Source organism: Mastacembelus armatus, chromosome 4, assembly GCF_900324485.2.
Source record: "Mastacembelus armatus chromosome 4, fMasArm1.2, whole genome shotgun sequence".
Lineage (NCBI taxonomy): Eukaryota > Metazoa > Chordata > Actinopteri > Synbranchiformes > Mastacembelidae > Mastacembelus > Mastacembelus armatus.
Window position 1 is genome coordinate 23182791 of NC_046636.1, and position 67673 is coordinate 23250463.

A 67673-nucleotide genomic window follows, 5' to 3' on the forward strand; every position below is an offset into this window, starting at 1 on the left:
GTCTTTTGTGTTTTTAAATTACATTTGGGGAGGTGGAGGTTGGGGGTTGTGGGCTGTTCAACTACAGTTAAAAATGTGGATAGAGTGGGTAGTCGTTTTAGACTTCATATTGTATTTATACATTATTAAACCTGTTTCATTTGCATCACATGTAGACTGCAGTTTCAAAAATTCCCATATTTGAATAATTATCACATGGGGATTCTTAGTATATATATGCACATTTGATATTTCTCGTAAGGCTACATCTGACATGAAAAATTGACATAAGAATTGAGAAATCTAAATAAATTACAAAAGAAACTGAGAGGACATGACCCCAGTGGTTCTAAAATTGGGGCTATGACCTTGCTATGGGTCTAATATCTTCACTGTTGCTTGGGATATACTGGCACTACTGTTAAGAGACACGTATCTGCTCTTCTACAGATGCGATGAGGATCTCTACTGACGTTGAGACACACGTTGGTAAATGTACTGTGCTGTGTGTATATGTCTATATATAACATGAACACAACAGAAACTAAGCTAACTACTGGGACAACATGCTGGAGTTCCTGCAATGACGTTTGTTTGTTTGGCTGCTTTTCCCATCCAACAATCCACTTCTAATATAGTAGAAATCACTTTCTCCAAATATTGCTCCTTCGTTCAGCCATACATAAGAGCTGATATACACTTTGAGTCATTAAATGCATTATAATGGATATAGGTACACCAGATGTCTCATAGCAGTGAATTCATTCATTTTCGATACAGTAGTAAATGGTTAGTACATACTGTCTCTGTGTTAGGTCTTGCTAACATTTTCTCAACAACAAGGCTGTTGCTATTAGAACATTTAATATATTTAAAACATTTTGTACTCTTTAACTATTTGAAGTTGCTGTTTATTGTTATTGGTGCCTTTTATGTTGGATTATAGTGCTACTGTTAAAAGACAAGGGAAAAAAATAATTGTATTCAAGTCCATATTCAACTCATTTTGTATAGTATTACTACTGGATATTGGTACATTAGTGATCCATTTATCATAAACTGTTTCCTGGTTATAGACGCGTAATAGCAGGTTGTATATAAGGCCAAATTCCCAGAAAATTCTCCAAATTCAGCCGTTTAAAATCATTTGAGTGCCTTGGCTCATGCTGAGTTTGGTAAAATTCAATAAAAATGTTGATAAATCATGTGTCATGACTCAGCTGTTTATGCAAGTCCTTTTAATCAGCTTTTCAAAATTACAAAGTGCAAAAAAGGCATTTTAATATTGTCTTGTTCATGGCACTGATTGTTAAATGTTAGTGCCGTCTTCATCAGAGCTCTTTGACATAATCCTCCTCCTTGTCATAATCATGGAAAAACTCACAGCAGGAGAGGTGTTGGTGTGAAAGATGTCCCAGTGGTTGATGAAAGGTCTGCAGTTATGATTCATGCAACCGAGCATCAAGGTCATTTACACGCAGATGACCACTCTGTGTTTTCAGTGAGCAGAAAGAAGGGTCAGGATGAAAAGTGGCTGCTTGGGGTGAGTAAAGGCCAACCTTTCAGCCTGTCATAATTACTGCGATGGGGTACGTGTCTGGTCAGAATACACAGCTCTAATGGTCTGGTGTGACGCTACTCTTAACAGTTCTTTTGTTGCAGGATTATGCTGTGAAACATAGTCAAGTTATTTACATTTTTACATTTTAGGAAATGCACCTTTTTTTGTCCAAAAGATCAATACCACTCTATACCTGTACCAATGCTGAGAGGATAGTACAAAAGTGACCATTTGCAAGCACTGGAGTCTCCAGAAAGTTATGGGTCTTGACCAAGAAATAGTCACCACCTAAAACTGTGACTTGCTGCTTTTATACTTTTTTTTTCTTGACACGTTTTTGTATGGATTAAACCAACAAGATACTATGTGTTAATTAGTGAGCTTTACAGGTGCTGGAAGATCAATTTTGTTACCTTTGGACAGAGCCAGGCTAGCTGTTTCCTCTCGTTTCCAGACCTAATGCCAAGATAAGCTAACAGCCTGCTGGCTCTGGCCTCATTCTTACAGTACAGGCACAAGAGCGTAATCCATCTTCTTCTATCAGTAGAAAAAACAAATAAACATATTTCCTATGCTTACTTGTATCCTAAATTATTTCATGTTTCTGAACATAGGACACAGACAAACTTAAATATCCACATCACAAAGTAATCCCATTTTCTTCCTGCTCTCTCGACTGATTCACTTCTTTGTCACCAAGTCCTCGATCTTTTCTCCTCTACCTCTCCTCTCTCCTCTTTTAACTGTCCAAGAATCTCTCCTTTTCTTCTTGGCCTGAGGGTGCAAGTGGCTGTGGGTGCCAGTTCCATGGACACCAAATGGGAGCTGTAATTATCATTGCTCCAGCACTGTCCTGTCAGTGTGCTCGCCAGCAAAACAAGAGGGATCCTTTGGAAGTCCTGATCAAAAGCTTTGGCCTTTGATCACGAAGCAAAAGGAAAGACCTAAACACTGTGCAAAATCAACGAGGAATGTCCCAAAGAAAGCCCAGTAGAATGGAAATGACAGCCATCCAGAAGGCATCCTCCACTGCTCTTCTGCCATGATGTGTTGATGTCAGGAGCACAGGTGTTTGGGCTGTGTTTGATCTGATAGGTTTATGCAGGGGACTGAGTAATGCAGTGATGTTTGTGCCTGTCAGTGTGTCTGTCAGATAGCACCTGGTAAGGTGCACAGAAATGTGTACACACACTGCACATCACCATAAACATCAGTTGCATCTGGGTATTCTGCATGAGCAACTAAAAATAGTGTTTAAAGTGAAGGTTACTTTGAATACTTCAATTTGCAGCTGAGTGACAGAAAAACGTAATAATAGAAATCCATTTTGAGTGCCTTAGCCAAAATCTACAGGGGCACAAGTCATGCTGCTTCAGTGACAACAAACCTCAGCCTCTGGAACCTTTGAAACCCTGTGTGGTCATTTTCTCTCACAGTGACTGAAAAGAACTGTGGTGGGTGGGAAAGAAAAAAGAGCCCCTCGCTACTCATAATACCAATCTTATGTATGTAGACGAAAATGGGGGGGTTGGGGGTGGCAGACAGACTAAGGCACAATTTTAAAGCGCTTATTGAATTGCCATTACAGCTCCTGAGACTAATTGTGGCTGTTGTGTGTCTCTCGGTGGCCTACGGGGCTCTGGAGTGGGCCTGTATGCTCTTACTCAGTGGGGTTTTCAAACCGAGTGGCCCTGAAAGAGAACAGGACCACCGTAGATCAATGGCAAACCTTTCACTCTTTCACAGGCCCTCGCTAATCCTTCTCATTTGTCTGCCATTTGTTGAGGCACATTCACAGTTCCCTGAATTTAGGATTAGGCCTTGTTTTGTTACAAAAACAGCCCAAGTTATAATACTGAATAGCTGGACTGAAGGGTGGACGACAGATGAGTGTGCATGTGAGTTTTTTCGAGCATGTGTGTGTGTATGGTTATTGGCTATGCACTATATTTATGGCCAAATTCATGGCAATACAGAACCTATTCAACGTTTTGTCTTGATTGTAATGTCAATGATAAGTAAAGAACAAATGATAGTTGGTCTGGCAGAGAATTTAGTTGTAGCGTTAAACGTTTTAACACAGACGTAATTAGGCCTGTTACATTTTTGTCTTAATGTGGAAAGAAGTGACAAGACCAAAAGTGAATGTGTGAAATATCGATACATAGTCATGCATTGACTATATAACTGTTTTATAAATTAGAGTTACATTTTTTCAGGGAACATTGTGACATAACCACAGCTTGTCTATTCACTGTTCTGAGTCTCCTTTTACAAATAAATATTTCATAAAGGAGAGGAAAAACATGAACAAATTGATTCATCACAGTGAAATACCTGCAAAGGAAACACAACTTTATGAAAGTTATAACAATTCCCTTTGAAGCCCAGAATTTGTCTCCACTGTGCTCTCTCTGAACCCAAGACTGTGCTCAGGCAGTCTTGGCAGCCTGCAGCAGAGCTATCAGACTGAAGCCTTCTCATCACTGAGTGGATTAGTGTTCATGTCTGAAGCCACTTACTGGACATTAGACAGGGCTGCTGAGTGGCACATACACCACATTTCCCCTTAAGCCCTCCCATGCCACGCTGCAGGTATGTGGTGCCGACTGGCCAAACCCCATTTCAGGCATTCTCTGGATGCCTGCTGTCGTGCCAGACACCAGGGGACAAGTCGAAGAGTTGGATGAAAAAATGATTCAGAAGTGTGTGAATCAGAATAGATGAGAGAAGAAGTAAGGAAAGTAAATTAGTGTAATCTAATATGGATGCATAGAATAAAAGGTTTGGGTTAAATTTAGGGAGGGACAAAGTGCAGACGTGGATGTCAAAGTGTCTAAATACTGCACTGAAAGCACAGGTGCTGAAAACATTTTTAGTTTTCACCAAATGATTTGGACCTAAAAATAACAATCTGAATAAAAATACATTTAGTAGTTTTCTTGCCAAATGTGGCGAAAATGCAAAGGCTGATATCATTGTCAGGTGTGTATGGAAAGTATGAAGCTGGAGTCAGCACGGGGGTATCTTAGCTTAGCATACAGCCTGAAAAAATAGACAAACCTAAAGCTCACTAATTAACATGTTTTATAACTCAAGTGTAAAAGGGTAAGTCATGGTTTCAGGTGGGGTTGTGTGCTGAGAATATGTCCTGGCCTGGTGCAGAGACTTCCCAGTGTCCGGCTGTCACCGTGAGGTTTCCAAGCAACCGGCAGAAACTTAGATTAACAAACCACATATAATGTGTTAATTGTTGAGCAGCAGAGGTGCTACTAAGCAGATTTTCCTTTAAACTTTGGACACAGCCAGCCTAGTTGTTTCTGCCTGGATCCAGTTTTTACACAAACCTCAGCTAATTAGCTGCTAGCTGCAGCTTCAGTGTGGTGTACAGATATGAGAGCGAATTCATCTTTTCTTCTTACACTCCACAGGAAATACATGCAATACAAGTCCCTTAGTTCTCTACCACTGCTGATATTTGCTAATATGTCAGAGCAGATGTTTCACTGTAAAAAGCAGAAATAATATGAAATAATAATCAACCTGTTTACATCAAATAGATGAAAACATGAGAGCATGGCTTTGCTGTAAAAGGCTAACAAAAATGCTAGCAGGTACATAATTACAGTTGTTTGAGGATACATCTGTATGTCTGAACAGAAATCATCTTTCTCTCATTCTGGGTCAATATGTTAGTGTTTAGAAAGACAAGCATCAGTGCATCTTTCTATTTTATGTAGCACCATCTACTGCTGGTGATACTAGGATCCCACAGTTTTTTTAAAAAGGTTATAATATAACATTTTTTTCTGTGTCATTAAGTCAGGATGGGAAGCAGCTTGCCCTGCTTGCACATGCCCACATGCATATAAATCAAAGACCAATAAGGCTAGCTGGTTATACCACAGTGACCAGTGTTTTGTCACACCACTGTGGTGACTACTTTAAAAACTGTTGCTTTTATGTTAAAATTTAGGGGATTAAAAAGTTTTAAATATAAAAAATTAAAGAAAATAAGGAGGTGATCACTGAAAAAGTGGTGGCAAACCACAAGGGCACTGTCTTCTTCTATAGAGTTTGGCCAGCTGAGGCAGGCCAGCCACATGTTGGCCATTGTCCCAGTCAACATCATGAGGTTGTCTTTGGCTGTTAGTGACTGGAAAAGACCAAAGTCAGTGCCGCTATTGCAAAGTTTGAATTATGCCAAAGCCCAACCACCCTGCTCCTCAAGCCCCGCTGTGTGTGAAGTAATTCTTCATGCCAGTGAAACCAGACAGACTCTGTGTTTTGTCACTGTACGCATGGTGCTATTTCTTCAACACTGCAGTTTTTTACTTCAAAGATTAACAGGTGGATGTTCTTGCTTAACACTCATGCACAATGTCAAAATGTGCTTTATTTTTCTTGCAAGAATGTTTGATATAAAGCAAGTGAGAAGGTTTTTATTGGATTAAAAACCTGTGGCTTGTAAACTGACAATAAGCATGACATGGAAATACTGGCTTCCTCTCTCAAGATCTGTCATGTTACAGTAGAGAAAACTTAACACAGACTCAAAAACTTAAGGATGCTATGTCCACTCCAACTGAAAGGTCTAATCCTGACTAATACTAGAAAAACAAGCATGTTAAAATAAAAAGTTTGTGCATAATAAATAAATATTAAAAGCATATATAGATAGATTGTGGAACAGCAATAATGAATTTTAGGTTAAATGCATTATAGCAAAAGAGCTGCGTTTTAAAAAGCTGTGAGGTTCAACTGCAGGCCAAAGTCAGGGGAGCAAATCACTGCTGGCTTGACATTTTTGCACATGGAGGTTTAAACACATGATCGTTGCTATCACTAGCACTTCTAAAATCGTACTTGTGTAATTATTCAATGTTTATGTGTTTACTGAGCTGCCCCTCTTGGCTCATAGGTCAGCCACAGTCATATGTTGACATGCCTTATTTATGACTTCTCAACAACCTCTAAGTTTTCTCAACAGCAACCTATAAATGTTTTGTCTTCTATAATGCAGAAAGAAAGGAAACAGTCAAGCCAGAGTCAAGCGTGTTGCAGACGACAGCACTTGAATTGAGAGCTCTGTCTGAGGTTTCACCCCAAACCTGAAAGATTCTGGAGAAATATGGTGCTGTTGCTTTCAATATGGTTAACCCAAATTACAAAATTGCCTCACATAATAATACAGATTGCAATGAAGTAATGTCAAGTTCTATAAAAGGCTGGGGCACCATTATTCTATCGAACAGTACTGCCCATTATAAGAACATATCAATAACTAGATATTCTATATCATTGCTACATGCTTCCATATAAACATGTCTCCAATTTTGTAGTAATCTAGGAACCAGAACATTCAAGTCTCCTCATCCTAACTGAAAGATGCTTTTCACATATTCCTGTTGCACATCATAAATTACCCATAATTTATATAACCCCACCAAAAATTCACTTTATTATTGGTAAGTTGATACTATGTTAAAATTGAGTAGTTAGTTTTAATGTACCATAGAAAGCAAAAAAGTGTTGTTACAGTAGGTAGATTCATACTTCACACTTCACACTGAATCTGAACTTATGGAGTAGCGGCACCCTCTGATGGTCAAATGGCTGAGCAGCTTTATAAAGCTTACAGTGAACTCTGGTCCCCTCTGCTGGAAATCATGCCAAACTGACCATGGTAAATGTGCATAGACAAAATATTGCATTAGATGATATACAAATGTGGATATGGAAACAAATGAGTTAAACAAAACCAACAATAATCAACACTACAGAGTGTGTGAAAATAGCCCCAAACACTGCAAAGTGATGGCAAAACTTTGAAAAGCCTCAACAAAATACACACAAAACAATATATGACAAACAATATGCACCATGACTATGAATATACAGTATCTCACAGAAGTGAGTTCACCCCTCACATTTTTGTAAATAATTTATTATATCTTTTCATGTGACAACACTGAAGAAATGACCCTTTGCTACAATGTAAAGTAATGAGTGTACAGCTTGTATAACAGTATAAATTTGCTGTCCCCTCAAAATAACTCAACACACAGCCATTAATGTCTAAACCGCTGGCCACAAAAGTGAGTACACCCCTAACTGAAAATGTTCAAATTGGGCCCAAAGTGTCAATATTATGTGTGACCACCATTATTTTCCAGCACTGCCATAACCCTCTTGGGCATGGAGTTCACCAGAGCTTCACAGGTTGCCACTGGAATCCTCTTAGGATTAGGTCACGTGAAAAGATATAATAAATTATTTACAAAAATGTGAGGGGTGTACTCACTTCTGTGAGATACTGTATGTAAAATTAGTCAAAATGGGCAGAAAATGGTTAAAAAGACATCAAACTACAAAGAGACACATAACAACCACAAAAAGACGCACTAACAACAAATCACGTGGTTGTTCCTGCGAATGTAGGAGATACAGGGCTTAACTACATGAGTTGTGACTGTGAAAATACTAACACTTACACCTTAACCCTATAGTTACTGTCATTGGCTTCCTGTATGTGAGAAGCTATATGTGTTAAAGTGTGAACTGTGAAAACGCAAAATGATCTCCAAGTAATAGTTTGAAATGTTCTTCAAATAGATCCACTGGCAAAAATCTTGATGCCATTTTTTTAAATCAAATGTATAAATATAAAGTTTATTTATTATGACAAAGTAATATCCACACAGAGGGAAAGACACTCCAAAGTTGTAATAGGTATCTTACTTTCTATTTCCCACTAATGACTAAACAAATCTCATCTGTCAGGGATTTATAAAACAAAAAGGTGACTATCTTACACATTTACTCATTTGAAACTAACTCCCATTATGTTTTGTGATGAAATACATCCAGTATAAACTATGAGAGAAATACATCCTAAATGGTGCACAGTGAACAAAAAGAGGCAGGAAGTGTCACGTATTCAAAACACAAATTGAAAATGTGCAAAACAGGGGAAGGGGCAAGACGGGAAGTCAACATGTATAAAAGCCAAAGTGTTGCTCACAGAGCATAATGCTGCATGAATACTACTTCACTTCACAGGACTGAGTATTCTGCAGGCATGGCACATATTCTGCACAAATTTCTGTTCTTGTATGTTCTCCTATGTCTTGGAAAAAATGGTAAGAGTGCATCTAGTTCTTGTAGAGTGCACATGAGGCATTATCCCCTTTACTATTCCTTCTTGTCTCTTCAGCTCTTGGGAGTGGAATCGTAAATGGCAAAAAGGCAAAGGAGAAGTCAATGCTGTACATGGCCTCGGTGCAGAACAATAGAGGTCACATTTGTGGAGGATTCCTTGTCAGTAAAGAGTTTGTAGTAACTGCTGCACACTGTGATGACCGGTGAGTGACCATTCCTCTTCAAGCTATTTTTTATCATGCTAAATACAACTGAAGTAAATCAAGTTCTAAATCATTATTTATGCAGGAATCCTTCAAGTGTTGTTATTGGCACCCACAATCTCAAAAAGATTGACAATGACACAATGAGATACGGGATAAAGAAGTGCAAACACCCATTGTATGTAAATATTATTTCTGGAAATGACATCATGCTCCTCAAAGTAAGTAATTATCTGTTCAACCACAGTCGCAAATTGCACAATAGATCTATAAATTATTTACATTTGCTGTACATTATGCTGCTTTATATAAAGTTCAATAAATATAAGGATGTGTTATTTTTAGGAAGCGTAAATGTAAACTAGCAAAAACACAAGCCTGAACAATTCAGGTCGATTATAACACTGTCAATAATATTTCAATTATATTTTACCAGCTCTTGCTGGCAAAACATGTATGAACAAAGTAACAAATTTATTTTACTTATTTATTTACTTGTGAGAAAAATTGCTCATATGCCAGCACATAAGCCAAATACTTTTTCTATTTTGCAGGTTTGCTTCTATATCTGTATATTTTGAGATGTGTCCAACAACAAATACTGGAAAACATGAAATACTCAAAGATAAGCTTAAGGTCTGCTGGAGGAAAAGGAGATGCCAAGGAATGAGGTGTTGCCAGCTATTAACTGTCACGTTCTTAATTTATGTCTCCAGCTCTCTAGGAAAGCTCAACTAGGCAAGCGTGTCAAGGTAATTCAGCTTCCAAGTCCTAAATTTAAATTAAAAGAAAACCAAAAGTGCCATGTAGCTGGATGGGGTTCCACAAGAACTCGTGGCGAAGTTGTTGATGAGCTGCTGGAGGCGGATGTGCCAGTGACTGGCCTAGAAAAGTGTCAGAAGGCATGGCATAATATCCTTCCTGCCAATGTTGTCTGTGCAGGTGGATATGACACAAATAATGGTATCTGTCAGGTATGTTTTTCATCTGGTCACAGACAATGTTGGTTAAAGTGATCTAGTATCTTCAAAAATATATAAACAAATCAATCTTCTTTCACACAGGGTGATTCAGGTGGCCCTCTGGTGTGCAAAGAGAAATATGCAGTTGGAGTTGTTTCTTTCAATAACAACAATACCTGTAAATACCCAGATATACCCAATGTCTACACAGATATTTCAAAATTCCTGCCCTGGATCAAAAAGATTATCAAGAATAAGAAGTGTTGAATGTAACAGTGTGAATGTTCTTTATCGAAGCCACTTTGTCAGCCAATTAAAAAAAATATCTCTCTTTCTGTGAATTTGTTAACTGAAAGGAATGTTTCATCATTTAAAAAAATGTTTTAGAAAAGCTTGCATGGTAAGTTTAAAGCAATATGCATAATCTCTCTATCAACAAGTTCTGTAATGATGCTCATACAGGCTGCTGTCTCCTAATTAATGATATAATAAGCAAATATGATATATAATAAACATTAAAAATGTATACTTTCATCACTGACTGTGGAAATACATGTACAAATCTATAGCTGGAAAGTGGGGTTACTGTGGTTCATCTAGATCATCACAATGTGTTTGCATGAGTTGTTAGTTGTTGACTCTAGGGATTACATTTATGTCTCTGGGCTCTTTAGAAAGGTAAAACTTTGAGACTGAGAGTGACATCTCTCATGTGTGCTATATTGATACAAAATGAAAAGCAGCCACTGCAGTAATATGTGGACCCTAAAGTTAGTACTTTGAAATTGTGTCTAGGAGTTTACAGCATGTCAAAGTTGTGTTCAGATAAAGAGTTGTGCAGACAGACACAACACTATACAGGGCAAAGCGTCAGACAGGTGACACGGTAAAGTACAAACCTTAGCACAAACAATATATAAGGCAGGTAATACCTGATGCTTGTCATCAAGAGTTACCCTATAGTTACTATTACAGACATCACGATGTCAACCTATTCACTTTGTTAGTAAGTTGGAAATGTTTTACATTTGTGAGTATTCTTATAGGCTGTAGAACATACTATTATTATTATTATTATTATTACTATTTCATACCCATTTCTGATCCACACATTTAATTGCATCATGCCTAATCTCCACGTGTTCCCATTCTATAAACAGAGGGCCAAATAGCTCTTGGACGGGGTTACACAGTCAGTGAGATGATTGCACTTTGCACTAAGTGCAAGATACATGTCATTTACTGACATTTTCCACTGTGGTCAAGAAAAACTGAGTCATGATGCTCCTTTAGATTTTTAGCTGTCAGGCAGTGGATAAATGACTAAGCCGAACAGTAGTCTCATAACTGTGACATAGAGAAGACAGACACTCAACTCTGAAGTCTGAAAATCTGGTTTCTGTTGTGGTGCAACACTGCAGTGACAAAACCCCAACACCAACGACCCAAATGTTACATCGAAAAAGTGAATCCATAACAATGAATTTGTTTCTCATGTTAATTCATTTCACTAAACAGTGAGGTCTAAGAGCTCCACAGTAATAAAATATGAACAGTACCATAGCTGCAAAATGAAAAATGAAAATGGGGACCGAAGCAAAAGCAAAAAGAGAAAACGTAGATTCACGTAACACTCAAGCTGCTGAAGCAGCAGAAGCACAAGCTTTATATTTACTGTCACAATGGAAATGAACTTTTCTGAATTGACCACAGTCACACGTCTCTTGAGGACAGTAGAAGGTTGCACAGATGCAGCAAGGAAGTGGCCAAAAAAGCAAATGAAAACCACAGACCTGTTTACTGAGCAAACAGCTGCATAAAAGGGTCGACCTGACACCCCGGGCATATGTTCAGTTTTCTGTCAGAATAATGATTGGCTTGCAAAAATTTCTGCTTTTTCATCTTCTAATGTGCCTTGAGCAAAATGGTAAGATTATCTAATTACTAGTTTCTGTTATTCAAATGGGACATTGACATTATTTTTTCCTTTCATTTTTTTTAGTGCTTGGGAGTGAAATCATACATGGGGAAAAAGCTCCAGAGAACTCAATGCTATACATGGCCTCAGTGCAGAACAACAGAGGTCATGTATGTGGAGGATTCCTTGTCAGTGAAGACTTTGTGATCACTGCTGCGCACTGTGAAAAAAAGTGAGTTAAATGTCTTCTTCAAACAATCTTTGATTCATTTCAAATGATTTGTCATCAAAGAACCCACCATTTTACTTGTTGCACTATTATTTGTTTGCCCATGTAAAGACAAACTAACAACCTCTCAATGATCAATCATTTAGTAATCTTACAAGGGTTGTTCTGGGCAACCACAATCTCAAGAAGGTTGATAATAACAGACACAGAAGCGTTGTAAAGAAGTGCAAACACCCATCTTATAAGACTCCTGCATCGGGAAATGATATCATGCTCCTCAAAGTAAGTCAATATTAAATCACTGTAGGTGCCTCAGAATGGATAAAAACAGAGCACTGACATTGCTATTAAGCATAGCTCCATCTTCTTGCAATTGTTTTTTTACTTGAGGTCTACTGAACAATGCTACAGAGAATGCTATAAATACTTCTTTACTTGTTCTTAATTATAACTTTCTGATTTTGTCCATATTCAGCTGTCTAAGAAAGCTCGACTGGACAACAGGGTACAAATAATTCCACTTCCAAGGACTGACAACAAATTAAAAGATAGAGAAGTGTGCCGTGTGGCTGGATGGGGTTTCACAGAAACTGGTGGAAAAGTTGTTAATATGCTGCGGGCAGTGGATGTGCCACTTGTTAACCTGGAGGTCTGTAAGACAAACTGGAAATATATTTCATTTAATCTTCCCCCCAATGTCATCTGTGCAGGTGGATATGAAACAGACAAAGGATTCTGTCAGGTATGTTATCAGTCCATTCATAAAAAATGTTAATGTTTTTAACTCTTTTTTCAGGCTAAACAAATTAGGCATCTTCCTGTTTTCACAGGGCGATTCTGGTGGCCCTCTGGTGTGCAACGGGCTGGCCGTTGGTGTCGTGTCCTTCAACATGAGAAAAATATGTGACTACCCAAATGTACCAAATGTCTATACAGACATATCAAAATACCTTCCCTGGATTCATAACATTCTCAAGAAAAAGACATGTTAAATGAAACATAACACCAGGATACTTTTTACTGTAGAGGAAATGCAGTGAATAGAATAAGTCACTGTCAGTGTTTGCTCTTCATCTGAAGTGACTACTCTTTCCAGTAGCTACATCACAACACAGACATGGTATGTAGGTTTGTAGTAGTTTCCTGGTATCATTTTTATAAATACAAATCTGAACTGTTGTTTCATTCTCAATAGACATCTTTTGTTTTTGATTTACCAAACAGGATGCAAAGATTGCTATTCATTTTCCCTACCCACAGTAAGTTTATGCATGTGTGTGTGCTTCCCTGTATGAGCTGTAGTTATTTTTATTGATGTAAAAATTGTTATATTTGCCGCAGCTGAAAAAGATTTTATGTTAAGTCAAACATATTTTGGATTCTTTTCAATTAAAGCATAGTTTCTGAAAACGCTGCCTGCTGCCTTATTAATACTGAAATGAATTCTCCTAGAGCAGAGGTGGGCAATCCTGGTCCTAAAAGGCCACTACCCTGCTTGTTTTCCAACTATCCCTGAACTACCCACTGCTGATTACCTGGATCAGGTGTGTTCAGCCAATCACAAGCTGGAACATACCATTTCAGAGGGTGGAAGTGGGGGAAGACAAAATGAATTGGTACCTTCCAGCTTCTGATTGGCAGAACACACCTGACCCAGGTAATCAACATTGATAAGGCCAGGATATTTGGAAAACAAGCAGTGCTATGGTCTTCAGTGCCCACCTCTGCCCTAGAGCTTCATAATTGTTTATGGTGGGCTGCGTTGGAGGTGTGCGTGTTCTTCGAATTCAGTTGATTTACTTTGATGTGGCTTTGAAGTGTCTACAAACAGGAAGAGAACAGAGTGAGAGAAACTAAAAGATAGTAAAACTATCAATTCTACTCTGCACTTGGCCTCTGTTCTGCCAGTTTGAAATCTTTGCCTTCTGATTTTGTGTCACTGGATGTCTAAGCTCAACTGATTAATTAATCTTGCATGCGTGCGGTTAAAAGCATCAAAGAACACATGATGATATACAGTGGGTACGGAAAGTATTCAGACCCCTTTAAATTTTTCACTCTTTGTGTCATTGCAGCCATTTGCCAAAATCAAAAAAGTTCATTTTATTTCTCATTAATGTACACTCAGCACCCCATCTTGACAGAAAAAAACAGAAATGTAGAAATTTTTGCAAATTTATTAAAAAAGAAAAACTGAAATATCACATGGTCATAAGTATTCAGACCCTTTGCAGTGACACTATTTAACTCACATGCTGTCCATTTCTTCTGATCCTCCTTGAGATGGTTCTGCTCCTTCATTGGAGTCCAGCTGTGTTTAATTAAACTGATTGGACTTGATTAGCAAAGGCACACACCTGTCTATATAAGACCTTACAGCTCACAGTGCATGTCAAAGCAAATGAGACTCATGAGGTCGAAGGAACTGCCCAAGGAGCTCAGAGACAGAATTGTGGCAAGGCACAGATCTGGCCAAGGTTACAAAAGAATTTCTGCAGCACTCAAGGTTCCTAAGAGCACAGTGGCCTCCATAATCCTCAAATGGAAAAAGTTTGGGACGACCAGAACTCTTTCTAGACCTGGCCGTCCAGCCAAACTGAGCAATAGTGGGAGAAGAGCCTTGGTGAGAGAGGTAAAGAAGAACCCATAGACCACTGTGGCTGAGCTCCAGAGATGCAGTAGGGAGATGGGAGAAAGTTCCACAAAGTCAACTATCACTGCAGCCCTCCACCAGTCGGGGCTTTATGGCAGAGTGGCCTGACGGAAGCCTCTCCTCAGTGCAAGACACATGAAAGCCTGCATAGAGTTTGCCAAAAAACACATGAAGGACTCCCAGACTATGAGAAATAAGATTCTCTGGTCTGATGAGACCAAGACTGAACTTTTTGGCGTTAATTCTAAGCGGTATGTGTGGAGAAAACCAGGCACTGCTCATCACCTGCCCAATACAATCCCTACAGTGAAACATGGTGGTGGGAGCATCATGTTGTGGGGGTGTTTTTCAGCTGCAGGGACAGGACGACTGGTTGCAATTGAAGGAAAGATGAATGTGGCCAAGTACAGAGATATCCTGGAAGAAAACCTCTTCCAGAGTGCTCAGGACCTCAGACTGGGCCGAAGGTTCGCCTTTCAACAGGACAATGACCCTAAGCACACAGCTAAAATAACAAAGCAGTGGCTTCGGTACAACTCTGTGACCGTTCTTGACTGGCCCAGCCAGAGCCCTGACCTAAACCCAATTGAGCATCTCTGGAGAGACCTGAAAATGGCTGTCCACCAACGTTCACCATCCAACCTGACAGAACTGGAGAGGATCTGCAAGGAAGAATGACAGAGGATCCCCAAATCCAGGCGTGAAAAACTTGTTGCATCATGCCCAAGATGACTCATGGCTGTACTAGCTCAAAAGGGTGCTTCTACTCAATACTGAGCACAGGGTCTGAATACTTATGACCATGTGATAGTTCAGTTTTTCTTTTTTAATAAATTTGAAAAAATTTCTACATTTCTGTTTTTTTCTGTCAAGATGGGGTGCTGAGTGTACATTAATGAGAAATAAAATGAACTTTTTTGATTTTGGCAAATGGCTGCAATGACACAAAGAGTGAAATATTTAAAGGGGTCTGAATACTTTCCGTACCCACTGTATTACTACTATATACTATCACTACTACACTACAGCCACTAGATGGGAATGTTGACCTAACATCTGATTATAAATGTCTACAAAGAATTCACATATTTATGACCAATGTTAATTGACTGTCTCAATTAATTCACTAAAATGAAATACAAGCTACAACTGCAAAAGCAGTTTACATTAAGTATTTTTAGCAAATCACATCACAGATTTTCTGCTACTGGAGTTTCTAGCTGAAGTTCACTTGACTGTGCTTAAGTTTTAGTAGTGAGGAAACAAGACTTGAGCATTCAGCTCAATGTCAGCTCACTATTAGCTGACATTAGGTGAAAGGCAGGGGTCCACCCTGAACAGGTCACCAGTCCATCACAGGGCCACATAGAGACAAACAACCTCACACACTCACACTCACTCCTATGGGCAATTTAGAGTCACCATAGTTAGATGGTTTGAATAAATGAATTCCTTTTTCATCTCGACACAAATATATCCAAACGCAATGTTACATCCATGTCCATGCCTCTAAATCAGAAATGTTGGTGTTGGTGTGTCACATTTTCCTAGTTTTGTTGTCTAACAAAGTAGTAAAACTGGCGTATGAATTGTGACGCCAAAGACAAAAAGGAAGACATTCACAAAGACATTATATGTCATCTTGAACAAAACTGTAAAAATGTGAAACATTTCATTATTACTCTCCAGCCAACAAATGAGACTGAGTCACTCATGCCTGTGGTTAATTGACGTACCTGTGTGAAGTTTAATTGACCTTAATTTATATTGTTGCTGAACTAGTGACAGATTACTTACTATGTCTGTCATGTGTATGTGTTTGAAACTTGCTTGATGGAATATTATTGTCGTTTTAGAAAACATTCTTAAAAATTTACGACACTTAAAGGAAAGATTGGTCTTTTGCATCACACAGCGCTCAGACCAGTGAGACTGCCCCATCACAGTCAGGTGACTGTAAACCAGTCAGCAGCAAGGACTAAGCACCTCCTGAACCAACCGCATTGTGTCAAGCCCAATGATGGACCAACCAGATGGAATTCTCACCCAGCACAGTCCACAGTGGAACAGCTGAGCCTCAGTAAACTCGAGGTCAGGTAAGTAATGATATCCTGCATTACTCATTAACTGACTGGTTGATCCTCCATCAAAGGATCTGGTGCCCCAAAATTATGAAGATGGTTTATGACATAATTCATAAGCCACACATTATAAACATATCTATGTTCTCATACATACATATTTATATTCGCTACAAGACATTGGCCCATTTTCTTTTTCGTTTTTTCTTTTTGGGCTTTTAAATACTCCAGCCTGAAATCTTATATGGTAAAAGGACTCCAGAGAAATCTGTTGTATATGGCCAAAAGTACTGACTCTTGGCAAGAAAGCAAATATATGTATTTGCAAGGTGTGACTGCCCATAACTGATGGCAAAAGTTGAGAGGTGAAACATACGTAAACACATAAATTGAACTGTTTGACTTCTGGCTCTTAATTAACACAGTCAGGTACAATCTCAGTCTAAGCTACATTTTAGTCAGAGAATCATAGCTTTAAACGTGGAAGTGCATGCTGAAGGCCAAGGTCTGATCAAGGCAACACAAACACATCATCTGCAAAGAAAGGAGTGGCAACTCTGAGGTCCCCAAAGTGGGCACTAACATTTCTAAAATTAAATAATGGTTATGGTTAAGTCATTTGCATGACACAATTGAGGACATAAAAGAACGTTTCTGGCGTCATTGTAGGTTAGACTGAGTAGTTAATTAATTCATCCATCTGGAGTCAATGCCAGCTCACAGTGAACAGGTCTATCAGAGGGTTGACACATAGACAAACACACTCACATCTACAACTAACATAACCCCAAAGTGTGTGTTTGACTGTGGAAGGAAGCCAGAGTACCCCGAGAAAACCCACGCAAAGACAGGAAGAACATCTAAGACCCACATAGAAAAACCCCAGGTTTGAATGGGATTTGAACCCAGAACTTTTATGATGTGAGGCAATACCCTAACTACATCATTTCACCAAATTCATCAGAAAAAGAAAAAAAACTTTTCTGTATATTATTTATTTTATAGTTACATGAGCAAGTTATAAAGGAGAAGGTAATAATTTCACTTCCTGTATTTGTTTATGCTCATGCTCATTCTCTCTTGCTCTAACTTGAGTTGGAGTTTCATGACAACAAGTGTGGGGCAATGATGCTCAAATCTGATTCTGGAAACTGTGGTTTCTGTGGTTCATCTAGTTTTCTTGAGAAGTCACAAATATATATCTTGTGTGGTTTCAAGTATTTCCACTCTAAGAACTTTGGTGTACATTCTTCACTTGTTAGATTACTGTAACAATAGATGACTTACTGTGAATAGTTATGTCCATAAAAGGAGACAAAAAGGTCCAAGAAGGCTCAGGTCAAACAAAATTCACTCCTCCCTCCACACCAGTAAGAAGTGGGAGGGTGAATATGGCCTTTTCTTTTCTAATGAAGACACGCTGCCTAAGCAGTGCCTGTATGGTAAAAGGATTTTGGAGCACCCCGTAGCAAGTTTAACAGATGATTTTTAAATGTGGTTAGACTGGACTTGACATTGTCAGAGTCTAGAGATGTAGCCATGTGGAGCACAGGACCAATAGTCTGAGCAGGGAGGAGGTGGAACCCAAAGGTGGCAGTTTTGCAGGCTCAGGCAGCTTAGACATAGAGATATTGCAGGGTCTAAATACATCACAGGTTACTTCGGGTAAAGCATCAGCAACTGACAAGAAAGATGATTGTTGATGAGATTAGGACAAAGGAAGAGGCTTGGTAAGTGTGCAAAGGCAGTTTCTCAGGCACAGCAGGGACAGTGGATCAACTGGGAAAGTGTAGAAAGAAAGAAATTAAGTTGGTGGTAATGTGTGGGCTATGGAGACAAGTAGGATTGGATTTATGTTAGGTGCAACCTATGATATACTACCATCTCACTAAAACCGAAGACATAACCTACTGTTGAAGTGTCTAGTAGTAACCACTGAAAGTAAACCCGTATAAGTAAACTCAATGGATGAGAAGAACGACCGAGGAGGGTCTGCCCTTAACCTTAAATGCAAAGATTCCTCATTCAAAAAAAAAATCTGTTTTTGTAAAAACTTCAAAAGTTTAAAACAATATGCAAAATCTCTGACCATGTTGTCTCTTTTGTCTCAGTTCTGGTCAATTATAACCTTAACACTCTGTAATGGGGCCCATTTCCACTGCTGTCTCTTAAATAATGATGAATAAACATTAATAAGATTTCATCACTCTGACTATTAGAATAATCATTGTGCAAAGTTGTAGCTAGAAACTGTGGTTATTATGGTTCCTCTAGATCGTCCCACTGTGCATAGGTTGGTAGCATGTAACTGTACAATGTTATGTTTCTGTTTTAGCTTAACACATTTATAAAATAAATAGTGAGAATGAAGTGAAACAACATGGTCCAAAATTAGTAAAACTTAAGACTGTTGAGGTTAAGAAGAGAGAAACTAGATTAATAAATACATAAAAATTCAGCGACGTCACACTATTGTGGATCACTATTGTCAACCTGTGTATATGTAAAGTTAAACTTTTATTAAAAACTTAATATATTAAGTATATTAAAAATAAAAAAAACGTTTACCATTCACCCCTTGCTGTGCACAAGGCAGAAGAGGGCATAACAAAATGAAAATGGTTACTACACTTGAACTCTATATTTGTTTCTTTGTTCTTTTGAAAAGTAGCTATTAAATTGTGAAATATTTTACATTAGTTCAAGTTAGTGGAATAATTTTCTCATCCAAATTTTGCAACCACACTACAAGCAAACCTTGTTCAATTAATTTGTTTTATGTCTGGTTTTTATATGGTTCTATTGTAATGTCTATGCTGCAGCTAAGACCAAGAAACTGAGCCTTTTGATTTGAGATTGAGTTCTGGAAATTTTTAAACCTTATCTCACATGTGTGTGTTAAGTGGTTATTATTATATACATATTTCTGGATACATTTAATTGCATCATGCTTGCTCTCCACATCTTCCATTCCCATTTAATAAACATAGGGCCACATAGCTGTTGGATCGGGCTATACAGTCAGTGAGATGATTGCACTACTGATGTGTTGGTTTTTAGCTGTCAGACAGAAATTAAATGACTAAGCCTAACCGTAGTCTCATAACTGTGACATAGAGAATACGGACTTCAATTTCAGACTTCAAGTCTGAAGTCTGGAATTGTGGTTTCTGTTGTGGTGCAACACTGCAGTGACAAAACCCCAACACCAACGACCCAAATGTTACATCGAAAAAGTAAATCCATTACAATGAATTTGTTTCTCATGTTAATTCATTTCACTAAACAGTGAGGTCTAAGAGCTCCACAATAATAAAATATAAAAAGTACCACAGCTGCAAAATGAAAAATGAAAATGGGGACCGAAGCAAAAGCAAAAAGAGAAAACGTAGATTCACGTAACAGTCTATTGAGGGCCCAGTCAAGCTGCTGAAGCAGCAGAAGCACAAGCTTTATATTTACTGTCACAATGGAAATGAACTTTTCTGAATTGACCACAGTCACACGTCTCTTGAGGACAGTAGAAGGTTGCACAGATGCAGCAAGGAAGTGGCCAAAAAAGCAAATGAAAACCACAGACCTGTTTACTGAGCAAACAGCTGCATAGAAGGGTCGACCTGACACCCCGGGCACTTCTGCATCGGGAAATGATATCATTCTCCTCAAAGTAAGTCAATATTAAATCACTGTAGGTGTCTCAGAATGGATAAAAACAGAGCACTGACATTGCTATTAAGCATAGCTTCATCTTCTTGCAATTGTTTTTTCACTTGAAGTCTACTGAACAATGCTACAGAGAATGCTACAAATGGGAGAAAGTACATGGAGGAAAAACACACAGACAAGGAGAGAACCTGCAAACTCCACACAGAAAGGCCTCTGTCCACCCAGGTTTGTACCCAGAAGCTTCTTGATGTGAGGCAACAATACTAACCACTGCATCACCACGGTGCTTAGCAAACACAGTAACGCAAAGGCAATGCAAGTTGCAGCTGCCAGATATTAAGATAAAATTGTGAATGAACTTTACTTGACACCACGGACAAAAAAGACAGCATTCAGCTGGCTTTGCGCAAACTTCTGTTTTTAAATGTGCCATCTTAAAAATTATTACTCTCCAGTCAACAACTGACATTCATAAAACATAAAACAGTTCTTCATTCAATTTTTAATGACAGTGATTTGAGGTCCCATCCAACCCCTTTTAGTTTAATTATAAATAAGATACCATTCTTCCATTTTTTTCTGAGAAACAGGTACCATCACTGAAAACACCAAGGTCTGGACCTCTGGATTCTTTCCAAAGCACATACAACAGAACAGTCGTGAAATAATTGCCTAAAATAACTTTATTTGGGTGCTGTAAGTACATTGTACTGCATCAAGATACCGACATTATTAACTAACCATTGCGATTATTCTCTTTACATGAAGAGAATAATCTCAGCAGCCTCTGGATTTGTTGTGTTACAAACTAACAATTAAATTCTCCTGATAGGCGAGGAGGGGGGCACTAAGCTGCAAAATTGAACCTGTCTAAAAGCAAAACCTCAAGAAGAAGAGAGTTTAACTAAAGACCCTTCTTAAGCTATTAGAATATAAAAATGAAAAGACTTCACCAGATGAGGCTAAAGCTTTGGATGTGGACAGGATACTGCAAGAAAAGGAGCGATGATGGAGGTAGGCTAACATGCATAGCCATAATTACAGCGACCCTCTTTGACAATAGGCAGATTAATATAAAATATATATCCCAAATATAAATACGTATTACAACAGAACAGTCAACAGTCAAAACAACCAAAATGTTATTGTATTGTATTATTGTACATTATTGTATCAAACACATTTTTTTCTTAGCCCACATTTACTGTCTCCATTTAGCCTATATAATTCTCTACTCTTTGATAAGGTTAAACTCCCTACAGGTTTTAGAATAAGTGTGTTGAATATAATAATCTCTTCTGGTTTTTCATGTATTATGTAAAAAAAATGTATACAATATGTAGTATATTTTTGAGTCTTAATTTATTAATAAGTTTCCACAAATGTCCCCAGAAATCAACATTTAAGGGGTTATTTTTCAAAAGTAATTAATCCCTGTGTACGGCCCTGGGTACCAAGCTGCAATCTCAAATAGCTCACACTTCCTAGGCTGTGAGCCCCTACTTATACACAGAACAAATGTTAAAACTTTCTCCATGATACATACATATTCACCTTATAAGGTTGCCTGCCATGGTACGTACATCTTCTTATAAGATTGCTTGTTTAAGCACTTCAACACAACTCATGGTATGTATGGTTGCATGTCTTGTAACTACAGATCACTTGTTGTGAATAGTTATGTACAATAAAAGGAGACAAAAAGGTCCAAGAAGGCTCAGGTCAAATTAAATTCACTCCAGAAATGAGATGGTGAATTTGCCCTTTCCATAACTAAGAGTTGATTAATATGAAAAAGTCAGATTGAAATTATTGAGGTCCTGAGAAAGCAAATCAGATTTTATTTTGTCTGGTCAACAATTGAGACAATAAACCCAACTGAGAACAGTCAGGTTTATTTACACATGAAACAACTACAGCATAGAACAACACTATTATTCATTTGTAATTATTTTTCTGGCAGCCTGCAGAGTATAAAAATAGAGTTTCTTTCTCATTTTTACCTCTGGTTTTTGTCTCGTCATTAAGTCCTGTGGTAATATCTGGCTCTTTAGCTGCTAATTACTCCATTGTGTTCTATAGTTGGTCACTAACTGTGTTTGTCTTTTGTGTCAAGCAGGCAACAGAGCTTTTTGGCTGCCTGGGACTGAAAACAAACAATAGACTGTAAGATGCTGAAAATAATTCATGAATTAAATAAAGAGTTTGTGCTTCAAGATGATGCTGCACTAGATAAACTAAACAGGATTCTTAAAAGATAAGTTGCAAATGTGAAAGCTGACATGGTACAAAGGATGTGGTAAGAAGATAAGATCATGATCGTAGATTATGCATCCAGTGCTCTTTAAAAGGATCCACCTGACAACTCTAAGCAGGCACGATCATTGTCTTACTGGCATCATGCATGGTTTCTGCAAATGTCTGCTTGTCTACATTCTGACATGTCTCAGCCAAAATGGTAAGAATGCAAATTCCTGATTATTATTCTCTAGCTTTTTATTAGCATGTTAATCTAATTTAGATTTTTAATTGTCTTTGTAGCACATGGGGAGGAAATCATACATGGGGTAAAAGCCCCAGAGAACTCAATGCTGTACATGGCCTCAGTGCAGGACAGTATAGGTCATATATGTGGGGGATTTCTTGTGTCTGAAGACTTTGTGATCACTGCTGCGCACTGTGGTCGCTCGTAAGTTCCGTTTTGAGAGATGTACAGTAATTAGACAAAGACATTTTTACAGTTGTTTTTGGCACATTTGTAGAAAATGTACTGACAACGTTTGAATTATTCCCATTAAGTGAAATTACACATGTTGTTCTTGGGACACACAACCTGAAGAAGGCTGATAATGACAACAAAAGATATATTCTTCACAAATACATACCAGCCAGTTATGTGGCCGAAGGCTTTGGAAATGACATCATGCTCCTCAAAGTAAGTACAGATGTTAACTTGTCTTCTTGAAAAAGGTTTGTAATGAAATTTGACAGTTTTTCATCTTTATTTTCTGCTCTTGTGATCCCTAGCTGTCGAGAAAAGCTAAACTGGGCAAAAGAGTGCAGACAATTCCACTCCCAAGGTCTGACACAAAGGTGAAAGAAAACCAAAAGTGCCAGGTAGCTGGATGGGGTTTTACAACAACTGGTGGTATAGTTGTTGATGAGCTGAGAGTTGTGGATGTGTCTATCATTAGCCCGCAAGTCTGTAAGCATCAATGGATTTGGCTTCCTCTCAATGTTACCTGTGCAGGTGGCTATGGCACAAACAAAGGATTCTGTCAGGTATGTTTTCTACCTGTTCATAGAAAATGACAACTAGTTTCTTGTAAAAAAAAAAAAAAAAAAAAAAAAGTGGTACAAACATTTCAAATTAAATAATGACTAAACAATTAAAAATATTTCCTTTTCACAGGGTGATTCTGGTGGTCCCTTGGTGTGTGATGGGTTACCTGTTGGTATTGTGTCTTTCAACAAATATGCTAACTGTAATTACCCGGATGTACCCAACGTCTATACAGATGTCACAAAACATCTCTCCTGGATAAAGGAGATTATCCGCTAAAAGATTTTAAATTTTTCAGAACTTTGCTTCAGCATACTTGTATGCTTGTATAACATACTATAGTTGCGCTAGTCAAATCAAAGTGCCAGTGTCTTATCAAAGCAAAATAAAAACTCAAATATAAATATTAATTTGTCTGTCTTTTATCTTAAGAGTTCATATTCCCTTTTTTTGCAAAACTGCCACAAAATCTGTTATGGTACATTCAGCACTGTATGTAGTGGAGAAATACACTGGTTAACCACTTCAGCGAGGATAATCTGGGTAAAAGCAATAAGCCGTTTCTATTGTCAGGACATGAATACACCTAAATGAAATACAGAAGCAGTCTAAATATTCCTAAATCTGAATCATTGCACTTTGCAGTGATTAAATAATAAATGAAAATAAATTAAGAACAAAGCTGTTTAGCAGTGTTAATTTTGACAACAGATTTTAAATTAGATTTAGTCATAGTCTTTTGACTAAAATGCAATTTTAGTTTTAGTCATATTTTAGTCATCTGCTTTGGTTTAGTTTTTGTCTAGTTTTAGTTGACTAAATAGCATAAGATTTTAGTCGACTAAAACTACTGTAGATTCAGTCGACTAAAATATATTGGGTTTAATTTAAGTGTAATTTAGTTAAACTATTGTAATATAGTAAAATATTCTAAATTAAAATTAAATGAAAAACAAGTTTCATTAAATATATATGGAATATGGCCTTTCCATAAAAGACCAAAAATTAGATATGCAGTGTTTATAACCTCCATATGACATTCGTCATTCTTTAAAGCTAAATATTTAAGAGAAAAACTGTATTTAGCTGTAATGTCATTGCATCAAACGTGAAACTGACCCATATACCTTCTCTTTGTTTTCTCCCAGTTGTTTCCATTTCATTATAGTTTAAGTCAGACAGAAACCCAGTGTAGGCTATGATGATGTCGTGTACTCGCACATCCCACATCACTAGGTGGATCACTTACTTTTCAAATGTGCGTGTGCATCTAAGAAGATTGATTCTGATTGGATCTTTTCTCGTTTTTATTACTCAAAGAAAATGTCAGTATATTTTTTAGTTTTCGTTGTCATCACTTAATTTTTATTTAGTTAACGTCTCGTTTTCGTCAGTGAAAACTTGTTGACGAAAATTATAAAAAAACCTGCAATGGTGACTGAAATAACCTGAAACTGACAAAACTAATAATCAATAAAAATTTACTGAAAATTTATAAATGAAAGTCAGACATTGTTTTTGAATTGTAGTTGACCAGAAGCATAAAAAAACCCCATCTTATCTCTTTGGAAGTCGTTCTAGGTTTTTTGATTACCATCCATCCATACATTATTTATACCTGCTTATTCCTATTTAGGGTCCCAGCTGTCTTTGGGTGAAAATCTGGGGTACACCCTGGACAGGTCACCAGTCCATCACATGCTCTTTGGTTACCATCCGTATTATCCATCTCTTCAATTTGCCATTAATTATCCTCTTGCAGCCACGTCCAGTGAGGTTGGCTACAGTCCCATGGACCTTATACTTCTGAATAATATATACAACTGTAGTCACAGGAACATCAAGCTGCTTGGAGATGGTCTTACAGCCTTTACCTTCAACATGCTTGTCTATAATTTTCTTTCAAATCTCCTGAGACAATTCTCTCTTTAGCTTTCTGTGCTTCATGTTCACTGTTGTTTAATATGTCCCTATGGTCACATTATTTCAATCTTTTCATCATGTACCATCATGTTTGTCCGGGCCAGTTTCATTATTTAGTTTTTTTTAATGCTTCTGCAATGTCAGATTTTCATTAGGTAATTTTCAGTATATATATTTTTTTATTACTTTTGTCACTTTCAAGTTATTTCAGTGACTATTGTGGGTTTTTCTTTCTTTAGGGTACCAACAATTTTCTCCATGTGTGTATGTTGCTAAGTAGTATCTACTAACAGTGAGAGTAAAAGACCTGAACAAACAAGACTATCCCAGCTCTCTCTGGGTGAAAGGCAGGGGTACACACTGGACAGGTCACCAGTCCATCACAGAGCCACATGAGACATACTCACATCAAAAAGGAACCAGAATACAAACAGCTGAAGAAAATAGAAATGCAGCCAAAGTCTACAGTGAGCTAACATCAGGATCATAAAACCTTAGTGAAATGGTGTGTTATTTAGTTTCCTGTGATGGCCTTCTACATCCAGAGATACAGACAAATATAAATGATTTAAACACATCCTCAACAGATTGCTATGGAAAGTGAGAGTCCTGCAATCAATGCATTTCATTTTATGTCCATATAAAGTGGCAACAGGTACACACTGATCAAAGCTTTATACTGGTATAGTGGTGACTTTACATATTTTACTTTCAGTGCCACACAGCTGAGAAACTCAGTTTCAGGCTACAGTTGCAGACACAAAGCCACATTCTGTGTTAAGAACACGCAGATGTGATGTAACCAGATCGAAAAGAGGAACATAACACCTGCAAGATTTAACCCTTAGGAGTCCCTGATCATGCCGGATCCATCAATCACTTGGCAGTTTCAAGATGTCACAGCATAAAAACAAAGTCATTCTGAGAATTGCAGTCAATATGTTTGTTAGTTTACATTTGATATTAATGGACCAAGTTAAAGTGAAGATATGACAATACAAATTTGAGATAAAAATCCTATGTAGCATATATATTGACGTTACCATTATGTGTTCACATTTGTTTACATTTTCAAACTTTAAAATGCTTTACTGAGTATGCTTGTTTCATTTTTTTTGACAAACACCAATGAAACTGTGCTGCATGCCACTCTAAAGATCTCTAAAGCTGTTACTTACTCTTGACTGTATTGACCCTCTGCATCAGTTATGAAACCCTGTTTTGAAAACCTATGGGCATGTCTTTTGTAACCTCTCTGACAACTGCACAAGACATCCAACAGCATGTTAACAAATACAGTGATGCAATAAAGACTACAAAAAGCTTCTTCAAAAATTATAAGGTCAAGTGTGGAAACTAGACCTTAGGTCCACTACACTTGACCAGAGACCATGGTGATCAACTTTGTACTCCTGCAGCTCTTTGTCCTGCATGGTAAGCTACATCATCTTTATTATAACTACCCCAAAGTTACCAAGCAACCAGGATTATTTTCATTCTGATTTTTTTGTTTCTATTCATAGTGAAGATAAAAGAAACTATATTTACTACAAACCTGAAATCTTGGCTTTACTAAAATAAGCGATGCATTTTGTGTTTCAGCAGCTCATGCCACTCATATTGTTGGAGGCAGAGATGCTACCTCCCACTCACGCCCCTACATGGCCTCATTACGAATTGGAAGTCTGCATAACTGTGGGGGGATACTGGTGAGAGAGGACTTTGTGCTCACAGCAGCACATTGTGAGATATCTGGGTAAGATTTTCTTTCCCATTGGTATTAATGACCACTTTAGTAACTATAATGTACTTTGGAATGTGAAATTACTGTAAAGGTGATAAAAGGCTTTCAACACAGACTGTTTTCCGTATCGTGGTGGTAGTGTCTTCAGGAATTTAACACTGAGAGAAAATGGGCCAATCACTTATTAAGGTGTACAATAATTTGATCTATAGTTTTTGTACATAGTATTTCTTATTTTATTTTATGTCAAGTCATTATAAAAATCTACTAATGACTTTTTCTTTGATAGGAAGGGTCTCTACGACAAAAATGAAGGTAGTGAAATGTTCTGTACTGAAAGGAAATGAAACCACTGATTTGACAATAGGAAGCTGATCTAAGTACTTGTATTATGTTCTGAAAATGACAACATGTTTTCTTTCAGCATCTTAGATCTGAACACACATATATGAAAGACACAGAATAAGATTTGTGAATAGAAGGAAATTTAGCAGCCTTAACATAAGATCTAATGCCCTGACACTAATCAATTGTGATTTGTAGAACATACACAGTTGTGCTAGGAGCCGATTCCCTGTCAGGTAATGAGGCTACGCAGCAGGAGTTCACTGCTGTCAAATCCATTCCACATCCCAACTATGATAGACATGGAAATGATATCATGCTCCTAAAGGTGAGGACTGTTTAAACTGTTGTCTATGACCCTGTATCAGATTAATCCCTCTTCATTATTCTATTTTACAACATAAAGATTCAATTTAAATCTAACATAATTAACATTTTCTGTCCAGCTCAGTGGCAGAGCCCAACTGACTGAAGCTGTGCAGCTGATCTCTCTGAAAGCAGGCAGGCTGCGTACAGGGAGTCAGTGTCTCACAGCTGGCTGGGGGGATATAGGTGACAACCAGACCTTACCATCCACACTTCAGGAAGTTAATGTAACCATACTGTCACAGCAAACATGTCGTAGGAGGTGGGGAATGGTTCCCATCACTGGGTCAATGGTTTGTGGTGTTGGGGCGAGAGTCTTTCAAGGCTTTTGCTCGGTAAGAAAATACACCAGCTGGGCACAGGAAAAAAAATTACACAGCATATTAGAAAGAAATGGCACCTACTTTGAAGTATCTTGTTTCGCTTCTCTTCAAGGGGGATTCAGGCGGTCCATTGATTTGTGATGGAGCCGCAGCAGGTGTTGTCTCTTTCTCGGGCCGGCGATGTGGAGATCCCAACACCCCTGACGTCTACACACGCATATCATCCTTCACAAAATGGATAACAGACGTGTTAAACACCAATTAGGAAAATGATGTTTGATTGGGAAGTATTCTTTAAAACAAGCTAAACTTGACAGTTTTTTAAACATGACAGTGTTCTTCACTATGTGTTTAACAATTCAGTGCTGCAGCCAATCAATTAATCAATCAATCAATTTTTATTTCAGACAGAAATTGGTCCATATACAATATATAAAAGAAACAACAGCTGTCAAATGAGTGATATAAAAAATTAAAAATAAAGTACTTTTATAAGACATATAAGTGCCTTCTCCAGTGCCCCTATAAGGAAAGGTTTTGATGTTATACTACCCCATCTAACTTGGCATATCGAAAAATGAAAAATGCTGCTGATGCTGTTAAAGGTTTTAGAGGAAACACTGAAACACAGTGCTGTTCTGTTTTCTGTACTTCCTTACAGCCTCTTTCAGAGCATAGATACACATATGAGTGCCATATTTACTGATAAATCTGAACTGATAATCAGTGGTGATTTTCCTGACAATTGCCTTACATCTAGGTAAGGCAATGGCTCTTTGGTTTTTTATACTGGATATATTCCCCATTTTATCCTTAACTACTGGCACCAACAGAACCGACAGTATAGAGCTGGGTAGTGTACCATGCATCAGCGTTCCAGAAAAGCGCAAAGCAAGTAATACAAAAACTGTGACTAGCAAATTTTAAATGTACTGTTGTGATCTGATCAAGGTCACAAGATTTATTTAAAGCCAATTTCCCAGTTGCACAACTGACTTCCTCCAGCCTGATAACCACATTATCATGGGAAACAGTGATAATGCTGCTAAAAACCTCTATTTTGACACAGATGAAGAGGTCCCTGTAATGCTTTCTCCACAACAGTCACAGTAACCCCGTCAATACCATCAGGCAGCGGTATTTTGCTAGTATTCATAACCTTAACTTCTTTCCAGAAATCTTTAACATCATTTTGTAGCAATCTTCTGGCTAAAGAAACTGATCTCAAAGTTTGTTCTCTCTTCTTAATGAATCACACAGCATATTTGAACTGAGTGACAGCCTAAGTTCACATGCATGGCCATGCCTTGGTCTACCTAAGGTAACCCAGTTTTTAAAGGCTTGTCTGGGATGCTGGTGAAGTTCACTCACATGCTTATTCCACCCTGGTCTAACATACAGCCATGCAGATGAGGTGATCAAGTATGTGTTTTGTCAGCCGGGCCAATTGTCATATTTTCTTTTTCTCGTACATGACAAATAAAAGCATGACTTCTGCAATAAATACACCTTTGGAAAACTGTTGATGTAAAGTAATTTATGGTGGCACATTTAATTGATAGGTAGCTAAATTCCTGTACTGTAAATGGGCCGGCACTGTTTCCTCACAGCAAGAAATGTACTAGATGGTACCTTTAAGTGCTTCTGCCTATGGAAAAGACACCTGGTTTGACACCACCAATAGGTTATGTCTTCCTTGTTGAACATTTTAAAATGTGCCACAATTCTTCATAAAGGTGAAACAAACACGTGAGGTTTCAATGTTTTATCGTTTGTTCTGCCGCAGTGAGTCAGAAGACAACGTTTCTGTGTTGATTTCATGAAACTTAAGATACCAGATTTGAATCAAAGGCCAAATGGTGGCAGCTAAATGTCAAGAGTGAAATATAATCATGTTACATTTGATGATATTTCTTTATAACTTATATAAAGCAATTACTTTATGCTGTCTACCCCTTTAAGAGAAAATAACACAGAGACTCTGGACCCCACTTTCCCACTTAAAGTCAGCTGTGTTGTGTATATTGTCCCAAAACACTTTGATGCAGCAAACTTAACTCAGGTCGTTAAGCCCTTATCAGTATCATAAGAACATCAATTCCCAATATACACTGCACCTATGTCTACGTTCATCTCTGCCGTTTTGGTGCACGGCGGCACGCTGGGAAATAGAGTCTTTTCGACCCTTTCTCCCATTTTCCACAGGTTTCGCGAGATTTACATAGGCGGCTTGGTGTGTGGCAACATTTCTCTGGCAGACGAACTGCACAATACTGATATGAAATCTGCATAAAGGTAATGAAGCCATGATGTGAAGGGAGAATGGGGTTGCTGTCGCTGAGGTTTGATAGCTGCCATGGAGGACACCGAGGAGCTGGTGTGGCTAGCCACCTCCACTTACCACAGTAACATCTGCAATGAGGCAGAGCTAGGACAGACGAGTGCTGCTGGCAGCCCACAGGACATCCCTTATAGCATAGTCCATATTTTATTTCTAGCTATGTTGCTAATATATACGGGTTTTAATGGATCGGATAATGTTGGTAATTGGTTGGCACAGTATTTTGTCTGCTACGGTCAAATAGCTTACATATCCGCTTGAACTTGTGAGACCATTATATTTAGCTTTTTTTAATATTATTCTAAGGAACAAACAAAGCGGTTTCGCTTTCCTGTAACTTGCTGTGCATTACACACACTGACCTCCATGGTTGTGTATTTAAAGTAAATATCCAGGAAGTTATTCCGTCATGCAAATCCATTGGTTGTTGGAGTTGTCAGTCACTGCTCAGCAGGCTGCAGCCTGTCACAGGTTTGTCCTGACAGACGAGCCTCTCAGCCAAAGCAGAGGCCTTCTTTATGCTCTAGCATGCTGTACATGTGCGGGTTGGCAGCTGTCATGCTCATTCATAGAACTAACAACATGAAAACCTTGTCTTGTCTTTCTCTTAATCAGTAGCCTTTGAATTTCTGGAGGCATGTCCAAGAAAAGGGGCAGGTATGTAGAAACAGCATTATTTAATCACCAAAAAGTCACTTTCAAGCACAAAAATGTTAGCTTCTGAGTTTAATAAGCTGTCTTCAAATATATGCCCTCATATGATGCTATTGTGGGTTTTAGAATATACTGTAGCAGTTTAATCCAAGTGTAAACCTCTGGAATTTACCTGAAGCTTATTACATGACTTACAGTGGGAACAAATGAGAAAAATGTATTTTGCATTTTGTTTAAATAATCAACTCCATGTAAAATAGCAGGATAACTTTAGGTTAGCTAGTTAAATTTCCAAAAAAATATATCAAATACAAGTATTTAGATGTCATCATAGAAATCCCACTTTGTTTTGACTTAACATGGTTCGGTTTTACCAGAAAGCGGAGCAGCAGGGAACTGAGTGACACAGTAACCCCAGACCCTGGCAGCATTGTGGGAGTCCGCATCCAACATAACTGGCGTGAGAAGGGGAACCAGAGCAAATGGAAAGGGACAGTGCTGGACAGACTTAGTGTAAATCCTTCGCTCTTCATGGTGAAGTATGACGGCTTTGACTGCGTCTATGGCATCGAGCTGTTCAAGGATGAGAGAGTGTCCAACCTGCAAGTTCTGTCAGAAAAAGTTGGTGAGTTAGGAGAAGCTTCTCTTTCAATCTGCACCTGCTACTTTGAATCAGAGGTGAACTAACGCACTAACCATTTTCAGATCATATAATTGATATGCGCTTTTTGCAGTACATGGGTTATAATGTTTATTGTCATTTTTCTCATTGTCATATTGTAATTTCTTTGTGCCTGTCTCCTCAGTAAACAACAAAATCAAGATACCTCCAGGGGCGGAGGAGTTGGTAGGCAAAGCTGTGGAGCATCTGTTTGAGAAGGAGGATGGAGAGAAGAATGAGTGGAGAGGCATGGTCCTTTCCAGAGCTCCAATCATGACCAACTGGTATTATATCACTTATGAAAAGGACCCCGTTCTTTATATGTACCAGCTGTGGGATGACTACGCAGATGGAGACCTCAGGATTCTGCCTGAAGCAGGTACTGGTAATTTGAGAATAACAAAGATAGATTGATTTTTCATGTCTTTAATAAGTCTATGATAATCTTGTCCTACGGCCATAAATCAGTTTTCCACTTTTGAAGATTGTTTCATTTATTTGTTATGGATACCATGTGAGTGCGTCACAGGTCACATTGGTCACTGAATTCTGTATCCATCATAAGTCTTCACAGTAACAAGTAAGCAAAATATGTTTTATATAAAAAGTAATAATACACACTCTTGGCCTATGCTAGTAAGAGTGAAAGTACAGTAAGTAGTCAGACAGTGTCTTCTTGAGAAGATTTGATACTTATGGTCATGAAAATATTTCTAGGTAAACACAGAGAGCCAAATGATTTCAAAAACTGTTTCTGGAGCTGTTTTGGGGGTAATTGGTATGTTTGGATGTGCACAAATTGTACAAATTATTTTTCCTAATTTAAGTATAATCACATAATTTGGAATACAAAGACATTTATAGTAACTCATAGGTAGGTATAATGCAGACTGTGAGTAATCATAGTGAAACACCAGAACGTTGTTTTATGCAAAATAGTATTTTTCTCAGTCTTAAAAATTGGACCATTGAAGGAATAATCCAAAACCTTTGTTTTTAATACATGTATTAATTATACTTTGAGCTATTTTAAATAAGTGATGTTTGGTGAATTACAACTAACTTGGACCTTTTTTACTCCTCAGAAAACAAACACCTTTTACCTGCTGACAGAAAGCCTGGGGAAGAGACGGAGAGTCTGGTGGGGAAACAAGTGGAGTACGTTACTGACAAGGGTGTGAAGAGAACAGGCCTGGTCATCTACCAGGTCCCAGCCAAGCCCTCTGTCTACTATATAAAATATGATGATGACTTTCATATCCATGTCTATGACCTGGTCAAAACCACCTAGAGGTAGCGGACACTTGTGTCACTTTCCAGACTCCCTCCATGTGCTTCTTTTCCACTCATTGTTCTAAGTCAAAGCCATGGGAGGGTTGAATAGTTAATATGCTTTATCGAGAAGAAAGAGCAATCTTTTGTTTTGTATGTACAGCAAAACTGTAGCACCGCTATGCTTGGTTATTTAAAGGAGGGGGCATCCTTTTGTTTTATTGTTGCTGCTCTTTACTTTTGTGTTTGGACAGTTCAAGGTTGCACTGTCCAACAGCTACAAAGTGCAATTGATGCTGCATTTCCATTGTTGTCCCTGAGATGGTCATTGATCTGTCTCTAAAGTGATTATCTTAATTAAATCCTAGTATGACTAAAAGCAGCTCAAAATATTCTTCTAATATGCTTAGGATACACATTTTCTTCTGCATAAATGCCCTCCAAAGAGATATTATAATTAATGGGCAGATAAATGTGTGTACTGTAGTTATCTAACAATAATATTCAATTCAGTATTAGTACTGGATCAGATGTATTGTACTCATTGTAAAATCACCTTAATGAGCCCCTTATTAGAGCAGTTCAGATGAATTATGCTCATATGGAAATATACTTCTGCACCTTTGCACCGTATTTAGTATTGTAGTATCCATGGCTTTATATATTGGCCACAGCTTCATGCTGGGCAACTTTATGTTTAACCTCGAAGGAAGGTTTCTGCACAGGCTTTAAATCCTAATTTAACAGTACAAGGAACATCAGATCCTTTGTACTGGTAATTAAGATACAAAATTTCAGTTTGAATTTGATCCCAGACAAATCATCAAGTGCCTTCCGGCTTGTCATTTTGCAATATTGTACATATTCTATCTCTTACTATATACTTAATGAGTCATTGCATATGAAGGCTGCTATTTTTTTTTTTTTCATAAGTGGCAACACTGACAGTTTTAAGGAAAGTTTTGCAACCATTAGTTCATATTAGTGCCGTGCTATGCTCTTAACGCAGTATGAAAATGTCCTTTAAATCTAGCACACCTTATCATTGGTTGTATGTCACTGTTGATATTGTGGGGAGCACTTTAATTGTAAAAAGTTTACATGTTTAGGTTGTGGTACATTATATATATTTTCCCCAACATGCTTTTTCCTTCAAAGCAAGTGTGTCTGAATTATGCTTTATATCACCCGCATGAAGAGAAAAAAAGAAAAAGTAAACTAACAGCAGTACTTTCAGATTGCAGTATTTAATCTATACAACTTGTGTAAAATGCCTTGTAATGTTGCCTGTTGTCACTGCTCATTTATATGAATATCTTATAACACCGAGCTATTAGTAAAAAGGATCATTAATATAAATTATAAACTGAATATTTAACAGATGTAATCAACCACAAACCAGTTTATTATCTAACTCTGGTCCTCACCTGTAACTGTGTCTTAAGTCTTAACATGATGTTGACATGTACATGTGAAGTATGGATTTTAGCCTAACATTGTCATAGTTGCTGGACTGGTCCTGTCCTATTCAGCCTTTTCTAAGGCACTGAGTATCTCTCTCAGTAAATAGTCAATCAGTTGATGTACTGTTGCCATTATTTTTAACTGTCAAAGCTCTGCTTGCATCATCTGAACAGAGTACCTGGAGATTTTTAAACCTTACATGACAAAATGTGGGAGAATCAGTACAGTTTGTTTAACCCACATTGAAATACAAAAAACATTGGTTAAAACTTTCCAGTTTCCGTCAGTGCTAGCGTTGCTGTGGAGTGCTTCAATGTTGTACAGAGTGGGGTGGATGTGCTTTTCTTTATGCTTTCAATCACCTTCTCCTGTTCTGAAGTTGTAGCAGCATCAACAGGCAATTTGTGTCAATATTATTCTCTCATGAGTAATAAAGATTTTTGCACATTTGTTTCATCTTATTCTTTGAACACGATTAGCAACAGGCAGGACACACTTTGATGCAGTAAATTAAACACTGGATGTGTTTTAAAAGCGATGTATTAGTCACAAACGCCTCAACTGTATATATACATCAGACATTCTCTTCATGATATTACTAGGGCGGTTTGGTGAATTACACATTTAAAAGTAACTTGGACCCAAACTCATGTTGTCCACAAAATGAAGGAACAATGTTAAAACACTTTGTCTTTGAATATGTACAACACCCAACCACTGTTCCTAGCACCCACTTAGAACACTCCTTGTAGCTGAGTATCACCTAGCGTTTTTCTTTCGTGTTGCTTTATTCTACTTTCTTGTGAGGAGCTAAAACATTTCAAGAGCAGTGTCATTTCTCAAGTGCAAAAGTCAAAAATATTGATAAATATCAGGTTGCCCAGACATTTCTTGTTCATTTGGTGAGGTCTTTCAGGTACTGCAAACCCTGATTTGTGTATTCAGTTGTTTTTGTTGGTGCTTCTGAAAGAGATGAAATTGTCCACCGCACTCCTGCAATAAAAAAAAAAAAGAAAATGATGTTTGGGTTTGAGACAAAAATACAAAGTCTTAACCAAAACTAGAATACTAATCTCAAAGTCATTACAGTGACGCTGAAATCAAATCACCCAATTAAATGCTTACAAAAGAGCTGTATCTAACAAATGAAGTACACAACCACAACTTCCATTTTGAGTTCACTCAAAAACACAAAATCATGACATTACTTAATTTGTAAACTCTTTTAATAAAACATAAAATATGCTCCCTAAGCATTTCTTACCAGAGTTCCATGCCTGAATAGGGGAGAATTCAATCTTTGGCACTGATGGAAGTTGAGCCTGGGGAGGAGGAGATCATTCGTTTGAAATAGCACAATAAAATGCTTTGTTGATATGTACTTATTGCTGCATTCATACTTAATCATTTCAACACTACAGAATTTCAAATAGGATAATGACCAAAATATAAAAGACAATTTTTGCTATTAACATTCTGCTCATCACCGCGCAGTGAAATAGTGTCATTTCTACTGCTACCAATAATGATGAAGGGTTAACAGTTACAACACTGAAGTATCATTTGTATATTTTGTAGGAAAAACATACTAACATATAATTACTGACTACTGAGGACATACAACCATGGGTACTGTTGTTAAATCAGAAAGTACATGACTCGGCAGGTAAGATCTGGAGTAAACCAAACCTGCAATCTTACTGACAATAGCTTCTTTAAAAAAAAAAAAAAATTGAACTGAATGTGAGTTGAATGTGAACTAGGCAACTCCAGGTGTTGCTGCAAAAGAGACCCTGGCTCTCAGCGAAAACATCCTTGATTGAAGGTTAAAAAAAACTTCAGGGATGTAATATATTTGGCATTATGACTGTAGAAATGTACCTAGTAAAGTGTCCGGAAGTGCAGCCTATCAAATAAAAAAAAGATCTACTTGTGCTCAGATTTCAGCTGCCTCTTTGTATTGAAATGAGTTGATTATGCTGTTTATGAAGAAAGTTTGTGTGTGTCAGCAGGGAGAAACAGAACATGAAAATCACTTTAGTTACTCACTGTCTTTTTGATCTGGAAATTATATAATGTTTAATGGCACAAGGACAAGTGAGTTGATGGATATGAATTACATTGAAGGTAATGATTGTTTAAATTCTCCAATTTATGCAACCAATATAATGAATATATGGGAGTTTAAGAAGAAAATCTAATATCAGTATGGGGTAGATGATTAATATTATTGTATTGTTTTAGTACAAAATCACCTGGACGGTGACCAACATAGCTGGAAGTTGTTGTACTGTAAAAATATATGCTTTGCAAAGATGTCTTATAATCTTACAGACTCTATGTAGTGAGATGCGTCATTCATCCATCCACTGTCTATACCCTCTTAGTCCTATAGATCACAACGACCTGCTGGAGCCTATCCCAGCTCTCTCTGGGTGAAAGGCAGGGGTACACCCTGGACAGGTCACCAGTCCATCACAGGGCCACATGGAGACAAACAACCACACACTCACACTCACTCCGATGGCCAATTTAGAGTCACCAATCAACCTGACATACAAAAGAAAGGAAACTGGAGAAAACCCATGCAAGCATGGGGAGAGCATGCAAACTCCACACAGATAGGCCACTGCCGAGTTTCAAACCAGGAACCTTTTGCTGTGAGGTAATAGTGCTAACAACCAAGCCACCATGCTGCTCATTTCATTAATTGTACAAATTATCAAGAGCATTGTTAGGAGGATCTACAGCCCTGATCTATTTGCCTTTTGTAGGCAAAGGATAAATGTCTACCTGTCATATTTCCATCCCTCTCCTTGTTGCATTATGATCCCTACTAGCTGTAATCAGGGCTGTCTGAAGCAGAACTAAGGTAAAATGTTTGAGCAGTAGCCGCAGATGTAGTTGTACCTCCAGGCCAAAGTACTTCATCCATTCCTCTATAGCAGGGGGTACTGCAGCCTTGGCCTTTTCCAGAGCCTCTGAGCCCTGCTGGCTGTTCCCCAGCAGACCGGAGTCACAGGCAACGTAGAGAGCTCCCCCTGCAATGGTCACCTTGGTGGCCAATCTGGAAAAAAAAACAAAAAAAAAAACAGTCAGGCTATTATTAGCCACAACTGGCCACCCCTGTATCCAGTCAAAAACATGTCAGACTCAATGAAACCACGGTTAGATGTTAGTACTACAAAGCACACACGTTTGATGCCAGAATGATCACCAATTATTGATAAACATTAGCGTTAGCTGGAGTTAGCGAGCGAAACAACACGACTAGTTAAATCAGACCAACCCATTGGCTATGGAGACAATAAAATTAACGTTATGTCGCTGGCAAATTACTGAGTCACCAACCAAACCATTCAAACAGAAAGCCAAGCGCCAAAGACATGAGACAACTCACTTAGCTTACCACTTTGCTAACCAACCTACTAGCACCAAGCTAGAGCAGCTATAACTTAAGGGCAGTTATGATTAAAACTAATAAAAACTACTAACTTCACCAAAGGCAGAATCCTTGGCGCCATGGTCCACAATGGTGTACTTTCACTAGAGACACTGTTATTCTGAGCACACCAAGGAAGGTCTGGCGTGAAGGCTGTTAGCTGCACTGAAGGACAGCTGCGGGCAACACTTTTCTTCTTCTTCGTGGAGTTTTATGGCAGTTGGCAAACAAATTGGTGCATTACTGCCACTAGGTGGAAGGAGGGTGCATCGTGCTTTTGACTGTAATAACCTGATAAATACTTATTACACAATAAACTTCATTAGCATAAACATAGCAAACTACAAATTACGATTATAGCAGATATTATCTACTTTACTGAAATGTTAATGATACTACAAAGTATTTCAGCAGCATTAAAGTTTTGTTATAATATGAATAGTCATGAACAAATGATTTACTGCAATTTTCTGCATGTACACAAAGCATTATTTGAGGAATAGAATGATAATATTGCTCCTTAGGTGTTTCCTGATATGTTCTTGTTCTTGTTCTTGTTACAGCATCTAAAGAGTACAGTACAGTACGTATGTATGCCAGGCAGCTGTTTGGACTCATCTGCAGACTTTTATTTTTCAGTGGTTATATCCAGTTAGTTGTATATTCTGTTTAATATTTTTGAGAAAATGTATTTCCTACTCTGTTTTCTCTGCAGGACAGGTTGTGGTATTATATTTCATTTTAAAGACTATTTTTGGTTTCAATGTCAGGCATTAATATAGATAATATAGCCTACATCCAGCTGGGCTTTTTAATTGGAACACGGAAGTAGATCTAGATATTTGTCATTCTCTCTGTACCCTAAAATAAGAGAAATTAGTTTCAAGACATCCATCCATTATCTATATCTGCTTATACCTAACCAGGGTCACAGGGATCTGCTAGAGCCTATTCCAGCTCTATCACAGGGTCACATAAAGACAAATAACCTCACACACTCACATTTACTCCTATGGGCAATTTTACTGTATATGGGCTGATGCCCTGCCTCTTGTTTATGTTCTATTTTATTATTGCTTTTGTTTATTCAATTCCTTGTGCTGATTGGAACTTTCAATTTGTGCAGTAATTTTGTAATGCCATATTGTTGACCAAAAACCTCGGAATCCGGAAGTTGGCCATTTACGTAACGCAAATCACGGGTTGCGTAAATGACGCTCCAGTCATCCATGTCCCCAACGTCAGGAAACTTTGGACGTTGAAATTGTGGATATCAGTGCAGATTTCTACAACAACCACAAACAACTTTACATCATGCGAACGTTCACAAAAATCCTTACAGCAAGTATTTGCGCTGCTTTCCTGGCTGTCAAGTGGACTACACCTGGTTTTGATGCAGGTAAGATCCAGACCCCGAAGGATCGTTTTCGGTGCGTCTCCAAAATGTACCAGCCTCTGTCTACATACAGCTTTTCATACCCAGTGTTGTGTTTTTGTGATTAACACTGTGAGAGTAGCAGTCAAGCAGCGATGGTCCTCTGACAGTCCAGTAATAGCTGGTGCTTTTCTTCCAGCCGGATACGACGCAGTTGTCACAGTGTTATTGAGTCAGTGGTTTTGAAACATATAAAGGCTGAAGGTGAAAGATTATCACTGTTAATCCCCTTCATATGTTATGAACGGGGGAATGTTATATGCAATAACAATTATAAGGTTGTGAGTAAAAGTGCATCGAAGGTTTAAGAATGGTGAACTAGAGTCATACGGTCCTGTCTACATATTTTTATTTTTTGTGCAGGTGTCTCACACTTGTTTACTGCACATGTTCAAACTTGCATTAACTATTAAACTTCAAAATGACCAAAGTGTCATATCGTAATAGTTAATGCCAGATCACAATATCATGCCTTTGTGGAACAGCTTATTAACTTTTGAACAATACTTTAAATCACTAAGATGTAAATATCATAGAAAATCAGCAATATCACCTTCATCATCTCACTCACCATACCACAAGCTGCAGTGAGTATGTATGCACCATTTAAACTTATGCAACTGTTTTGGTGAAAGAATACTGTACCTGCCTGCTGCTCTGCACTGAGTAAAAAAGCAAAGAAAAGAAAGAAAATCTGTGTATAGTAATGAGGATGATGAAAGGTTAATGTTCTCCTGGAGACATTTCAGAGGGGAAGCATAAACTGAGCAAGTAATTGGTGATAATCTGACATGCTTTCTGCTCCTGACTGAGGCCTCAGCCATAAGAGAGCATGGCATTCAGGACACAGTGAGCAGCCACATTTCTACAACTAATGAAATCATATAGATAATGGAGGAAGGGGATGATAAGACTGGCTATATGTACCATGCACTTTTACACATTATGCCTTTAATGAGCAGTGAGTCAAAGTTGAGAAGTGTCCAAAGGCCCCTGAGGTATTTTGACAGATTCATCTTTTTATGGTCTGGGTGAACTGATGTAAGAAGTCTACAATCTGTTATCTATGTTGCTTATCCTGTAGATGGTCTTGTGTAGGTTGGTACAGGGAGGTTGCAGTAAGGGAACAGTGCTAAACACTGCACACTGTGGAAAAGATATAAATAAGTACATTTTCTGTATTTCCACATTTGTAACAAATGAAAACTATGAATTTGTTTCAGAATCTCTCAGAGGTGCCAGGGTATTAGTGACAGGAGCCAGTATGGGAATTGGTGAACAAATGGCATATCACTATGCCCGCTTTGGAGCCCAAATAGTTATTACAGCAAGGAGAGAGAAGGTGTTGCAGCAGGTCAGTGAACTTTAGAACACCCACTGGAAATTATTTCAACACTAAACTAATTGATTATGCATCAAAATAATGCAACATGCAGACATTTCTACTGTGCATTCTGTCATGTAGTTGAGGAGTTCTCTGTTCTCACACATAACAACATAATCTGTTTAATAAATATAAAAATAGCATTCGTCAGTTGGGTGACGTGCCAATATAAGGTGAAATGTGTTTTTTGTAGTCTTTTCTGCAAGTGCATTGAACTAACCCAACCCTTATGATCTGTGAGTATACTGCAGGTGGCAGAGAAGTGCCTGAGTTTGGGAGCCCAGAAAGCTCTTTACATTGCAGCAGACATGGCCAGTGAGTCAGACCCCGACAAGGTAGTAGATTTTACTCTGGAGAAGCTTGGAGGCTTGGATTACCTGGTTCTCAACCACATTGGCTCAACGCCCTTCAAAATGTGGGAGGGAGACATAGCACACACCAAGTGGTTGATGAAGGTAACGCAGCTTTTTGATGGTTAAAGGAAAGACAATAAAGTGATCTCTGTATACTGTATGTCTCTGTGTGTGTGTTTCAAAGGTCAACTTCTTCAGCTATATTCAGATGGCTTGGAAAGCACTGGACTCTCTTGAGCAAAGTAAAGGATCACTGGTGATTGTTTCATCACTTTTGGGTAGGTTTGCCACACCATTTCTATATACGGTACATACGCCTACATTATTGTTCATGAATAATGTAGAGTTTGGTGTCATTATGTTAATTTTTCATTAAAAATATTGAGAGGATTTGGCTGTGCCAAACATTTAAAAACATTTTTAAAATATCCACTTCTAAGGTTCATTTTTGACTTTGAAAACAATAGTTGATCCAACAGTCTGACCACAGGTTCCATTTAGTAGCAGATCTTTCCGTCATATCACATGATCTTCATAAGCAGATTTTGATTTTTCCTGCTCACTTTAAGGACTAGTGGAGTGTTCTTGTTAGTCTTTAAAGTACTCAGAAAAACACGTTAAGGTCAACAAAGCTCACAATTGAGTCTTGTGTTTCCTATCTGACAGAACTATGCTGGAAAACCTAATGCTTACAGTTCTTAATACTTTACAGGTAAAATGACCAGTCCCTTCGTAGCACCATATACCTCAACAAAATCTGCCTTGAATGGCTTCTTTGGGGCCCTGTATCATGAACTATCTATCAAGAAGAGCAACGTGTCCATGTCTATATGTACACTGGGGCTCATTGACACTGAATCAGCGATGGAGAAAGTCAGGTTAGTCAAGTCTATATGCAGAAAAATGCAAACTCTTGGCATAATTATTAGTACTAGTGTAGATTTTACTATGTTTTATCCACAGTTGTTCATTTTAGTATTCTTCTGTATCCCAGGGGAATCGTTAATGCACCAGCCTACCCAGCCACAGATGCAGCACTGAACATTATCATTACAGGAGCTACAAGGCAGCCTGAGCTCTACTACCCATGGTTTACCTGGGTTGTGTCTATAAGCAAAGACTGGTTCCCTTCTGTCACAAACTACATCATTCAAAACTCCTACAACCACATCCCCTGAACTCTTGAACTGTTATGAATGTCCCTTAGTCAATTAATGGACATAGTGTTGAATCACAGCTTTGATATCATATTTCTAAAGTACTGTATATCCTGCCAATTGTGTGTTAATACACTGAGCATGGTGATGTTGTGCATAGCCCTGCCCATATTCGATATATTCCACTCTCCAAATTTAGTCTTTATATTGTGATTTATCCAGAACTTTTGTCCTAATCATTAAACCTTCCAGTTGGAAAATTGTTTTCCCTGTTGGGAAAAGGATCAGGTTACTATAATAAACTAAACACTGTCTTTCTTGCCTCATCTTGCTTTTGGGGCAAGTTCCAGTTAACAAAAGTCCACAGGGATTTGTTTGTTTAATTAAGGCTACCTCAAAGAGATTAAAATGAGGGTTAGTACCTATTTATGCAGCACAGTGTACCAGCTACTGCAATGGCCTAGACCACAGGTAAAAATTCCCCTGGTTTACCACTCAGAATACAATGCACTGGTAGTGAACAGTGGGAGAACACGCTGCCGTGACAACCTTGGTAAAAGAAGAAAACAATAAGACATTTTTCCCGTCACACAGTATTTCTCTAGCTTTCAAAATGTTTTTTTTTTTTTTTTCATTTGATAATGTAAAATTGAGAGGTGCACAGAAAAAAAGGTGAAAGAAAGGACAGAGATGACTTTCAAGCGTGATGACCTGGCTGGAATCAATCAGGGATATTGCAATCAGGATGTAGTTTTATTCAACTTAATCAGAATAAAATAGTACTTTAAATGTCCACATGATGGCAATAGTGTTAAAGTAGTGAGATTACAACATTCTTTCTACTACAGCCACTAAAGTTCATTCCCTGTACAGAACAAACCCTAAATGGCAGAGGATTATATATTTGAGGGTGACATTTGAAATTGGTTGAAAATAGTCTCAAATACTAAAGACTTGAAAAAACAAAATAACACATGTTCACAAATTGAATCATCTGTTTTTCTTTTTAAAGAAGCCCCTCTATCACCATAGCAGTCTGAACTCTCCTTGTCCTCTCCCTTTGCCATTCTTCTCTATTTCATTTGGTTTTGCTTTTCCAAAGCTGGCCTCAGTAGGCGTTGCAGACTTCCTACAGAGCAGGACTTTCTCAGTGGGTTGCTTTGTGTCTTTGTTCATCATCCCCAAAAGCACCACAGGCATCCTGTGAAACTGTTGGCTCAATCCATGCTGGTGGATCTTTTCTTTATTGTGATACACCTTATACCTTGTACCCTGCTGATAGAGTGGTTTTCTACTGTATACTCTGAATGAGCTGTTTTTGTCCGAAAAGAAAAAAAGAGCTTGTGTGTGATTTGAAAAATGGAGAAACAAAAGGTAAAAGCAGTTTTTCTCAGATGCATAGAAACTACTTTCCCAAAATGAGAATAAATGGCCTTGTAATAAAGGCCCATCTGTAATAAAACGTTTAGCATGGGGGCTACTTCCTTGGACTTTACTGTTTTCCTGTGGTTTTCTGACTGATACGACTGATAGGGAGAAGTCATTGGAATACATGTTCTCTTTGTGCTTATCTTGACACTTTCGATGATTTGAGAGGATTGTTGAGATGTTATAATCTCCCTGCAGATGCCATGGAAAGAAAAAAATCTTTCTCTTCCTCTCGCTCCTTCTGTCTCTTTCTCTGCAACACACACACACACACACGCACACACACACACACACACACACACACAAATAGTGGGGCCTCCTGGGGTGGGGAGAGCAGGCATGGCCTTGAAGAACACCAAAAACACCTGCAGCAGATTAGTGCTCCTAATGCTGGGTAATAAATCCTCTCACTCTTCTCCACCATCTCCATCTCCGTGAAGCATGGATGCCATAGGCTGAGAAGCCAACCATTCACTCACAACACACACACACACACACACACACACAGAATATAGTATAAACACTCATACCTGTGGCTGTATTTATATGCCATACATACTGCAAATTAACTACACATCATTTACATAATAGCTGCTATATTGCTCCAGTTTCACAGAGATTCCTCCCAGTGTTTAGACTGGGCTCTATATGAAGATCAAATGTGTTCATTATAACTGCTTCATGAACAAGGCCAAAGCTGAGGCTGTGCTGCATTACTGACTACATATAAAACTTGAAAGGTGACAGGCTGATTGGCCAACTGGACTCTAACTTACAGAGGTTTTACAATGTAAGTTTAATTCTGGTTTAATATTCATGATACAACATATCATTAAATCTCTATGTTGAAAGATAAAGAAAGATGATCTGTATGTGGGCTATAGTAGTAAAATCAAATGACATGTAAAATAAGTCTCTAACCTTTTTCCACATAGCTTAATACAGGATGTCCTCAGTTTTATATTTGCCCACAAAGTTTGCTGATGCAGCAGAAAAGTCATTTTCAGACCATAAATAGTCACCTGTCCATGGAAGTAGTACGGCGCACTCCGACCATCGTGGATTGCAATTTATGATTCTTCTTTGTCCTACTTCTTTGAGCACAAAGGACACCGCTCCACAAATCTCCATTCAGTGTTATCCATCAGCTACTCCAAGTGCTACAGAAAGGACGGCCTTGGTGTACACACACATGCATGTTCACTGGCCTGTGTGTATTATGTGTGTGCCACATAACAGCAATTCAATATTTGGAGAAAAGTTGGTAATTACCTTAACATTTAGGTAAACACACTTATTTGTTCCCTTGTTGTGTGTTTGATGAGAGGATTGATAACATGTTTTGACAGGTAGGAAGAGTTCGGCAATGGGGAATGGTAAACGGCAAAATGGGAGCAGGCAGAAGGCAAGTTCATAAACCAAGCAGGAAGTTAAAACAGGCATGGTGAAGCAGTGACAAAGGCTGGAACAGTGCAGCTGCAATGGCACAAACGACAATGTAGCTGAGTAGCTGAGTATATATGGCAGGGAGAGAAGAAGGTGAGGAACAGGTGACTGGGAAGGCAGGAAGGCCAGTGAGTCTTTAAATGTGAAGTCAGGCAGAAAATGACAAATATGAGGGAAATGAGATAAAACAAACATGTTAACATACTGTGGGATGCAGGTAAACGCCTGTAGGCTACAGATAGATAAATAAATAAAACAAATAAATTGTCAGTAGTGAAAATGTTACCTAACATCACATTTCCTTTGTTTTTTAATTTAAGCTGAAACCAGACACTTATCTACGTAACTGTGTGAGATGATTAATTTAGAAAATAATCATCTTCCTGGATCTCAGCTATGATAACAAAAGGACTGAATGAGCACAGTGTGTATGTGTGTTTTTTTTTAGTGGGGGCAGTGTGAATAAAAACTGTGGGTGTGAGTGGTGGTGGCTGAGATGGCCCTCTGACCCCCGACCTCCTTCCCCCAGGTCCATTCAGTGCAGCACAATGGTTGACACCTGTGTCTTTTCAGTACTGGCACTATTATTATTTACATCAGTCAGTGGGAGACAGAGGGAAAGACAGAAAGAGGCCAGAGGTGCCGTGAAGCAGAGTGCACCAGCTTCATGCCAACAACCCCCCCCCCCCTTTCAAAGACAGGTGCCTTCCTATCTCTTGCTCTCTGCCAATCTATTTCTCTCTAATTATTTCAGATAACTCTAAACACATCAGCGGAAGGAGAGCATCCACAAGGAGGACAGACAGTGTTTTTACATCCTGTACCTAATGGGCTGACACTGCTCTATTCCTGCTCTCCTGTAACTTCATTAACACAGAGGGCATCAGATTAGGTTTACAAGAAAAAGCTGAAAATCTTCATGCCCACATTTTTTTTTTTTTTTGGCAGAAATGGACTTATAAGTCCTAGGAAGTGGTGCCTGGTTTGCACCTGCCAAAGAAATAAAGTCTAACACACAGCCACTCTTTTCTGAGAAAAAAGAAATATCAAACTGTGGCATGTTTAGTAAATAACAATCAGAAAGGTTTTAATTGCACAGAGATTTGAATGTGTGTAAGAGTATAAAGATATTTGCAGGACAACCCTTTCGTTATGTACTTGTTATTTATCCCTCTCTTGTTGATGAGGATAGTGGGGAGAGTCACAGGGATCATGGGTGGCAGGCTGGGGGTTACATGAATTCTTGTTTTTCAATGGGAGAGAGAAAGCCCAATTAACAATGGATAAGAAGTGAACCGTAAACACCCTCAACAAGGCCCAGCAAACCTACATGAACAAGAGCTGCCCCCCCCTCTCTCTTTCTCTCTCGTTCCCTCACCCCCCTTTGCTGACCACCTCCCCCTTGCTCACTCACTCTCTCTTCCACTTCCCTTTACAAAAGGAAGGCTCAGAACTTACAAAGTGCCAATTAACACTGAATGTTTGCCCCTCGCACCTCCCTCTCTGAACTGCTGACAGCTCTGGTGTTTGGGTTAATACCAAAGGCCTGCAAAGAATTAGAATTCTCCTTCTTGCCCCATCCCCCCTTTGTCTGCCTCTCCTATCCTTTTATTTTGTTTCCAATGGGGTGGTTTTACAGTTCAATGCACAGTCAAAGGGTGATATAAAATGACTTTCCAAAGAAATTCATTTGGGTAGAAGAGGGGCTGTGTTGCACTGGGGCAGCCAGCGGCAGGGCTGGGAATAGGGAGACCCTGGTGAGCCAGATAATGAAAAAGAGAGACCACTATAAATTCATAGTCAAAATTTGTATCAAAATATTTGTATTATATGTTGGTGTGGTTTCTTCTTCTTTTTTTTTTTTACAATCTTAACTTGGTATTTACTTTAATTTCTGTCACTGAGGTTTTCCCTTTAGGCTTAATTTGTAATTGGTACATTCTATCATATGAAAAAAGTAATGCAAACATGATTCCAGCTTTACACACATGACAATACACACAAACATCCTTTCTCACTCACTGGAACTCCAGGTCCCACTTGAGATGAAGATAGCAGCATGGGTCATTTATCACAGGCAAGGCTGATGGCTGTGCTATGCTAGTTTTTCTCCCTTGTGAACTCCAATAAATCAACCTACTGAATAAAAGAGCAGCCAATGAGAAGAGGTGAGAGGGTTAAACTCTGGGAAAAACTGAGACTAGACTCTTTAAAGGGAGCTTCTCCCCGCACTCAATTCCCTGCCCAAACTGGGTCTGCCTCGACAATTTATGACCTCTTGGGACCGGGTCTGTACTCCGCTCTTGCTTTAGTTTCGGATGAGGATGAGAGATAAAATAGGTTATTCTTGGAGATAAAGCAATGTGTGAATTGGATTTTGCTTTTGTTGAGGAAATGATACATGGCTCTTATATTTCAAGACAACATGGAAACAAAGCCTATCTTACATTTAAAGGAATAATGTGGCATTTATAGGCATATCGTTAGAAAGTCAGATGATACGACAGATAGTGATCCCATCAACCTAAAGCGGAGGGAAACATAATTTGTACAATTCTTTTTTGTACTGATTAAAAAAGATATAGCATATAGAGGTTCTGATAGCTGGATTCTGGTTCTGGACCTTTGGACCATAATAGCCATTTTTTGGGTCATTGTGCTAAGCTAAACTAGGTGGTGCCTGGCTCCAGCTACATGATAGTATACAGACATGATAGTAGTTTAATCTTCTCATCTAAGTCATATGACAAAGCAAATAAGTGTGTTTTATTAAATGTCAAACTTTTACTTAGATATCTGGATCTAAAAGCAAACCCACTTTTCCACTATGAATATGAATGATCCAATTTTATTACTTTCAAAAGAGAAAATAAATAGGTTTATATAAAAGATCGTCCTGTTAGGACATTTGTTAGCCCTGACAAAAGAGGGGGAGTAGTAAAGATGGTGTGGAACCAAGTTAAACTGGGGCAGAGCAGAGGGCTGACATGACCTGACATGGTTCATGGTTCCACTAGTGAGGGCTGGCTGGGCCTTCACCTCAACCCTGGGACCCCAGGGTCAAAATGCTCTTTAGCCTCTCAGGGATAAAAGTGACTTGAGAAACATGTGACTTTAAATCCTGAATTCTAGGATTTACTTTATATAAAGTGAGCATAAAATGGGATTTTCAACCTTGGGGCAATAGATGAAGAAAAAAAACAAAACAACAGTATCCATGCACAACGAATCAGATTTCCCCATTTCCAGACATATGATCGAGCAACACTATATCAGTTTTATCTGAAGATTTATTTGGAAACAGGTGCGCCTCCTTTGAATGAGCTGCCAAGCAGTGAAAGCACACTCAGTCTCCTGTCTGTAACATCTGATTCACATGAACTATAATTTCTGCTTGCCAAATGACAGATCCAAAGGTCAGTGATGTGGCTGTGTCAAATCAGGGTCATGAGAAAAACGGAGAGGAGCACGTGCTTAAAATAAGATGAATGTCAAAATTTGCCCTGCTTCTTTCTCAAGAAAAAACATGTGAGGGGAGTCACTTTGGCCACCATGGAGTTGCAGGTCTCTCTTAGTGAAATAGAATTTCCTCTTTTCTTCATTTCAACATTCTTTTCTTTTTTCCATCAATCTTGCTTCCTTTAGTCCTCCTGAACCCATAGGAATTTCCTTCGATGGGACCATGATGTGTGCATGTCTGGGGTCTGTGTGACCCCCATCAGCAGCAGTGAGCAGAATGGAGTAGACCAGCCATGGGGGCTGGAAGCCCTGTGGGACCTAAATTCTGGCCCAGCATCGAGAGCTGGTCTGCACCACATTGTATCTTGGGCTGTAACTCACCCTCTGTCTGTGGTTTGGGATGGTGTGGAGGTAGGGGTGAATTACAGGTCAGCCATGGAAAAGCTTGTTTTATTGTCTGTCCCAGAGAATGAAGGATAGGGGGGAAGAGAGAGAAAGAGGAATGGTAGTAGGTGAGGGTGGATGGGAGAGAAGGGAGGTTTGTTGTTGGGTAACATGGGAAAAGAGTAGGGAGCAAAGGGAAGGAATCAAAAATTAGGACAGATGAAGAAGTTTCAACATAAAGGGAGATGGAGAAAAATGTAATCTTAAGGTAGAGAGGAGGACACCCCTAATTCCATATGCAGGTCTCTGTCATCTGTGATTTTCAGCTTTTCCATATGGCAGACTGTAAGACAGCTTCCCCCCAGCAGAATGGCTGTAAGCACATGGAAATCTTTAAAGCTGAACACAGTATTTGTATAAAGTGATAGATCAAAAGCAACTACTCAAGTGTGTAGGCCAAACTCTACACTATAGGTAAAAGGCATATGAAAGTTAGAGCGCACTTGACGGTTTTTAAAATGCCTGCACACAATAGCACTGACAGGGGCGCTCACATACAGTGGGAACAGTATGAACCTCCTGTGCACGAGTAGATTTGTAGAGTTCTTTAGGTTATCAAATGAGATGATTTCTGGCAGATTTTAGGTGTCAGAGTTCTTCGCCGAAAGTGATTGATGAGTGCTCAGTAATTGTCCATTGTGAGGAGATGTCAGAGGGAGACGCCATGTCACCTCGTAGTGAGAGTAAAAGAACCGGCAAATGGAAGTGATTACATCTAATATTTTCCATCTGGGAGTGATTGCCTCAGAAGACGAGTTTCAAAGAGGAGTATGGCAGGGAGAAAAGAAAGAGGCAACAATAATTTGCACAGGATTTACAAATCTGAATCAAATTTGGGAATCTTTGTGCACATCTTGTTCTATTCCCTCAAGACAATCGTTCATGAAATGCACACACACATTCATAAACAACTCCACGCAAATCACTCATGCTGTTCCATTGCACAGGAGTATTCACAGCTGGGAGATAGCTTGTTGCACAAATTCTAACAATTCCAGAGAATAAAGTTGTAAGATTTGCCATAACATGTCAGAATGAGAGGCTCACACATCAGTACTCTCTTTCTCTCTCTCTCATATATATATATATATATATATATATATATATATATATATATATATATATATATATATATATCACTGTATGTCTGTGAGCAATCACAAGCCACCCAAGAAATGGTTGCCAGTGTGTCAGAGCTGAGCTGGAGCCAGGTCAGACGTGATCAAAGACTGCTGAGAGGAGGGGGGTGGGTTATCTGGTCCCAATTACATTCAATCATGGGAAATTGGCAAAGTGCAAAGCAAGAGAGATCTTCATGATGAGAGCAGGAGGCCAGATGAGCCGAGGTGGTCCACAGACATTGCTGACTTCACAGAGAAGATGGGAAAATGAAGGATGGGACTTTAGTCAAGATCTTTTTCTGAAATTTTTTCAACCTCAGTGTATTATAAGTCAGAGTGATATTAACTTTTCTAGAGTTTTCTATAATTTAACTAGAGATAAATGACATAAAGGCATGGGTAGTCCTGCCAAGGTCAAACGCTCCACATGGATTGTACACGCTGCAAGCATGTTGGCTGTGCATGTGCCAGACAAATAAACACTTTACAGTATATAGGCACTGTTTATTTCCGATCCTTGTTCCTATTCTTTTCTAGTGGTTGCACACACAATGTGCTTTATTTGACTACTTGTCTGTGCTGTATGAAGCGAGCGTCACTTTTTTTTTCTACTTCTGCAAAATACATCAGATGCAACTTTTGTGTGCTGTTTGTTGTTTAAGTAATGAAATTAAACAGTATTTTTTAGTGAAGTAACTTCATTACTTTTTAATGAGTAATATGCAATTGACCACTAATGACCAACTGACCACTTTTTCAATAAACTTGCAGAATACTGCATTTGCTAACAATCAACAAGCAACTTTGAAACTGAAGAAGAATCAGGTGTCTAAATAATCAAACTACTGATAACCTGTGACTAGATAATTTGAAGTTAGTGTAACCTTAAATAATGATCAAGTTCAAACAAAGCCTCCCATTTGTATACAACGGAATTGACCAGAGCACATTTCCCACTTAATGACAGCTGATAAAGCGAGAGGAGATAACCAAACACACATAACAAAAGGGGCTTCTCTTACTGAAGTTTTCAATCTGATTTGGCCAGTGGCTCCTTCTGCCCTCTGATTGGTCAGAAGTTCTCACCAAAGAATGCCAACAAAAAAGTGACTCTCTCCAGTGAGCACCTCCTCCCTTAAATCCCTCCATCCCCCGTCTCACCCCCTCCTGCTCTATCTGCCTCACCCATCCCCCCTTTTCTTCTACCAGCTCTCCCCCAGCCCTCTACCACCGCTCTCCCTCCCTGTTGTTCTCTCCCAGTTGCCTCACGGCTTGCTGTGACCCATCTTGCACCTCCTGAAGCCCACAACAGACGCTTGGTGTGTGAAGAAGGTCAGGAGTTCAGGCTTGGCTGAGGCTCCATTCCTCCCTCTGCACAGAGGAGGCCTGCCCTGCGGGTTTATAATTATCTGCCGTTGGCATTCAGCGCAGGTTCAAGCACAGTGCAAGCGCTGGCACCGGCGTGGGGGGATGCGCTTGGCTACACACTTGGTGATTAGTTGTCCCTAATTGTCAGTTTCTTGTTCCTTTTTACCTTTCTCTCCCTCTTTCTGTCTCTCTCTCCCCCACACCATCTTTACAATAAAACTTGCACTTGGTTTATTGCCCCAAAAATGCACTCGGCTGTGCTTCTTTTCTGCTCCCTTGTTCCTTGGATCAGTCTTTTAGAGTTCCTCTCACAAAAACAGGCTCCTTTTTGGCATCTGTACATAAAGTATCTCACAAATTCATACAAAACCGATCATGCTGTTCTACAGTGGAGTGTCAAAAGGATGCATTGCATGTCTATCAACACCCCACCAAATTTTTCTTGTCACTGACAGTCACAGGTAAATTCTACATTGAAATTTTACATTTCATTGCTTGTTATGATACATTTAAATGTGCAAGTGACTAATTCAAGGTTATCCTCATAGTAGGATTGCTGCTGAGATGACACACAAGAGAATAGGTCCTTCTAGCCCTTACTGATGGCAAAGAAGAAGCGTGTCATAAAAGCCTTCACCAGAGAAGAGGAGAAGTAAAGTTACACAGCCTTCACAGATGGTCTGTGTGCACCACAGTCACTGACACGGGAAAACCAGGTGGCCTTGAAGCTGTTGTATTGTCCAAATGTGTTTAGGTCTTTTACAAATCAAGAAGCCTTCTCCTCTTGATTATGTGATGTTTTTTCTCATAGTTTAGAAGGAACATATGCTTTGCATGCTTTAATATACTCCAGCAATCTGAATATATTGTTAATGTTCAAATGAATATGAATCTTTCTCTCTTCAGTGGTGTATACTGTACATAATTTATCTTATGATGCACCACAGATTTTCTTTTCAGTTTTGCAGCACAACTGAGTCAGTTCCACTCAAAGGTGAATGTGTGCTTTCTATTGGGCATTTATATTGGCACTGACAGGCGATGTGATAAATGACACTGGATAAATCCATTCCTCAATGCCTTCAGATATGTCTCTGCACCGTTAGTCACTCACACTAGAGATCTCTGCAAGAGTCCATCATTGCTGTTCTGAGAAACACATCTGCAGACCTTCAGACAGACCCTGGAATGGGCTGACAACTGAGCCAATACTGTTGGGAGCTGTCGAAGAGAAACAGCAGTAAGGCAGATGTGGGGCCTGGATGGCTGCCAAAGCAGCACCCGTCATCCTACAGTAAACCCTTCATCTCAATATGAGTGAGGAAAAGAGAGAAAGAAAGAGAGTGAGAGAGATATAGAAAACAGCAGGGAATAGGAGGTGGAAAAGGTGGGCACTGGACATATTTTGTACAAAGGCTCCATAACTAGTCCTTGTGAGAACATCCTCCAAAGATCTCAGCATCTTTACACCATGAGTGCACACCCACAAGTCACTCAGCAGTGCCAGCAGATCTTAAGAAAAAAATAAATTGAACTTGAAATAATTTATTGTGCAAACACCTTTCTGAATGTAGACCATTGAATGGCCTATTATTCTTTGACATTTTAGTGGAAAGTAGAACTAGTCCTTTGAGTCTTTCATAAAAATCTATATTTAACACATGCACAGATGGTTGGAATAAAAACCCACATTTGCCTCTCTTCCCCTCTGTTTTCGGTGTGAGGAAGAAGTTGAGTTTTTTGCCAATTTCCAAGAGCTATGTGAGATGAGACATGGGTTTTTGACAGGTGTTTGTTTGAATATCAAACAGGGTTGTGCAGGCCTGCAGATGGCAGGCAGATTGCATTCCAGACAGGGGCTTCAGACTGGGGTCGAAGCTGTAGGGGAGAGCCCATCTTTGCTCTTCGATGGTTCTCAAGGGGAATGGATGTACAAACCTTTCATCTGCATGACTATCATCACCATCATCATCATCATCATCATCATGACCATACTGGAACCGCACTGTAGACCTGTAGACAGTCTGTCCACTCTGGAGGAGTACTTTATTTTTCCATGAGCTGTGCAGAGATCGGCTCAATGTTGGATCACAAACAGTTCAGTGTTTGATGTTTGTTTTTGTTGATTTGGCAGCATCTATTTAAACATCTGTAAAATGTACATAAGAAGAATCACATGGATTCAATTATGTAACAATATTTTAATTTTAATGGTTCTGCTTGAAAGAGATTTGGATTCTTTTTTTAATTGTTACATCTCACTGTGATGGGTTACTGTAGCTCTTGGCTGTGATATGTAGCTAGAGACAATGTTCATTGTTCGACTACAAACAGGTTATGCTTAGAGATATACACTTTACACCAAAGGCCAAGGGTAAAATTATTACACAGGCTATGGCTTGTAATCATTCATTGCTGTTTATAGACTAACTTCCCAGTTAAACTTTAACCTGCCATACTTGGATTGTGTCTGCACATATTTTTGTGCACAATGAGAGATTAATACTGATTAATTATTAAGGACTGAACTATAAGAACTATTCATTACTTATTTGGCATTAACATGACTGACAGTAAAGACCAGATTAGTCTTGAATACTGAATTCTTGCTGGCTGGTGGCCTGGCTAGCTGGGCAACTGACTGATTTGCTGGAAATAAAATGAGAGTGGTTGAAAGGTATGAATAGCTGGCACAGTGTGCCTTGGTGAGTCAACAGACATTGGGTAGTGCCAGAAAAGGTCCATGTCCTGTGGGGCTAACAGAGAGGCAAGTCAGGTTGTCTGTTCAAACTTTGTTCTTTCACAGTTTTTATTCCTTTACTGTATCAGTATGTAACAGGTGTGAAGCTTGTCATAGTGCTCAGTTCCAGAGTGGATACAATTTGTGGAGAGGGAAAGACTGATGGTGAGAGGCCTAAACACAGGCTTTTGTCATTCCTGTAGACTGGATCTGAAGAACACGACCAATGTCAGTAGCAGCCAGGCCACAGTTCAGAGCTCCTGCCCATGTGTACAGAAGGTCACCTGTATGGGGCTTATTATATAACCTCTTTAGAGACCAACTGGCCAAATGTGGTTGTGCTACTTTTACAGGTTTTAGTCCTACAAACCTTAGCAGCTATGCATGTATCTGTGTTAACTTTCTGCAGGTTCTGTGGATTCAGGAACAACATAGGAACTGAACCAAGAATATTGTAAATCCTCAAAGGGAAAGTGAAAATTCCCCTATGTTGTATTTTTTAGTATATTTTGTATAATGGGAAATTTTTTAAGCAATTCAAGGCCATCTGCACTTTTAAGAAAAAAAGGAAAAATCCACACAACATGTACCAGATGTGCGCTTGTGCTCCACAGCCAAGTCTCCATCAGCAGCCTGCACTCTTCTTTCCCTGAGGGTGGTAGGCCAGCAGCATACATAATGCCAGAGCTGTTTCATGCAACAGGTAGCCTCAATTTCCACATTCTCCCCTACTGATTTGTAGAAAGAAGGTATTCTGCTGATCTCTCACTGTGAACAAATGCCCAGAGATGAAGAAGAGAGCCTGTTCACCCTATAGCTCCATTGTGACCATCCCCATGCTGCTTTCTACAGTAACAATGACCTGTGGATGAATGTGCGGCCTCTAGCCCCAGCCCCCACCCTCTCCTGACCCCATCCCACGCTGAGGTAAAGACGTGAGGTTATTTTCTTAACCCTAATACAAGACAAATAGAACTCCCAGAGAAAGGATCTGGGCCAAATTTGTCTTTTAATTCTAAAAAGATTGCCAAGGACCAAGGAGGGGGATCCACTGGCTGGAATGTTTGACTCCCATCTTTCCAAGCGTTAGGGGCTATCAGTTGCTAGTCAAGCAGAGCTGAGGACTTTGTGGCTTTTTACAAGAAGGCTTCTCTCTTTGAGTCAGACAACTTCAATCAAATTTTCTGAGAAATGTTCTGCCAATAAAACAGCTCACAGAGTATGACCACGTAACATAATTGAACTGAAACAAGCGACCCCTGCCACTCATCTGCACCTCAGTGACAGTGAGACTTCTTCTGATCCTTTAAATCAAATGTTTTGTGCCAGAGAAACTGACAAGCTGGCAGTTGGTGAGCCTCACCCTCAGTCTACTTATCTACAAAAAGGGTTCAAGGTGAGGAAAGCCCTTCAAACAAACAAACTTTGAACAAAGGAGGGATGGAGGAATCAGCACTGAAAGAATGTGGCTCCTCTTTCAACTGTTGGTATGCTTGCGGCACCTCCTGTCACGAAAAGAGAAAAATCCCAGGAAGAAACAAACTGAAGAAATGCAAAACAATGCAAACCTCCTGCTGTCTGCCAATTAACATGCAGTGTTTTCTCTTAGTTTGAAATTGTTGAATTCATAGAAAGAATAAGCTCTGACCTCTGGGTTAATTCACATAAAGCCAAAGTTATAATATTAGATTTTCATTATGTCACTTTCATGAATAACTTTGAACCAGGGCTGATTGAAATAGCCTCCATGTAAGTGAGGGATCTACAGGAAACAATGCATGTATATAATCCACTGTGACTATTTTATTTTAACAGTTTCATTGCTGCTCATTCTCCTACAGTTACATCAGTTACATCAGAGCTGTATTACCTTACTAATGGAAACCATTTTCTACTGTTGCTTTTTCACATTAAGGCATTCACCTGGTAATACACAGGGGCGTTTTTATTGTAAAGCAGTCACAGGAAACACATACACTAACAACTCACTCACTCACTTATCAAATTTCTAAAAAAAAAAAACAAGACAATCACTTACTCAGCAAGGTTACCAACTTCACTATGATCTGCTGGTGTGGATAACTACTTGTCTTTCAATGCAGTTGCATTCACTTTTTGACATCAGAGTGAGTGCGACTGATTCAGATTTAGCTGTAGTATTAAAGCACATTTGCTGATTCCATGGTAAAAATAGGATTTGCCACATCAACCAGGACTGACATATATAAGGATTATAACAGAGATGGTTAGTTTAATATTTCTAGCCTTTCACATGTGTTTTAAGAATGAACAAAATGTAATACTCTTTTTATTAGAAAAAATCCCATCTGAGTCTCACACTCACACACACACACACACACACACACACAAAGCTGCTTGTTGGCTTGCTTGTTCTTCTCGTTTTGCTTTTCCCTCTTTAGTCAGAGCTTTGCTTTGACAGGTGAAGATCAACCAGACTCGTCGCTACTGGCAACGATGTAGGACTGAGGGGAGAGGTGGCCATGGGGTCAGCAGCAACAAAGTTATTCTATACCTATGCAATAACACACCCGTGGGGCAGAGTTCACAATATGCCTTTATCCTCGTCTTCCTGCAAACACACAGCAGCACTTTCTTAGACTGAACTCCAAAGACAACAACATAGGACCAAACACTTCTTTACTACTTTTTTCATTTCTTTCTCTCATCAACAAGAAAAGATGAAGGGTGAAGAGATGAATGGCATCAATACAAGTGTCTGTGTTAACATACTGTTAGTTTTTCTTTCAAGCATGCCATTACAATAAGGCAACTATCCTGTATCCTGCATCCTGTTTGCTGATGAATGGTCAGAGAGAAGTAGTTGAGGCTTACTGACTTCCCCTGCAGACACTTAAAAATGGTGAAACAGCGGCTGCAGCGATTAAACAGCAATCACATTTGTAATTATGATAATGTCTATTGAGCTTGTCAAGAATGAATAATTTCAGGGGAGACAGTAAAATATACCTAACAAGGCTTTTCTCAGCGGTAAACACGGGGCTTTTAAAACTGTAATTAGCCCTTTAATGTCTAACACATGGCTTACAAGCCATCCATGGGCCCAACTTCCCTTCTGTCAACCACTTTCCCCTTCTCTCTGTAGGACACACTTTTCACATAGCTGGAAATCTAACCACACAAATAGGAAGCTCTCTCAGTGGGAATGGGGTGAGGCACAGGCAGGCGTAATTCAGGAATTGTGGGACAAATTGTCATTTTCCTGTTCTTAAAATAGACATGCAGGAGATGCTGTGTCTACCTTTGGCTGAATGGACTTTATGGAATGGAATTTAATGCAAAACATTTTCTTGAATATTCAATACTAGTAAAAAAGCTATAATGACCTGTCCTTTAAAACGTTCCAGGCCAAAGAGCACTTAAGCACTTAAATTAACGAATGCAGCACCCTGTTCCCCAACCACCGCCACCTTAGCTCGCTCCTGCAGCTGCCCCTTATGCATCCTCGCTGTACACCCACCCAAAGTGTTTAAGAATTCCCCCTTGAGAGACAGACACAGATAATTGGTCACAGATTTTTGTTGGCAGGACACAAAGGGACCTCCTATTCACTGCTGTGCAGCTGTCTACTTCCCTTTCTCGCATCTCTGCTCACCACTAGTTGCATCTCCTCTGTAACAGTTTCCCCACCACCACCATCGAACTAGAATCGAAACGCAGCCCCTTTTCAGTGTGACAGTAAAGCCACAGGGACTCATGCCTATCATGACCCAGACCCAAAGCCCCTGTCTTGGCTCCTCATGCCCTGAGGCCTCAGTGACAACCAATGGACTTTTGAATCTGTTGCCAGTTCTCTTTGACAAAAACTTCCACTAGCTAGAGCCACTGGCCTTGATTAATGCACCTGTAGTGTGATGCATGTGACTAGGATCCTGTCCATGATGATACACAGTAATGGAAATTATTTTAGACAGACATGGCTGTACTCTATAACATCCTGTATAAAGAGGAAAACTCAATGTGATGTTCTCCTGATATTTCAGTTTATATTTCTACTGTTCACGTCTTTATTTCTTCAGACCTGTTGGATGTCAGTGTAGCATGTCAAAAACCAAGTCCTACGTTCATTTATTTGACTGAAACGTTACATCTTTGGAGGCTGGATTGTGCCTCGTTCAATATAAAACACTTAGGATATCTCAGTTTCTATAATAAGCCAAATGTAGTGTTGTATTAAAGGGTCTTTTATTTCATTTATTTACTTGGTGTTGTGATTTTATACTACTTTTCCCAATTATGTCGTGGTAGCATTATAATCATTGGCAGACTATGTTCAGAGGCACCTTCTCTCTCTCTTTTAAGTGCTAGATTCATTAATGCCACCAGAATCACCAGGAGGCAGTGTGGGTGGATGACGGTTGTAGAAAGCACAGTGACACACCAGATGCCACAGTTCGAATCAGTTTTAGGCAACAAAAGCACTTTGGTTAAAGTTGGGGAAAGAACAAGGTTTTGGTTAAATGCAATAAACGTGTGTTTCTTTAACAAAGAGACCACAAGCTTTGTGCTGCGAGGGTCTAAACGCAACCCTATAAAAGTTTAATAATACCTTAGTCACCACAAGTGGATACTATCAGACACCCTGTTAGAAAACAACAACATTGTCAGTGAAAGTTTTACTGATATGTTTAGTAGCAAAATATTTGACAAGTACGTACATTAACAACATATTTTCATTGTGTTAATAGAAAACATATTCCAGCTGCAGTTACGTTTCTTATATAGTAATTATATTATTATTATTATTATATTTGCTGTTGCAAATGAGTTGTCTGTCAAATCAAATTCTTAAGAGACAGGGTTGCTTACTTATTCAGAAAGGCCTCTGTAACCAACCTGTACATGTCTTAAAATTTTTTTTTTTTTTTGAGCTCCTCTAGTTGGATTGAAGTGAGTGGGATTTAGTTCAAAAAAGCTGAAGGTCAAACATCCAAGCATAGTAATGACCAAAACTCCTGTGAGCATAAAGATAAAGGTTTCAATAAGGTTTTCAGGGGTTTTAAGAGCAAGCAAATCAAAAAACAGAAGAAAACTACAAGAGTAAAATTACTACAGTACTTGAATATGTGAATTACATTCTACCACTATTACAGTGTTATTAAAACACATCTCTGCAGTCATCACCAAACAACATGGCAATGTTACTACACTTCAGGAACCCACAGTAGAAATGTGTTCATACAGTGAACAGAAGAAAGTAAAGCAACACTTTTCACCTTCAGCTTCCTGAACTTTCTCCCTCTTCTACCTAAGGTAATGGATTGCATGTGCTGAGTTGGTGCTGTGCTGAATACTAAGAAGTCTACACCAGACACAAAAAATGTAAAAAAACAAACAAAAAAAAAACAAACTAAGAATTGGTGGTGAAATAAGGGAAAAGAGAAAAGAAGACAAAGGAAGAGTGAGGGTTCAGTTTGGAGGGGGAAGAAAGAGGTGATTACAATTCCAGTCACAACCAGCACAGCAGTTTGTGCAGTGATCCTAGATTTCTTGAGCAACGGAGCAAAGCTGCTCCCAAGGGACTCATGGAAAGGCATAGGTCAACCACCCGTTTCCTGACTCACCACATGTTAAAGGAATTCAGCAGTGCATTGTGGGATATGACACCGGTAAACCCCCAACCCCCCACCCCTCCTACACCAACTTTCCAAATTACTAACACATACATTCTCAAACCTGTCTGCCATTTCAGCATTGGAAAAATGTCAAATGTTGATGTAAAACGGGAATGAGTATTGTGTCATGATACTAGTGAGTAAGATAAAAGCCAATTAAAAACCAGTGCAGTGAGTAATGGAGAAAATTATTACTCCTATTATTATAGCCACTTTTTAATGGCAAAAATGCAGAGTTTAATAAAAACTGTTTTTATATTTTTATTTTGCATAGGATGGCCTGTGATGAGTCAAATTTGAGGTATTTAATTGTTTATCTCAGTGCTCTTAATCTAATCTATTTACCAAATTGAGACAATACAAGCGATTGACGCAGAAAACAAAGATAAGACTGACAAACAAGATTGTTCTTCTGGAGAGACAAATGTTTGTGGTTCAGTTTAACATTCCAACATGCAGCTGGAGGTTTAAATTTGTTTGCCATATTCTTCTTTTTCTTTGTTTTTCCTAATCTCTGCCTAACATGAGACTAATCACAGGTTATTACTGAGATCATAACTATTACAGCAACAAATATGCCAGAAAAAAAAGTGTCTATTTAAACATCATAAACACTTTGACAGCCAGAGTACTGAGTGTCCTTTTACTCCGCCATGCTTCATAGTTACTACCAGTTTGTTATTGTTCTGTAGGTTCTGGAGCTGTGTTAGGACAGTGGCAATCAATGGAGCTGATGAACGTCTGTCAACCAGCCACAGTAAAATGAGGTGAAGTAGAAACAACCTTGCCAGACTGGCAAAAACAGAGGGAAATATGGGGGAAAAAATAAACAGGAATTTGATTATTTGCTATAATAAATTTCCTTTGAATTAGAGGACAAAAAAAAAAACTGTGGTTTATAGGCCTGACCATCTCTGACACTTACAGCCTGAGCCCAGAGGGACTACATGGGGCCACAACAGGGCTAAGGGAGGGCTCAGCCACAGGTGGTGACCAGCAGCTGCTATGGGTTGTATACACAAACAGAAACTGTCAGCACTAATACAAATTCTCTGTATATGCTCTGTCATACACATGCCAACATAGTGTTGCATATACAATATGTGTGTATAGTGCATGCCAACATTCTTGTGCCAAAGAAAAAGTAATAGAACAATAGGTATGTAAATGCATTCCACAGCATGCACATGCACATACAGAACATAGACACACCCATATTCCCGGCACAAACATTATAGCAAATGATGCGTACAGTATACACACACACTTACACAAATCTATTATTTTAAATATTTATCCTGCATCTGACCTGCACACATTCCCTCAACACTGAAGGAGAAAATAAAATAAAGCAAAACACTATACTTTAGCATAGCACACAGACACACACACATACATGAAAATGAAGAAAAAAAAAAGTACCAAGCTCTCAAAAGAGTACTGTATGCTCATGTGTACCCATTCTCACACCCACTCAGATTCCTGTAAGCAAACTCCATTGCTACTGCCCATCTTTCAACTGTAATGGTAGACACACACCCCGAGGAGGGAAAACCCACAATTTTACAGTTTTACTGGTCTGAATTGATGGGATTTCTAGGTTATGACAGTCTGCACTGCAACAGCCAAAATGTCTTTTTTCTGGCAATTACAGTATTGATCAAAGATGAAGCTACTTACTTTCAATACTCTTGCATTGGTGTACTACTAAAAAACAGCTTTCTGATTAATTATATAGAGTTGCATTTCCAATTGGTGTTAAATTTGCAAATGCAACTATATTGAAATGTGGAGGAGTTAAGTATGCATTTTTCTTCATTTTTCTTTAAGCATAAGCAAAATTTCCTGTTATGTAAGCCATAAAAACAAACTATAATAAATATAATAAACACTGAGTAACTTTCCAAGCAAACCTACCCCTTTTGTAAGCAACATAAACACCAGTAATTTATCTTGGATTCCAGAGCAGTGAGGCAACAAATTAAAGCAGGCATTAGTGGTAAATTTCAGCTCTCTAAGAGAGTAGCAAGACTCATGACTGACAGAAATGTTATGCAAACCATCCCACAATTGTCCCTTTCATTGGTCCCAGGTTTCAGACTTGTTGCCTTGCAAATATTTGACACAAGCAAATGGAGAGAGGTACCACTGGGTGGGTGGTATTCATTAAAAGAAATCTTGAAGGCAGTAAATTTAACTGCCCAACAAAACAAATAAGATGCCATATGTAACATAATGACGAAGATGTTGCTGAATAACTAATAAGCATCTGAGAGTGTCATGTCTTTTCCCACCAGACAAAACAGAATCGTGTGCCCTGATGGTTCTGGTTTGTTGTGTGATTGCAACTGAGCCTTCATGACTGCCAGCCTGAACCAAATCTGTAGTTGTGAGTCTCATCATGCTCAGTCAGTAGATTAGTTGTTTACATGCAACGGCATGCAAGGGCACAAAGTCCTTTGAGCCAGAGGATCCCCAAATTTGGGGACTATGGGAGCGGTTAGTAAACACAGCAATTCACTAATTCACTTACTCCAAACACAACTAAAATGACAATAAATGAATTACTAAATATCAAACTTCACACAGCACCACTTTGTCAACCCACTCGCCACATTTCCAGCTCTACTACTACTGCACTTTATGCAAAACACACAATATAGACCTCAAATGAAAGCAGAGACTCCGCAGATTCTGGAGATGTGTGTAAAAACACGGTACAACAAAGCATCCGAGAGATAGAAGCCATACAAAAACAGAAATCGCTTCGCCAAACGATAACTGCAAAGTTTGCCTTACCTTTGCTGTTTTGCCGTGAAACGTGTATTGTACCGGTAAATCCACACTACATCCTGTTTAGGCTGATGTCCTGTGTTACACTCAAATCATTCCGGGCGTTTCTGTGTGTTCTAGGACCCTGGGGAGAGATTTAACACCTCAGCAGCCTGCAGCAGCCTCGCCCCCCCACGCCGATGCTGATTCGTTAATCGTGACTGATTCGTCAATCTGACTGTTGCGAGTGTATTTTCATTCTACTGGCTCTAACGATTCGAACGAGATGCCAATCACTCAAATCGCCCAGTGTGTTGCGGTGATAAATCCCTGCGTAATGACTTATAGGAAAGTAGCAAGAAACCGAGAATTACGGTCAATGATGCGCAAGGGAGGAATGAATGGTATTTTGGGGTCGCAGATTCGACACTTTTCAATTAATTATTGATTTTGAAAGTATGGAATACTATTAGGGATATACAAATGAAATATATATACCTTATTCTCCCATCCCTTGTGCTAAAACATTTCATGGTTGCATAAAGATGAGACAGCAGAGACCAAGATAATGTAGCATCAACAAGGTCTGCTTTTTTACCAACAACTGTGAAAATGTGATTCTTTTTTGTAATAAAAAAAGTATCAAAAGTCAATGAACCAGAAGTGCCTTGTTTTCTCCATACATTATTTTCCTTGTAAAATCCTGGTGCCTATTTATCCACCAGGCAGCTCACAGACAGATCAAACACCAATTTGGTGTTATACTAGTAGCTAGTATACTAGTAGTATACTAGTAGAAGCTAATGAAGCCTTGAGCTTATGCAGAGATGAGGAGCAGCTATATAAGTCTGGTAAGCTCACTTCTTTCTACCTATTTTTTTTTTTTCATTTCCATACTTGTAGTCTCCAGCCTCAACCAATGCTAGCTGAATATACATCCCTTGAGGCACTTTGTCAGCCATTGCAAAGCTTCCTCTGAAGCCACAAAAGCTTTTTACATATGTAGTTGCACATCTTAAAACCCCTCAACATTTTATTGTGGTTGTTTTTATATTTTCATGTATGTAGAAAAACTAGACAGAAGCAGGAAGTTGGTGTCAACTGGTTGTATGTTTTTGAGAGGGACGCTACAATTTATGACATGTCAAAGATAGACTAACAACGGTTTTTCTATTTATCTGTCTTTGTTTTGGTTGTGTTGTCCACAGTGACTTAAGATGATGGATTTATGGTGTGTGAAAGCTGTCAGGGATTTTGACTCTACAAGCAAAGAGTAAATAAATGCACAGCACATTTGGATCAGTAGATTCAGTAATGCAGTTAGGTGGGTGGTTATTTGTCAATATTACAGGCCTTGTCTTGCCCCTCTGTGCTCAGACATTATACTGTATATCTCTCATCACAGGATTGCGCTAGAGGCATAGAGTGGAGAGAGGATTCATGGTAGTCTGTTTGAAATGACTGTTGTGCTCCTCTAATGTTTGTATTTGTCTTTCAGGAGGCATGGGGTGAACAGGGAGGGGGCAACTAAAATCTGACAAATTGCTGAAAATTGCCTTCACACAGTCATTCCTGTTTGGACACACTTGGCACATCTGGTTGTGATCTGGCAACAAAAGCGCCGCGGTGGAGGGCTCAGCTCTCAGACTGGTGCCTCATATTATCCCCTTTTTTTACTCCCTCTCTTCTCTCCTGGTTTGGTCTGCAAACATACTCATGTTCATCCCCCTCACTCTCCTCTCTCTCCCTCACTCCCCCCCTCTCTGCTGGGTGCTGGGAGCTGATGGTGTTGTGTAGTGATGCTTGGCAGTTGTCCCACCAGAGCATTCCTGAGCTCCTCGCCGACTTTAAGGGTATCAGTGGGTTGTAATTGAGGTGTCTGCAAAGATGAATGCAGCACTGTGACACTGCAAGCAGCACATATTTTGAAAGGGGAAAGCTGCTCACAATCTGGCAACTTTGAACACAGCAAATAAAATGACTGCAGAGGTACATTCTCCATGTTTGGCATGATGTAGCACACTCGCCTACAATAGTAGTTCAAAAGTGGAGCATCACAATCTGCAGAAATGTGACTCTGACCACAGAGTGTAGTGCAACAGCATCATCCAACAGTGTATTATAAATCCCCCCCTCATTGTTTTGCTCTAGTCTTTACTAATCTCTGTACTCTGGACAACATCTGCTGGGATGACTGCATGTTTTCCATGTTAGTGCCGCTCGTAATGTCTCAATGGAAAAGCACATGACATGAATAAGAAGTGCACTGTTCCACTGACTGAAAATGCTCTGGATCAAGATACCAGGCTTAATGTTAAAAAAGGTTTAAACAATATTTGATGCATGTAAAGAGATTTTACTCATCTTACAAAAAATGTATGTTTTCCACTCAGCTCCCAAAGAATCTTGGAAGGGTTACAAATTGTTTTATAAATATTCTTTTGTAAATATGTGTAAGTTATGCATGGGACTGGAAAGCAGAGGAGAGGTCATGGGTAAATACTTGCAGTATTGTCAATCCTATGCAGCTGGAAGAGAGAAACTGAGTGCACAGCTGCAGACTAAGACTTCTCAAATTGCTTCTGCCTCAGTTTCCTTCTCTCTTTATAGACTAGGCCAAACCAGACCCTTATTAGACCCAACCCCACCTTAATAATCCATGAGGTCAGCTCAACATCACTTTTTTGTTTTTCTTATTTATTTATTTATTTTTTCAATCTGACTGCTGGTGCCACCCCCATTGTTTGTTAAATATTAGCAGGTGTGGGAGAAGAGAAGTCTGTTCGGCTAACGTTCTTCAGTTACCATCCCTCTGTTTGTAAGTCTACTGCTGTCAACCTGTCTGCTTCAGTTTTGACCAGCCCTGGTTTGTTTATCCATCTGTATTTGTGTGTCTTCCCCCTCTTTATCCTCTGTCCCTCCCTTGAGTGGAGGGAGGCTGAGGAATGAGCAGTCAGATTTTGATGCCGCTGGCCCTTGCACTGGCTTTCCATAGCACATGAGCCCAGGCAATTACAAAAGCACTCCAAGTTGACTGCTATTACTCTGAAAATCTGAAAAGCTCTTGGGGAGCTGAAGGTAGAAGAGGAGGATGACGAGAAGACATATGAAGAAGAGGGTGAGGAAGAGAAGACGGAAAATGGAAAAAAATGGAAAAGCAAAGTTTGATTTCATATAACACCTTAAAGTATATATATAAGTGTATATTTGATTGCAATGCGTAGGATTCATTTCACAGAGAACGTCTATGAATCTCTAAATATTCCAAATTAAGAGGTCTTATCTTGGCCTGTAATTCTGTGATTGGCAGTTCTCTAACTCAACCAGTCAGCTAAGAGAAGAAAGACTAAAGTGTGTTATGAACTTCTGGATACTGAGGACACATCTGGCAGACAGGAAGTACTTTGGTATGGGGGCAGACGGGGTGGGGAACAGGAAAGATGATGGCCCCTTCATCCTTAGCAATCATTAGACAAAACTCCAGAGGAAGTCAGAAATCACAATCCCATATGATACATGCTTCCCCTCTTCCTAGAATATAGAACGAGTGCTTTTTAAAAATATTCCTCGTATCTGTGGAAACAGCTGGTTAAAGCCTGCCATTCAGTGTACATAATGGTCTGTCTGTGTACCAGCCATTTCAAATAAATCATATGGATCACCTGTTTGGTTAGGGACAATTATGCTGTGCAGTGACAAAGTGATGGCATCTGCCAAGAATAACGCTCAGAGAGACAGCAAGAGCACAGGAAAAACAAAGAGAAATGGCAAACATTATACTGAAAAAACATTCATTATTTTGTGGGTGATGGATAGAAAATAAGACAGAAAGATGAATCTACCATATAGCACAGATTGAAGGCTAAAAAGTTAATAAAATGGGTTTTGACTATTTTATCCAGAAGCTTGATAGTTGTCCTGCAAGCAAATTTTAAGCCATTGATGAATAATAATCCTGGCACAGTGTACTTTAAGGATGCAGAAACTAAAATCTGATCTCATTCTGCTTCCAGAACTGACAATCAGTTGCAGCTATAAGAGCTGGCACCATCAGGACTGTTGTCTAGGAAAATAATTACTTGTTCAGAATTGTACTTTGTAACATTGCACAAAAAACTTGGTAAGTACTGGAAAGCTTTTGTCATATGCAGAATATCTTCTTTTTTGCCATGGATTAGTTTCTAGTTCCAAAATTTGAATCATGACAATAACTTGGCTAATCCTCAATATGAGATTTCTTCAGGAAAGCTGTCTTGTTACTATAATTTTCTTACACATAATGCTGCACCTCTTCATCCCCGAGTCCAAGTGAGTGAGTGTGTCCGCTCAGCACGCCATCATCTGTAACTGCTTCACGTATAATATATACTGTGGCAGCTTGAGTATGGATTTGATTTGTTGACTCTCCTACCAAACGAGATTGTCCTTTTGCCCTATTCTATCACTCTCTTTGTCACTGCAACTGGCTTTGATAGCCAAGTCCGTTTAGTGCTGCATTGGCCAATGACTATGGGAATGTGCGAGGAGAGAAATGACTCTGTTTACTGTTGTCAAAAAATGCCCAGAAAGTTTGAAATGAAAAATAAAAGCATGAGAATACAAATCTTTCACATATTGTAAATCTAATTATATCATGTTTCATAAATGAGTATGTGCTTGTGCTATGTTGGAAGCCGAAGTG

The 67673-nt window shown here is 39.0% G+C and overlaps 7 protein-coding genes across 10 annotated transcripts; 6 read left to right on the top strand and 1 right to left on the bottom strand.

Annotated features, from left to right (window-relative positions):
- Positions 1–8547: 8547 nt before the first annotated feature.
- Positions 8548–10400, top strand: LOC113129408 (granzyme B-like). The gene is made up of 5 exons (XM_026305380.1): positions 8548–8682; positions 8757–8904; positions 8990–9125; positions 9621–9878; positions 9969–10400. Exons 1-5 carry the CDS (start codon positions 8580–8582, stop codon positions 10131–10133), a joined length of 810 nt encoding a protein of 269 aa, XP_026161165.1. The 5' UTR covers positions 8548–8579; the 3' UTR covers positions 10134–10400.
- Positions 10401–10524: 124 nt separating this feature from the next.
- On the top strand, positions 10525–13423 carry LOC113129409 (granzyme-like protein 2). Its single transcript, XM_026305381.1, has 5 exons — positions 10525–11793; positions 11869–12016; positions 12160–12295; positions 12489–12755; positions 12844–13423. Exons 1-5 carry the CDS (start codon positions 11736–11738, stop codon positions 13003–13005), a joined length of 771 nt encoding a protein of 256 aa, XP_026161166.1. The 5' UTR covers positions 10525–11735; the 3' UTR covers positions 13006–13423.
- A 3214-nt stretch (positions 13424–16637) lies between these two features.
- Positions 16638–24100, top strand: LOC113129556 (granzyme-like protein 1). 2 transcript variants are annotated; one of them, XM_026305611.1, is made up of 7 exons: positions 16638–16762; positions 20248–20414; positions 20524–22871; positions 22955–23102; positions 23213–23348; positions 23441–23695; positions 23826–24100. In XM_026305611.1, the coding sequence occupies exons 3-7, from the start codon at positions 22742–22744 to the stop codon at positions 23973–23975; spliced, it is 819 nt and encodes a 272-aa protein (XP_026161396.1). In that variant the 5' UTR covers positions 16638–16762; positions 20248–20414; positions 20524–22741; the 3' UTR covers positions 23976–24100. The 2 variants fall into 2 exon arrangements, with proteins under 2 accessions (XP_026161396.1, XP_026161397.1); XM_026305612.1 differs by having other exon boundaries at positions 16695–20414.
- A 2795-nt stretch (positions 24101–26895) lies between these two features.
- LOC113129557 (serine protease 57-like) lies at positions 26896–28896 on the top strand. Of its 2 annotated transcripts, none has more exons than XM_026305615.1 (5): positions 26896–27053; positions 27225–27375; positions 27907–28036; positions 28155–28409; positions 28510–28896. In XM_026305615.1, exons 1-5 carry the CDS (start codon positions 27011–27013, stop codon positions 28660–28662), a joined length of 732 nt encoding a protein of 243 aa, XP_026161400.1. In that variant the 5' UTR covers positions 26896–27010; the 3' UTR covers positions 28663–28896. The 2 variants fall into 2 exon arrangements, with proteins under 2 accessions (XP_026161400.1, XP_026161398.1); XM_026305613.1 differs by having other exon boundaries at positions 26897–27053; positions 27222–27375.
- Positions 28897–29109: 213 nt separating this feature from the next.
- On the top strand, positions 29110–35239 carry LOC113129558 (spindlin-1-like). 2 transcript variants are annotated; one of them, XM_026305616.2, is made up of 5 exons: positions 29110–30692; positions 31354–31395; positions 31770–32017; positions 32199–32432; positions 33139–35239. In XM_026305616.2, exons 2-5 carry the CDS (start codon positions 31376–31378, stop codon positions 33342–33344), a joined length of 708 nt encoding a protein of 235 aa, XP_026161401.1. In that variant the 5' UTR covers positions 29110–30692; positions 31354–31375; the 3' UTR covers positions 33345–35239. The 2 variants fall into 2 exon arrangements, with proteins under 2 accessions (XP_026161401.1, XP_026161402.1); XM_026305617.2 differs by having other exon boundaries at positions 31357–31395; positions 33139–33344.
- A 72-nt stretch (positions 35240–35311) lies between these two features.
- Positions 35312–38426, bottom strand: micos13 (mitochondrial contact site and cristae organizing system subunit 13). Its single transcript, XM_026305618.1, has 4 exons — positions 38285–38426; positions 37700–37856; positions 36054–36111; positions 35312–35782 (listed from the first exon to the last, which is right to left on the bottom strand). Exons 1-4 carry the CDS (start codon positions 38311–38313, stop codon positions 35685–35687), a joined length of 342 nt encoding a protein of 113 aa, XP_026161403.1. The 5' UTR covers positions 38314–38426; the 3' UTR covers positions 35312–35684.
- Positions 38427–39437: 1011 nt separating this feature from the next.
- hsd11b1la (hydroxysteroid (11-beta) dehydrogenase 1-like a) lies at positions 39438–44221 on the top strand. Its single transcript, XM_026305536.1, has 6 exons — positions 39438–39630; positions 40890–41020; positions 41302–41505; positions 41588–41681; positions 42116–42281; positions 42398–44221. The coding sequence occupies exons 1-6, from the start codon at positions 39546–39548 to the stop codon at positions 42579–42581; spliced, it is 864 nt and encodes a 287-aa protein (XP_026161321.1). The 5' UTR covers positions 39438–39545; the 3' UTR covers positions 42582–44221.
- The last annotated feature ends 23452 nt before the right edge of the window (positions 44222–67673 follow it).

Bases quoted from the DNA above. Each gene is read 5' to 3' on its own strand.
- LOC113129408 (XM_026305380.1), top strand. From the start codon at position 8,580: ATGAATACTACTTCACTTCACAGGACTGAGTATTCTGCAGGCATGGCA. The intron at 8,683-8,756 runs GTAAGAGTGCAT...TTGTCTCTTCAG, and splicing joins CCTATGTCTTGGAAAAAATG to CTCTTGGGAGTGGAATCGTA. The intron at 9,879-9,968 runs GTATGTTTTTCA...TCTTTCACACAG, and splicing joins CAAATAATGGTATCTGTCAG to GGTGATTCAGGTGGCCCTCT.
- LOC113129409 (XM_026305381.1), top strand. From the start codon at position 11,736: ATGATTGGCTTGCAAAAATTTCTGCTTTTTCATCTTCTAATGTGCCTT. The intron at 11,794-11,868 runs GTAAGATTATCT...CATTTTTTTTAG, and splicing joins AATGTGCCTTGAGCAAAATG to TGCTTGGGAGTGAAATCATA. The intron at 12,017-12,159 runs GTGAGTTAAATG...TCAATCATTTAG, and splicing joins GCTGCGCACTGTGAAAAAAA to TAATCTTACAAGGGTTGTTC.
- LOC113129556 (XM_026305611.1), top strand. From the start codon at position 22,742: ATGCATCCAGTGCTCTTTAAAAGGATCCACCTGACAACTCTAAGCAGG. The intron at 23,103-23,212 runs GTAAGTTCCGTT...ATTCCCATTAAG, and splicing joins GCTGCGCACTGTGGTCGCTC to TGAAATTACACATGTTGTTC. The intron at 23,349-23,440 runs GTAAGTACAGAT...TGTGATCCCTAG, and splicing joins ATGACATCATGCTCCTCAAA to CTGTCGAGAAAAGCTAAACT.
- LOC113129557 (XM_026305613.1), top strand. From the start codon at position 27,011: ATGGTGATCAACTTTGTACTCCTGCAGCTCTTTGTCCTGCATG. The intron at 27,054-27,221 runs GTAAGCTACATC...TTTGTGTTTCAG, and splicing joins GCAGCTCTTTGTCCTGCATG to CAGCTCATGCCACTCATATT. The intron at 28,037-28,154 runs GTGAGGACTGTT...TTTTCTGTCCAG, and splicing joins ATGATATCATGCTCCTAAAG to CTCAGTGGCAGAGCCCAACT.
- LOC113129558 (XM_026305616.2), top strand. From the start codon at position 31,376: ATGTCCAAGAAAAGGGGCAG. The intron at 31,396-31,769 runs GTATGTAGAAAC...CGGTTTTACCAG, and splicing joins ATGTCCAAGAAAAGGGGCAG to AAAGCGGAGCAGCAGGGAAC. The intron at 32,018-32,198 runs GTGAGTTAGGAG...CTGTCTCCTCAG, and splicing joins AGTTCTGTCAGAAAAAGTTG to TAAACAACAAAATCAAGATA.
- micos13 (XM_026305618.1), bottom strand. From the start codon at position 38,313: ATGGCGCCAAGGATTCTGCCTTTGGTGAA. The intron at 36,112-37,699 runs GTACAACTACAT...CCTCCTCCCCAG, and splicing joins TGAAGTACTTTGGCCTGGAG to GCTCAACTTCCATCAGTGCC. The intron at 35,783-36,053 runs GTAAGAAATGCT...TTTTTATTGCAG, and splicing joins TATTCAGGCATGGAACTCTG to GAGTGCGGTGGACAATTTCA.
- hsd11b1la (XM_026305536.1), top strand. From the start codon at position 39,546: ATGCGAACGTTCACAAAAATCCTTACAGCAAGTATTTGCGCTGCTTTC. The intron at 39,631-40,889 runs GTAAGATCCAGA...AATTTGTTTCAG, and splicing joins TACACCTGGTTTTGATGCAG to AATCTCTCAGAGGTGCCAGG. The intron at 41,682-42,115 runs GTAGGTTTGCCA...AATACTTTACAG, and splicing joins GATTGTTTCATCACTTTTGG to GTAAAATGACCAGTCCCTTC.